Source organism: Zea mays, chromosome 1, assembly GCF_902167145.1.
Source record: "Zea mays cultivar B73 chromosome 1, Zm-B73-REFERENCE-NAM-5.0, whole genome shotgun sequence".
Lineage (NCBI taxonomy): Eukaryota > Viridiplantae > Streptophyta > Magnoliopsida > Poales > Poaceae > Zea > Zea mays.
This window is the reverse complement of record NC_050096.1, coordinates 61,399,509-61,470,262: the sequence shown is the minus strand read 5'-3', so window position 1 is coordinate 61,470,262 and position 70,754 is coordinate 61,399,509. Positions and strand designations below refer to the sequence as shown.

The 70,754-nt window shown below is 52.7% G+C and overlaps 1 protein-coding gene across 2 annotated transcripts; it reads left to right on the top strand.

The window, feature by feature from the left end:
• The first annotated feature begins 40,550 nt into the window (after positions 1-40,550).
• LOC100285964 (50S ribosomal protein L6, chloroplastic-like) lies at positions 40,551-44,054 on the top strand. 2 transcript variants are annotated; one of them, XM_008682583.3, is made up of 4 exons: positions 40,551-40,686; positions 41,545-41,853; positions 42,619-42,675; positions 43,550-44,054. In XM_008682583.3, exons 1-4 carry the CDS (start codon positions 40,652-40,654, stop codon positions 43,884-43,886), a joined length of 738 nt encoding a protein of 245 aa, XP_008680805.1. In that variant the 5' UTR covers positions 40,551-40,651; the 3' UTR covers positions 43,887-44,054. The 2 variants fall into 2 exon arrangements, with proteins under 2 accessions (XP_008680805.1, NP_001152325.1); NM_001158853.2 differs by lacking the exon at positions 42,619-42,675 and having other exon boundaries at positions 40,560-40,686; positions 43,550-44,048.
• The last annotated feature ends 26,700 nt before the right edge of the window (positions 44,055-70,754 follow it).

Genomic DNA, 70,754 nt, shown 5'->3' with positions numbered 1-70,754 from the left:
AGTCAAAAAGCACGAAAGACATTCTGGCAGAAGGGATCTTTTTTTCGAGGAAAAAATTCGACGCAGAGGGGGTTCCCCCCCTTTTAGCCCCCGAGGGAGGGTCGGGTTTTGCCGAGGCGAGGCCGACCCTTCCTTGATGACTAAACTTTGCGTGGGTGCGAGGTATATGAACAACTTGAAAACATCTTAAGGGTAGAAGCGACGTAGCTGTTGGATGTTCCAAGCGTTGCCGTAGACTTTGCCTTGACTGTTGGCCAGCTTGTACGTTCCGGGCTTCAGAACTTTGGCGATGACGAAAGGCCCCTCCCAGGGGGGCGTGAGCTTGTGCCTCCCTCGGGCGTCTTGTCGCAGCCGAAGCACCAGGTCGCCCATCTGGAGGTCTCGGGATCGGACCCCTCGGGCGTGGTAGCGTCGCAGGGACTGCTGGTACCGTGCCGAGTGTAGTAAGGCCTTGTCCCGAGCCTCTTCCAGCTGGTCTAGCGAGTCTTCTCGGCTAGCTTGGTTGCTTTGGTCGGTGTAGGCCCTCATCCTCGGGGAGCCGTATTCTAGGTCTGTGGGTAAGACAGCCTCGGCCCCGTAGACTAGGAAGAACGGCGTGAAACCCGTGGCTCGGCTCGGCGTCGTCCTCAGGCTCCAGACCACCAAGGGGAGTTCCTTCATCCATCGCTTGCCGAACTTGTTGAGGTCGTTGTAGATCCGAGGCTTGAGCCCTTGTAGAATCATGTCGTTGGCACGCTCCACCTGCCCATTCGTCATGGGATGAGCCACGGCGGCCCAGTCCACCCGGATGTGGTGATCCTCGCAGAAGTCCAGGAACTTTCTACCGGTGAACTGGGTGCCGTTGTCGGTGATGATGGAGTTCGGGACCCCGAAGCGATGGATGATGTTGGTGAAGAACGCCACCGCCTGCTCGGACCTGATGCTGTTCAGGGGTCGGACCTCGATCCACTTGGAGAATTTGTCGATGGCGACCAGCAGGTGCGTGTAGCCCTCGGGTGCCTTCTGCAAGGGGCCGACGAGGTCCAGACCCCACACCGCAAAAGGCCAGGTGATGGGTATCGTCTGTAGAGCCTGAGCGGGGCAGGTGGGTCTGCCTAGCGTAGAATTGACACCCTTCGCAGGTGCGGACAATTCTTGTGGCGTCGGCCACCGCCGTCGGCCAGTAGAAGCCCTGTCGGAAGGCATTCCCGACAAGGGCTCGAGACGCTGCGTGATGGCCGCAAGCCCCCGAGTGTATCTCTCGCAGGAGTTCCTGGCCTTCGGCGATGGAGATGCATCGCTGGAGGATGCCTGAGGGGTTGCGGTGGTAGAGCTCCTTCTCATCTCCTAGCAAGACGAACGACTTGGCGCGCCGCGCCACCCGCCGAGCCTCGGCTCGGTCGAGGGGTAGCTCTCCTCGGTGGAGATATTGCAGGTACGGGGTCTGCCAGTTTCGATCAGGCGCGACCCCGCTTTGCTCCTCCTCGACGCGCAGTGCCTCACCCTCAGGGGCCGAGGGTACCTCGGACTGAACCGAGGGCGCCTCGGGCCGAGATGAGGGTGCCTCGGGATGAGCCGAGGGCGCCTCGGGTTGAGCTGTGGGTGCCTCGGACTGGGCCGAGGGTACCTCGGGCTCGGACGTGTCGTCGATCTTGACGGAGGGTTGATGTAGATCCCGGGAGAAGACGTCCAGGGGAACCGTTGTTCGCCCCGAGGCTATTTTAGCCAGCTCGTCCGCAGTCTCGTTGTAGCGCCGAGCGACGTGGTTAAGCTCGAGCCAGTAGAACTTGTCTTCCAGGCGCCGAACCTCATCGCAGTAGGCCTCCATCTTTGGGTCGCGGCAGTGGGAGTTCTTCATGACTTGGTCGATGACGAGCTGCGAGTCATCGCGGGCGTCCAGGCGCCGGACCCCTAGCTCGATGGCGATCCGCAACCCGTTGACCAGAGCCTCGTACTCAGCCACATTGTTGGACGCCGGGAAGTGGAGGCGTAGCACATAGCGTAGGTGTTTCCCGAGGGGCGAGATGAAGAGTAGGCCTGCGTCGGCTCCTGTCTTCATCAACGACCTGTCGAAAAACATGGTCCAGAGCTCCGGTTGGATCGGAGCCGTCGGCACCCATTCGGCCACGAAGTCCGCCAAGACCTGGGACTTAATGGCTTTCCGGGGAGCGAACGAGATCGTCTCGCCCATGATCTCCACTGCCCACTTTGCAATCCTACCCGAGGCCTCTCGGCACTGGATGATCTCTCCCAGGGGGAAGGATGACACCACAGTTACCGGATGAGACTCGAAGTAGTGTCGCAACTTCCGCCGGGTCAGGATCACTGCATATAGCAGCTTCTGAACTTGTGGGTAGCGGATCTTGGTTTCGGACAGTACCTCGCTGATGAAGTAAACCGGCCTCTGAACGGGCAATGCATGCCCCTCTTCTTGCCTCTCGACCACAATCGCGGCGCTAACCACCTGAGTGGTCGCGGCGACGTAGACCAGGAGGGCTTCTCCGGCAGCTGGGGGCACCAAGATAGGTGCCTTTGTGAGGAGCGCCTTCAGGTTCCCGAGGGCTTCCTCGGCCTCAGGGGTCCAAGTGAAGCACTCGGCCTTCCTTAAGAGGCGGTACAGAGGTAGACCTCTTTCGCCGAGGCGTGAGATGAAACGGCTCAGAGCCGCGAAGCATCCCATGACCCTCTGTACGCCTTTCAAGTCCTTGATGGGCCCCATGCTGGTGATGGCTGCGATCTTCTCCGGGTTGGCTTCGATGCCCCGCTCGGAGACGATGAACCCCAAGAGCATGCCTCGGGGCACCCCGAAGACACACTTTTCCGGATTGAGCTTGACGCCTTTCGCCTTGAGACATTGGAATGTCGTTTTTGTTAGAAATATGCCCTAGAGATAATCATAGAGATGAGCATATTTCTTTGTATCCATGATATATATATTGCTTAATTGAATATCCATGGAAGGCACCTTGTATTGATTAGCAATTATGTGAATTGTTTGTGAGATTCTTTACTTATATGGTTATTCTAAATGATGTCCCTAGTCAGAGTCGATGACTAGCACATGTATTAGTTGATGACTACATTTCACAAGTCATGAACATGGAGATGTTAAACTAATAATGTGGGCGCATGTATGACATGAGGCTGGACCGACCCAACGTGAGATATTGTAATATAGTTCTCTTCTTGCAACATGAATACTGTATCCTTAGACCTGAGATTGTCGCATGTTCTCAAGATGTGAATTGACTTACTTAGGGACTATCAAACGCTATCCCGTAACTGGGTAGTTATAAAGGTAGTTTTGGGTTTGTCAGGAAGCATGCTATGAGGCATGGTCAGTCAAGATGGAATTTGTCCCTCTCTTTGTGAGAGAGATATCTCTGGGCCCCTCGAGTGATTGGATCAAGAAATGCATGGCCGTGCTAGGGTTAAGAGTTAACCATTGAAAGGATTCCAATTCACAGTATCGAGAAAGAGAGGTCAGCTTAGAGCCAGACCAAATATCGTGAGACAAAGGGAACAACATGTACTTAATGTCGCAATGGTTCGTCTGATATGATCTTTACGTACACATAGGAGTTGACATGTCTTGCTAGAGGCCGCTGTCAATTATTGGGCCAAGTAAGAGTACTCGGGCTATGTCTATTTGTACGTGAACCTATAGGGTCACACACTTAAGGGGAAGGAAGCCTAATTCGGATTAGATCCGAAATTAGACTGGGCTTTAGGGTTTATGATGGGCCTCGGCGTCAGAAGCCCACCATAACGCCTATATAATGAGGGGCGGGGGCGCGGTTAAGGATAACCTAATTCGCCACCAGCGAACTAACAGCCGCCGCCCACCTCTCGCCCTCGCCAAGCCGCCGTCGCGAACCTAGCAGTTCGGTACGCGGCGCTTCCTCCCTGTACGTGTGGATACCTCGGAGGTGCTACATCTGGAGCACTTGGGCGAACCGTGCGAGGACGTGAAGGACGCCGGCGACTGCACGGCACTGCTCGACGCGTTCGTCTACATCGAGACGTCTTCCGCTGCTCTGCGCGTCTAGTGGTAATTCCATGACCTATAACCGCAGTAGTTCTTGGTATTATGGGGATGAAAATTTTTGTTTTGCGCTAGCGTAGCCTCCCCGTAATCCTACAGTGGTATCGGAGCCAGGTTCTGCGTAAGTTTTAGGTCTGGATCTAGGTTCATGTGATGGATCTACTTGATGCACGGTTTGATTAGATCAATTGGTAATAAAGGGTTGAAGTAGATTACATCGGATATGACTGGAGAGATCAGTTCGTCCTTCTCTGTTGTATGCGCGACTTGCCCCTACCGGCTGGAATCACCATCGGGGCTAACTGCGTACACAACCAGCAGATTGACGCAACAGATCGACGTCATGAGTGTAATCTTCTTCGGGTCGAAAGTCTCGGATTTGGGTTGATTTGATCAACCGCATGAGATTTCCAGTGGAATTTCCATACATACGATGCATGGAACCGCCGTGGCTATCTGCTGTAGTGGCGAACGTATAGAAACGTGTTTGTCTAACCTGTTTTTGCAGGACATGTGATCGGTATGGCTATTATGTGTATGTGATGCATGTTAACAAATTATTCATGACCTGCGTGTCGTGACCAGGGCAATACGGCTGGAGCCACATGTATTGTCCAAATTTAATGTAATGACCTGCGTGTCAACATGTGATGATCCAAAGCGTATATGTAATTTGTTTACCAGCATACGTTAGATAGGTCTTGAAGGACTCATCACCTGGAGGATGGCATACCTATATCATGGAGATGGAGATCATCGTGATGGACAGATTATTGGAGATGGAGATCACCATGTGAAAACAAGCCATACCGAATCACAATTGTTGTGTGAATGCCATTCTTATTGTTCTACTTGTTTATATTGCATATATGTCCTTGCGTGCGATAAGTAGGACGATCCCTCATAAATGTTTAAGCTTTAATGCCTCTCCAAACCTTGCACTATCATAAGTCTTGTACAATTGGTGGTGGGTCTATGAAATTAGGGTGCCACCAGTTTTCCTTGACTAGATAGGTTTGTATCGGATACGAACTGCAGAAAGGGTTGGTTAACTTAAACAAAGTCAGCTTAATGGTTAAGGACTTTGAGGCATAAGGTTGGGAGCCGAGACATAGAGATGTCACCCAACAACAGGAGTCATATATATGATATGATTAGCAAGGAGTTGCTTACCGATCTACCTTGTCTTCTAGCGGTGATGCTAAAGCTCACTAGTAGACTTGTTAGTTGTGGATTCTGAATCACTAAGTATCAATAGAGGGATATTGATTTTAGTGGGAGTAGACTATTAAATGTTTAATATGATTTACTCTGTCATGGATATTTTTGTCTTAGTATTTTGCATTATTTTGTTGTAGATAAATGGCACCTAGCACACCAACATTTACTTTGCGATCGATTCTTGAAAAGGATAAGTTAAATGGAACAAACTATACGGATTGGATCCGTAACCTGAGAATTGTTCTCAGGGCTGAAAAAAAGGAAGACGTTCTAGACTCCCCACTGCCAGAGGATCCTGGTGAAAATGCAACTGCCGCAGCTAAAACCGCTTACAAGAAAGCAATGGATGCTAATCTTGAAGTAAGTTGCCTAATGCTTGCTTGCATGGAACCTGAGCTCCAGATGCAGTTTGAGACAAACCATGAGGTGTACGATATGATCGTGGCGCTCAAGGATATGTTCCAGACTCAGGCTAGGACTGAAAGGTTCAATGTGTCCAAAGCCTTTCTGGAATGCAAGCTAGCAGAAGGCGCAGCAGTTGGGCCACACGTAATCAAAATGGTTGGTTACAGTCAGAGGTTGGAGAAGCTAGGCTTCCCAATAAGCCAAGAGTTGGCCACTGACTTCATTTTGGCATCTCTTCCGCCCAGCTATGGAAACTTCATCACGAACTACCATATGCATGGGGCGGAGAGGGGCCTCAATGAACTATGTGGCATGCTGAAAACTGCAGAGGGGGACATAAAGAAAAGTGCTGGCAGCAGCGGCCATGTGATGGCGGTCCAAAACAAACCCAACTTTAAGAAGAAGGGTAAGTCTCAAAAGAAGAAGGGCAAGGGAAAGGATACAGTATCGATCCAAGCCCAATCAAAAGCCCAAGGCTGGACCAGCTGCAGATGCAGAGTGCTTTTATTGCAAAGAACTTGGTCACTGGAAAAGGAATTGCAAGCAGTACTTGGCCTCTATTAAGGATCGCGGCGGTAAGGGTACAGCCGCAGCAGGTACACTTGCTATTCACATTACAGAAATTTTTCTTGCTGATTCTTATATTAATTCTTGGGTATTTGATACCGGATCGGTTGCCCATATTTGCAATTCGATGCAGGGAATGATAAGAAGTAGAAGCGTGAAAAGAGGAGAAGTTGATTTCCGGGTAGGCAATAATGCAAGAGTTGCTGCGTTGACCGTCGGGACGATGCAACTCCACCTCCCATCAGGATTTATTTTGGAGTTAAATAATTGTTATCTAGTTCCTAGTATGAGTCGAAACATTATGTCTCCTTCATGTTTGATGAAGGATGGTTATTCATTTGCGAGTGAAAACAATGGTTGTGTGATCTCTAAGAATGGCATGTTTGTGGCTTTTGCATCCATTATGAATGGGTTATTCATTTTAAATCTTGATGATGCACCTATCTGTAATATTAGTGCTAAAAGGCCTCGGCCTAATGATTTAAGTCCTACCTACATGTGGCACTGTCGTTTGGGTCATATAAGTGAGAATCGCATGAAGAAGCTTCATTCTGATGGGCTTTTAACTTCGTTTGATTTTGAATCATACGAGACATGTGAAGCTTGCTTACTTGGTAAGATGACCAAGGCGCCCTTCACGGGTTTACCGGAGAGGACGTTAGATTTATTGGAACTCATACATACTGATGTGTGCGGACCAATGAGTACGACAGCTAGGGGAGGATTCCAATACTTCATAACCTTCACTGATGATTTTAGTAGATATGGGTATGTCTACTTAATGAAACACAAGTCTGAATCCTTAGAAAAGTTCAAAGAGTTTCAGAATGAAGTAGAAAATCAGCGTGGCAAGAAAATTAAAGCACTGCGATCAGATCGTGGTGGTGAATATTTGAGTCATGAGTTTAGCAATCATCTAAAGAGTTGTGGAATTGTTCCACAGCTTACGCCACCTGGAACGCCTCAGAGGAATGGCGTGTCTGAGCGACGTAATCGGATTTTATTGGATATGGTTCGATCAATGATGAGCCAGTCGGACCTACCTTTGTCGTTTTGGGGATACGCTCTAGAAACAGCAGCTTTCACACTAAATAGGGTACCGTCTAAGTCCGTAGTTAAGACACCATATGAGATGTGGACTGGGAAGACTCCCAGCTTGTCTTTTCTGAAGATTTGGGGTTGTGAGGTTTACGTCAAGCGACTACAGTCGGATAAACTCACTCCAAAATCGGACAAGTGCATGTTCGTGGGATATCCAAAGAAAACTTTAGGATATTACTTTTACCACCGGTCAGAGGGCAAAGTGTTTGTCGCCCGGAACGGTGTGTTCTTAGAGAAAGAGTTTCTCAAAAGAGAGAAAAGTAAACAAAAGGTGTATCTTGAAGAAGTTCAGGATGAGCCAGTGGGACAAGATTCAACAAGTGATGCTAATGTAGCAGAACAAGTTGAGACGTCTATGGCAAGAGAATCACCACCACAACCACGAAGGTCAGCAAGGCTTCGCGAGGCACGAGGAGAAGTGCTATTGTTGGGCAATGGGGAAGTGTTGTTGTTAGACAACGACGAACCTGCAACATATTCAGAAGCGATGATGGACCCAGATTCCGAGAAATGGCATGTCGCCATGAGATCCGAGATAGATTCCATGGGAGAAAATCAAGTTTGGAACTTGGTTGACCCGCCTGATGGTGTTAGACCTATAGAATGCAAATGGATCTATAAGAAGAAGAAAGACATGGATGGAAATGTTCACATCTATAAGGCTCGACTTGTTGCAAAGGGTTTTCGACAAGTTCAAGGAGTTGACTATGACGAGACATTCTCGCCAGTAGCGATGCTTAAATCTATTCGGATCATTCTAGCTATTGTCGCATATTTCGATTATGAGATTTGGCAGATGGATGTCAAAACAGCTTTCCTTAATGGAAACCTAGATGAGGACGTGTATATGATACAGCCCGAGGGTTTTGTCGATCCGATCAATGCTGGAAAGATATGCAAACTTCAGAAATCCATTTATGGGTTGAAGCAAGCATCTCGGAGTTGGAACATTCGTTTTAATGAAGTGATCAAAGGGCTTGGTTTTCATCAGAATGAAGAAGAAGCTTGTGTTTACAAGAAGGAAAGTGGGAGCGCTGTTGTATTTCTGATCTTGTATGTGGATGACATATTATTGATTGGGAATGACATTCCTATGCTGGAGTCCGTCAAGGCTTCACTGAAAAAGAGTTTTTCTATGAAGGACTTAGGGGAAGCAGCATATATTTTGGGCATAAGGATCTATAGAGATAGGTCGAAGAGGCTTATAGGATTAAGTCAAGATACGTACATTGACAAGGTTTTGAAACGGTTCAACATGGAACAGTCCAAGAAAGGGTTCATACCTATGTCACATGGTAAACACCTTAGCCAGATGCAATGTCCTGCAACGGCTAATGAGCGGGAGCGCATGAGTAAGGTACCATACGCCTCAGCAATTGGTTCAATCATGTATGCCATGATAAGTACACGCCCAGATGTTTCATACGCTATAAGTGCTACGAGTAGATACCAGGCTGATCCAGGTGAGGATCACTGGACAGCGGTAAAAGGCATTCTTAAGTACTTAAGAAGGACTAAAGATATGTTCCTGGTATATGGGGGTAAGGAGGAGCTCGTTGTAACTGGTTACACCGATGCTAGCTTCCAAACTGACCCAGACGAGTTAAAATCGCAATCAGGTTTTGTGTTCACAATAAATGGTGGTGCTGTTAGTTGGAAGAGTTCCAAACAGGAGACTGTGACTGATTCTACAACAGAAGCCGAGTACATTGCAGCTTCTGAATCTGCGAAGGAAGGTGTTTGGATAAGGAAGTTCCTCATCGAGCTTGGTGTGTTTCCTAATGCATCTAGCCCATTGAACCTCTACTGTGACAACAATGGGGCTATTGCGCAAGCTAAGGAGCCAAGGAACCACCAGAAAAACAAACACGTACTGCGGAAGTTTCACCTCATACGGGAATTCATTAGGCGGGGTGAGATAAAGATATGCAAAATACATACGGATTTGAATGTTGCTGATCCTTTGACAAAACCTCTTCCACAACCTAAGCATGAGGCACACGTGAGATCTATGGGTATTAGATATCTTCTAGATTAACTCTAGTGCAAGTGGGAGACTGTTAGAAATATGCCCTAGAGATAATCATAGAGATGAGCATATTTCTTTGTATCCATGATATATATATTGCTTAATTGAATATCCATGGAAGGCACCTTGTATTGATTAGCAATTATGTGAATTGTTTGTGAGATTCTTTACTTATATGGTTATTCTAAATGATGTCCCTAGTCAGAGTCGATGACTAGCACATGTATTAGTTGATGACTACATTTCACAAGTCATGAACATGGAGATGTTAAACTAATAATGTGGGCGCATGTATGACATGAGGCTGGACCGACCCAACGTGAGATATTGTAATATAGTTCTCTTCTTGCAACATGAATACTGTATCCTTAGACCTGAGATTGTCGCATGTTCTCAAGATGTGAATTGACTTACTTAGGGACTATCAAACGCTATCCCGTAACTGGGTAGTTATAAAGGTAGTTTTGGGTTTGTCAGGAAGCATGCTATGAGGCATGGTCAGTCAAGATGGAATTTGTCCCTCTCTTTGTGAGAGAGATATCTCTGGGCCCCTCGAGTGATTGGATCAAGAAATGCATGGCCGTGCTAGGGTTAAGAGTTAACCATTGAAAGGATTCCAATTCACAGTATCGAGAAAGAGAGGTCAGCTTAGAGCCAGACCAAATATCGTGAGACAAAGGGAACAGCATGTACTTAATGTCGCAATGGTTCGTCTGATATGATCTTTACGTACACATAGGAGTTGACATGTCTTGCTAGAGGCCGCTGTCAATTATTGGGCCAAGTAAGAGTACTCGGGCTATGTCTATTTGTACGTGAACCTATAGGGTCACACACTTAAGGGGAAGGAAGCCTAATTCGGATTAGATCCGAAATTAGACTGGGCTTTAGGGTTTATGATGGGCCTCGGCGTCAGAAGCCCACCATAACGCCTATATAATGAGGGGCGGGGGCGCGGTTAAGGATAACCTAATTCGCCACCAGCGAACTAACAGCCGCCGCCCACCTCTCGCCCTCGCCAAGCCGCCGTCGCGAACCTAGCAGTTCGGTACGCGGCGCTTCCTCCCTGTACGTGTGGATACCTCGGAGGTGCTACATCTGGAGCACTTGGGCGAACCGTGCGAGGACGTGAAGGACGCCGGCGACTGCACGGCACTGCTCGACGCGTTCGTCTACATCGAGACGTCTTCCGCTGCTCTGCGCGTCTAGTGGTAATTCCATGACCTATAACCGCAGTAGTTCTTGGTATTATGGGGATGAAAATTTTTGTTTTGCGCTAGCGTAGCCTCCCCGTAATCCTACAGTTTTAAGGTCAGAAAGGAGGTCGGATGCCTTCCTCGTCTTGACTACGATGTCATCGACGTAGGCCTCGACCGTGCGGCCAATGTGTTCGCCGAACACATGGTTCATGCACCGCTGGTACGTCGCGCCCGCATTCCTCAAACCGAATGGCATGGTGACATAGCAGTACATGCCGAAGGGTGTGATGAAAGAAGTCGCGAGCTGGTCGGACTCTTTCATCTTGATTTGATGATACCCTGAGTAGGCATCGAGGAAAGACAGGGTTTCGCACCCAGCAGTGGAATCCACAATTTGGTCGATGCGAGGCAGAGGGTAGGGAACCTTCGGACATGATTTGTTGAGACCAGTGTAGTCTACACACATCCGCCATTTCCCCCTTTCTTTCTCACAAGCACAGGGTTGGCAAGCCATTCGGGATGGAATACCTCTTTGATGAACCCTGCCGCCATTAGCTTGTGGATCTCCTCGCCTATCGCTCTGCGCTTCTCCTCGTCGAATCGGCGCAGAGGCTGCTTGACGGGTCGGGCTCCGGCCCGAATATCCAGCGAGTGCTCGGCGACATCCCTCGGTATGTCGGGCATGTCCGAGGGACTCCACGCGAAGACGTCGGCGTTCGCGCGGAGGAAGTCGACGAGCACTGCTTCCTATTTGGGATCGAGCCCGGAGCCGATCCGGATCTGCTTGGAGGCGTCGCCGCTGGGGTCGAGGGGGACGGCCTTAACCGTCTCCACTGGCTCGAAGTTGCCGGCATGACGTTTCACGTCTGGCACCTCCTTGGAGAGGCTCTCCAGGTCGGCGATGAGGGCCTTGGACTCGGCGAGGGCCTCGGTGTACTCCACGCACTCCACGTCGCATTCTAACGCGTGCTTGTACGTAGGGCCGACGGTGATGACCCCGTTGGGGCCCGGCATCTTGAGCTTCAGGTAGGTGTTGTTGGGGACGGCCATGAACTTCGCGTAGCATGGCCTCCCCAGTACCGCGTGGTAGGTTCCTCGGAACCCGACCACCTCGAACGTCAGGGTCTCTCTTCGGAAGTTGGAGGGTGTTCCGAAGCAGACGGGAAGGTCGAGCTGTCCGAGGGGTTGGACGCGCTTCCCGGGGATGATCCCATGGAAGGGCGCAGCGCCTGCCTGGACAGAGGACAGATCAACACGCAGGAGCCCGAGGGTCTCGGCATAGATGATGTTGAGGCTGCTGCCTCCGTCCATGAGGACCTTGGTGAGCCTAACGTCGCCGATGACGGGGTCGACAATGAGCGGGTATTTCCCCGGGCTCGGCACGTGGTCGGGGTGGTCAGCTTGGTCGAAAGTGATGGGTTTGTCGGACCAGTCTAGGTAGACTGGCGCCGCCACCTTCACCGAGCAGACCTCCCGGCGCTCTTGCTTGCGGTGCCGAGCCGAGGCACTCGCCGCTTGTCCATCGTAGATCATAAAGCAGTCGCGGACCTCGGGGAACTCTCCTGCTTGGTGATCTTCCTTCTTGTCATCGTCGCGGGCCCTGCTACCCTCCGCGGGTGGCCCGGCCCTGTGGAAGTGGCGCCGAAGCATGACGCACTCCTCAAGGGTGTGCTTGACGGGCCCCTGGTGATAGGGGCATGGCTCCTTGAGCATCTTGTCGAAGAGGTTGGCACCTCCGGGGGGTTTCCGAGGGTTCTTGTACTCGGCGGCGGCGACAAGGTCCGCGTCGGCGGCGTCGCGTTTCGCTTGCGACTTCTTCTTGCCTTTCTTCTTGGCGCCGCGCTGAGTTGACGCCTCGGGAGCATCTTCTGACGGGCGGCCCTAGGGCTGCTTGTCCTTTCGGAAGATGGCCTCGACCGCCTCCTGGCCGGAGGCGAACCTGGTGGCGATGTCCATCAGCTCGCTCGCCCTGGTGGGGGTCTTGCGACCCAACTTGCTCACCAGGTCGCGGCAGGTGGTGCCGGCAAGGAACGCGCCAATGACATCCGAGTCGGTGATGTTGGGCAGCTCGGTGCGCTGCTTCGAGAATCGCCGGATGTAGTCCCGGAGGGACTCTCCCTGCAGCTGCCGGCAGCTTCGGAGATCCCAGGAATTCCCGGGGCGCACGTACGTGCCCTCGAAATTGCCGGCGAAAGCATGGACTAGGTCGTCCCAGTTGGAGATCTGCCCCGGGGGCAGGTGCTCCAACCAGGCGCGAGCGGAGTCGGAGAGGAACAGGGGGAGGTTGCGGATGATGAGGTTGTCATCGTCCGTTCCACCCAGTTGGCAGGCCAGACGGTAGTCCGCGAGCCACAGTTCTGGTCTCGTCTCCCCCGAGTACTTTGTGATAGTAGTCGGGGGTCAGAACCGGGTCGGGAACGGCGCCCGTCGGATGGCCCGGCTGAAGGCCTGCGGACCGGGCGGTTCGGGCGAGGGACTCCGATCCTCCCCGCTGTCGTAGCGTCCCCCACGCCTGGGGTGGTAGCCTCGGCGCATCCTCTCGTCGAGGTGGTCCCGACGGTCGCGGTGATGGTGCTCGTTGCCGAGGCGGCCCGGGGCCGCAGGCGCGGTGTTGCGCGTGCGTCCGGTGTAGACCGAGGCTTCCCACATGAATCGGGAAGTCGCGGCATGAGGTTCCGAGGGGTATCCCTGCCTTCGGGAGGCAGAGCTCTCGGCCCATCGGACCGCGGCGCCTTCCAGGAGATTCTTGAGCTCCCCCTGGATTCGCCAGCCCTCGGTGGTTGATGGCTCCGGCATCGCGCAGAGAAGCATCGCTGCGGCAGCCAGGTTCTGGCCGACGCCACTAGATGCGGGTGGCGGCCTGACCCTGGCGTCGTCGGCGACGCGGTGCTGGAAACCCTGGGGCAGATGACGTATTTCTCCGGCCGAGGGTTGGCCCGCCCATGCCTGCCCGACGTCCCGGCGGATCGGCTCAAGCGCCCCTGCTTCCTCGTCGAACCTGGCCTGCGCCCCACGGATTTGCTCGAGCTGTGGGTCATGGCCCCCCGCCTGAACGGGGACCACAGCTAGCTCCCGTGGGATGTCGACGCGGGGCACTGGCCTAGGGAGATCACCGTCCTCCGGCATGCCGAGATGATTGCCTTCGGAGGGACCCCCTAGATTGACGTGGAAACATTCGCGGCTTGGGCCACAGTCCTCGGCGCCGAGGCTGCGGCTACCGTCGGAACAGTCGGAAAGGCAGTAGTCACATGCGGTCATGAAGTCCCGCATGGCACTAGGGTTGCCAAGTCCAGAGAAATCCCAACAGATGCTGGGCCCGTCGTCTTCCTCGGACCCAGAGGGCCCGTAGGTCGAGACGTCCGTCAGCCGGTCCCAAGGCAACCGCATGCGAAACCCCAGAGGGTTTGGACTCGCCTTTACAAGAGCGTCCGCCAAAGCGAGGTCGCTAGGCGGGTTGAGGCTGAATCCAAATGACGTAGTATGGGAATCGGTCGGTACCTTTTGGTCGACGAGCGACGATGAAGTCACGTCGGGGACTGACTGCACCGTCGTCTCAGGTGCGAGGGTGACGTCCAGCAAGCTCTCCGCGAGCGCGCTGGCGTCGTCCGCTTGCTCGGGATTGGCGTGTCGCGGGGAGACGGCGCTCGCCTTCGTCTCAAACGCGAGGTCGACGCCTGGTGCGCCCCCCGTTGGGGTGCCGGGCCCGTCGGCTCGCTCGACAGCCGACGAGGCGCTGTCTCCTGCTTGGCCTTGGTTGCCCCGCCTCCTCCTCCGTCGGCGGGGGAGGGGACGGGGTGAGCTCGAAGGTTGCTCTCCCACCATGCGGGGAAGACGTCGCCGATTCCGCCGCCGGCGGGCGGGCTGCCAGCCGCCATTGTCGTCGTCGCGCGGCGGTGGAAGGAGTATCATGTCGTAGCTGCCGTCGAGGGACATGAACTCAAGACTCCCGAAACGGAGCACCGTCCCGGGTTGGAGAGGTTGCTGGAGACTGCCCATCTGGAGCTTGACGGGAAGCTATTCGTCAACACGCAGCAGGCCCCTACCTGGCGCGCCAACTGTCGGCGTTTCGAGACCGGGGGGTCCCTGGGCCGACGAGTGAATGTCGCCGCGTGCCCCAGCCCAGATGGGTCGAGCGCGAGGGCGAGCGCGAAGGGGGGAAGAGCGAGGCGGCCGGAGACCGGCGTGAGAGAGGTGGGAATCCCGCGGCCTTCGTGTTCGTCCCGCGCCCAGGTCGGGTGCGCTTGCAGTAGGGGGTTACAAGCGTCCACGCGGGAGAGGGAGCGAGCGGCCCCAAGCGAGCGCCTGTTCTCGTCCTCGTCCCCGCGCGGCCAACCCTCTCTAAGAGGGCCCTGGTCCTTCCTTTTATAGGCGTAAGGAGAGGATCCAGGTGTACAATGGGGGGTGTAGCAGAGTGCTACGTGTCTAGCGGGGGAGAGCTAGCGCCCTAAGTACATGCCGTCGTGGCAGCCGGAGAGATTTTGGCACCCAGCTGGTGTGATGTCGTGGCCGTCGGAGGAGCGATGGAGCCTGGCGGAGGGACAGCTGTCGGAGCGGTTGGGTCCTTGCTGACGTCTTCTTGCTTCCGTAAGGGGGCTGAGAGCCACCGTTGTCACAGAGCATGCGGGGCGCCATCATTGCCTATCTGGCGGAGCTAGCCAGATGGGACGCCGGTCTGGTTCCCTGTGGCCCGAGTCAGCTCGGGGTAGGGTGATGATGGCGCCTCCTGTTGACGTGGCTGTCCTGCGCCCTAGGTTGGGCGATGCGGAGGCTCCTCCGAAGCCGAGGTCGAGTCTGTCTTCCGTGGCCGAGGTCGAGTCCGAGCCCCTGGGTCGGGCGAGGCGGAGGTCGTCGGCTGAGGCCAGGGCGGAGTCCGAGCCCTGGGGTCGGGCGAAGCGGAGTTCGTCGTCATCTGGGACTTAGCCCGAGTCCGAGCCTGGGGTCGGGCGGAGCGGAGTTCGCCGTCTTCCTGGACTTAGCCCGAGTCCGAGCCCTGGGTCGGGCGGAGCGGAGTTCGCCGTCTTCCGGGACTTAGCCCGAGTCCGAGCCCTGGGTCGGGCGGAGCGGAGTTCGCCGTCTTCCGGGACTTAGCCCGAGTCCGAGCCCTGGGTCGGGCGGAGCGGAGTCCGCCGTCTTCCGGGACTTAGCCCGAGTCCGAGCCCTGGGTCGGGCGGAGCGGAGTTCGCCGTCTTCCGGGACTTAGCCCGAGTCCGAGCCCTGGGTCGGGCGGAGCGGAGTTCGCTGTCTTCCGGGACTTAGCCCGAGTCCGAGCCCTGGGTCGGGCGGAGCGGAGTTCGCCGTCTTCCGGGGCTGAGCCCGAGTCCGAGCCCTGGGTCGGGCGAAGCGGAGCTTCCTATGGTGCCTCCGGCGGGGCCTGACTGCCTGTCAGCCTCACTCTGTCAAATGGCACCGCAGTCGGAGTGGCGCAGGCGGCGCTGTCCTTCTGTCAGGCTGGTCAGTGGAGCGGCGAGGTGACGGCGGTCACTTCGGCTCTGCCGGGGGGCGCGCGTCAGGATAAAGGTGTCAGGCCACCTTTGCATTAAATGCTCCTGCGACTTGGTCGATCGGTGTGGCGATTTAGTCAGGGTTGCTTCTTAGCGAAGGCAGAGCCTCGGGCGAGCCGGAAATATGTTCGCCGTTGGAGGGGGGCCTTGGGCGAGACGGAAATCCTCCGGGGTCAGCCGCCCTTGTCCGAGGCTAGGCTCGGGCGAGGCGTGATCAAGTCGCTCGAATGGACTGATCCCTGACTTAGTCGCACCCGTCAGGCCTTTGCAGCTTTATGCTGATGGGGGTTACCAGCTGAGAATTAGGAGTCTTGAGGGTACCCCTAATTATGGTCCCCGACAGATCTCCATATTGAAAAGCCGGTGACTTACATCAGGTTTAGTTCATACGCTTTTGGTTCGTCAACCTTCACCAAAAGACAGGGGGCATATGTTGAACACCAAAAAGAGCCTCGCGGACGGTCCGACCCTAAGACCGGACGTCTGCGGCCCGGACAGTCCGCGGTGGTGGCGCAGACGGTCCACGCGTGCGCAGAGTCAGTTAGGGTTCCTAGTTTCTCGCGGGATTTGTTACCTAAAACTGCGGGATTAACTCGGGAAACAGTTTGAAGCGGATCCAGACCTCCCCTTTATATAGATGAAGGGCTACAGCCGATTGAATTCCCAACAATCGATCAAATCAAGTTTATTTCTTGTTTTACTTATGCATTAGGAGTAGTTCTAGTTTAGCTCTAGATTAGCCTTTCCCTACCCCAAATTCTTCGCTTCTCTTCGGCTCTACGTCGATTAGTGGTGTCTAGGGTGGCCTGTCGAGCTTAGACAATACCTAGGATCTCTCCTCCCCGACGGGTCCCTCCCGGGAGTGAGATCCAGGCGCCGCTGGCGACCTTCGCCGCCACTGCGTACGCGCGGACCGTCTGGCTCGTCAGGCAAGGAACTCGAGCCCTGCGTCAGGTCGCGGACCGTCCGGCCGCTGGCCGCGGACTGTCTGCGCCTGTGCAAAGGACACCGCCGCCGGTTCTCGTTATAGTGATTGGCGCCCGAAAATGTGTTAACAATAGGTACCGGATAGTCTGGAGATAGTCGACGGCACGGCCTGACGTCACCTCTCCTGCTCATGTGGATGAGAAAGTTGGATTTATGTCATTATAAAACTTAGGATTCGCTCAAATGTCATCGTGGGAACACGCTTCGTTAAGAAATCATTATCAAACGTTGTCTTACAGACAAAATGTCATTTAGAGAGTTATTTGAAACTTAACCTTATTTCATTATATTGGTAGGTAGTGATCGAACACTTTTGCCTCTTGAACCAAAAGCGTTGGCATCTCAAACCCGACGGCGCTCTCTTGTCTATCCTCTGAGTCCCTCCACCAAAACCGACGGTTACATATGACTACGGTTAGACTGTGCTGCTGCTAGAGCAGAACTGACTGCTGCAGCTGAAACAGATGATAACGAAGAAGCTGAGAATTGAAGACTGTAATTCTTTTGTTTGTGCCAATTTTGATTGAATTGCAGTGACATGCCGTCATCATCAACCAGTACGTAATCAGATTTTTGTTTTGAGAAAAAAAAGACGTAATCAGAAGAAAATGTCCAGGAATGAAGCTTTTCATGCATTTGCCTCACTCTGTTGGTGACAGCTGCCATTGGAATAAACTGACCAGTAACAGCAACAGAGTAACTTGAACTGTGCCATTAGAAAACTGAACGTCTCTCATGTTTGCAGCTTCAGAGGAGAAAACTGAACGTCGAGTTTGAGATGCCAGCGTTTTTGGTTTGAGGGGCAAAAGTGTCCGGTCACTACCTGTCAACATAATCAAATAAGATTAAGTTTCAAATAATCCCATAAATAGTATTTTGTCTGTAAGACAACGTTTGATAATAGTCTCTTAGCAAAGCGTGTTCCTATAATAATACTAGCTGAGTGCTCGTGCGTTGCAACGGAAATATATAATACCAATTGTCGGCGTTTCGAGACCGATGGGTCCCTAGGCCGACGAGTGAATGTCGCCGCGTGCCCCAGCCCAGATGGGTCGAGCGCGAGGCCGAGCGCAAAGGGGGGAAGCGAGGTGGCCGGAGACCGGCGTGAGAGAGGTGGGAATCCCGCGGCCTTCGTGTTCGTCCCGCGCCCAGGTCGGGTGCGCTTGCAGTAGGGGGTTACACGCGTCCACGCGGGAGAGGGAGCGAGCGGCTTCAAGCGAGCGCGTGTCTCGTCCTCGTCCCCGCGCGGCCAACCTTCTCTAAGAGGGCCCTGGTCCTTCCTTTTATAGGCGTAAGGAGAGGATCCAGGTGTACAATGGGGGGTGTAGCAGAGTGCTACGTGTCTAGCGGGGGAGAGCTAGCGCCCTAAGTACATGCCGTTGTGGCAGCCGGAGAGATTTTGGCACACAGCTGGTGTGATGTCGTGGCCGTCGGAGAAGCGATGGAGCCTGGCGGAGGGACAGCTGTCGGAGCTGTTGAGTCCTTGCTGACGTCCTCTTGCTTCCGTAAGGGGGCTGAGTTCCGCCGTCGTCACAGAGTATGTGGGGCGCCATCATCGCCTATCTGGCGGAGCGAGCCAGATGGGACACCGGTCTTGTTCCCCGTGGCCCGAGTCAGCTCGGGGTAGGGTGATGATGGTGCCTCCTGTTGACGTGGCTGGTCTGCGCCCTAGGTTGGGCGACGTGGAAGCTCCTCCGAAGCCGAGGTCGAGTCTGTCTTCCGTGGCCGAGGTCGAGTCCGAGCCCCCGGGTCGGGCGAGGCGGAGACCGTCGGCTGAGGTCAGGGCGTAGTCCGAGCCCTGGGGTCGGGCGGAGCGGAGTTCGTCGTCTTTTGGGGTTGAGCCCAAGTCCGAGCTCTGGGTCGGGCGGAGCGGAGTTCGTCGTCTTCTGGGGCTGAGCCCAAGTCCGAGCCCTGGGTCGGGCGGAGCGGAGTTCGTCGTCTTCTGGGGCTGAGCCCAAGTCCGAGCCCTGGGTCGGGCGGAGCGGAGTTCGCCGTCTTCCGGGGCTTAGCCCAAGTCCGAGCCCTGGGTCGGGCGGAGCGGAGTCCGCCGTCTTCCGGGGCCTAGCCCGAGTCCGAGCCCTGGGTCGGGCGGAGCGGAGTTCGCCGTCTTCCGGGGCTTAGCCCGAGTCCGAGCCCTGGGTCGGGCGGAGCGGAGTTCGCCGTCTTCCGGGGCTTAGCCCGAGTCCGAGCCCTGGGTCGGGCGGAGCGGAGTTTCCTATGGTGCCTGCGGCCGGGCCTGACTGCCTGTCAGCCTCACTCTGTCAAGTGGCACCGCAGTCGGAGCGGCGCAGGCGGCGCTGTCTCTCTGTCGGGCCGGTCAGTGGAGCGGCGAAGTGACGGCGGTCACTTCGGCTCTGTTGGCTGGGGGGCGCGCGTCAGGATAAAGGTGTCAGGCCACCTTTGCATTAAACGCTCCTGCGACTTGGTCGGTCGGTGCGGTGATTTGGTCAGGGTTGCTTCTTGGCGAAGACAGGGCCTCGGGCGAGCCGGGAACACGTTCGCCGCTGGAGGGGGGCCTCGGGCGAGACGGAGATCCTCCGGGGTCGGCTGCCCTTGTCCGAGGCTAGGCTCGGGCGAGGCGTGATCGAGTCCCTCGTATGGACCGATCCCTGACTTAATCGCACCCATCAGGCCTTTGCAGCTTTATGCTGATGGGGGTTACCAGCTGAGAATTAGGAGCCTTGAGGGTACCCCTAATTATGGTCCCCGATAGTAGCCCCCGAGCCTCAAAGGGAGTGTTAGCACTCGCTTGGAGGCTTTCGTCGCACTTTTTTGCAAGGGGACCAGCTGTTGGGGACTTGTTCTCAAATGCTATGAGTTAAGAACAAGGCAACATAGAAAATGTTAATCGGTAAAGTCCTTCGTCATTCGAAGCATTATTTCCCTTAGGATATAATGATTTTCGGACGAAGGTTATGAGGGGCAAACCTTCATAAATACACTATACATTGACGAAGGATGAATCATAAGGAATATGAAGGATAACATAGACAATTGTATATTATTATTGACTTATTTTTGCATTATCATTATGTAGAAACAGAAATAACATCGAATTATAAATGTACCTTCAGCTTGAAGGAGATGAAAGTACAAGCGTGACGCAAAAGCGAATGTTAAAATCAGCGTGAACAGTACGGGGGTACTGTTCACCTATTTATAGGCGTGGGACGCAGCCCATACAAAATTACATTCATGCCCTTTACATTTGATAATAATTCTATAGTAATCTATCGAGGTCTGAATAGCCTTTTCATCTTTAAGTTGGTTTCATTTTCTGCTACCATGCCGAAGCTTTCCTGTTCACATCTTCGGCGCTGTATGAACCTTCGTATTATTCTGGTCTTCTCCTGCTGTGATACCGACTTGAGTCCGAAGATACCTGCTCACGCATTATACTCCAGAAATATTGTTAAATCCTGTTTTTGAGGACCTTCGTAAGCCGAAGGCCCCCAACAGTAGCCCCTCGCAATATTAATTTGTTTTTAAAATAATAAATTTAGATTGCGACATGGACGAAGGCCTTACGCCGAAGGTCCGAAAAAACACCTTCCCTTTGCTAGAATAGCAACATTCACTGACAAGCGGGGTCTTTCAATTTTCAACGCACTGGGCGTATAAATAAGATCATACCGCAAATTCATTTGGCACGCTTTCTTGCCATCTGCTCCCGCTCACTCAATTTTTAGCTCTTGCGCACCAAGATTTGCTGAGCTTTTAAGTTTTGAAGCTTCGGCATTGAAAACAGTTTTTTAGTATTCCCGAAGATGTCTGAAGATAAGAAGGCTGCTACCGGGATGAAGCTGAGTCTCGATGAAGAGAAGAATCTGGGGTTTCTTATAGCAATGTCGAAGACCAATACAGAAAAAATCACCAAGGAGATTCTGGAAGGTTTGTCTGAAGATACTGGTGACAGCGACAGTTATGATGTGGACAGTGGTGGTGAAGACTCCGAAGATCGCCCTTGGCGACCAAGCCATGCGGTTTTCGGCAAATCAACTATCAAAGAAAATCATTTTGCCAACATGAGAGGAAGGTATTTCTGGGATTTGTCCGTTGTGAGGGCCGACGAAGGGGAAAAGACTTGTCCACACCCTGAAGAGAATGAAGTCGTAGTGTACCGAAGCTTTTTGAAAGCTGGACTACGATTTCCCCTGAGCAGCTTCGTCGTAGAGGTGCTGAAAATGTTTGAAGTCTATCTTCATCAACTTACCCCCGAAGCAATTATAAGGCTGAATATCTTCGTATGGGCCGTGAGAAGCCAAGGTCTGGAGCCTGATGCGAAAAGTTTCTGCAATATACACGAATTATCATACGAAACAAAACCTTGGGGTAAAGAACAGTATCACAATAATTTTGGCTGCTACAGTTTCGTTTCTCGGTCTGGGTCAAGTTGTCCCGTGCCAACCTTTCGGAAGAGATGGCCCGGCGACTGGATGACAGAATGGTTTTATGTGAAGAATGACCTGGCAGTACGGGAAGATATTAAAGGTATAATTATGCGCCCTATTTGGCAAAGCTTCGGCCTGCGGAGGCCGAAGGTTGAAATGAGTGAAGCTGCCGAAGAATGCCAGAGAGCCTTCGGTGTTATTTGTTCTTTTATTGGAACGAGAGATTTGGTACAAGAACATATTGCCTTCAGAGTATGGCCGCTCGCGGAGAAATGGGAAATGCTGCAAGAAACCATAAAGGAGGCCGACGAAGGTGGACTTATCAGGCTGAAGTACACTTTCAAGTTCGGAGATAAATTCATTGAGCCAGATGATGACTGGTTAAAGAGTATTGAAAATTTAAGTGATGAACTGCTTGGGGCTTATTCGAAGGCCGAAGATACTGCACTGTCAGCAGCCTTCGGAGGCCGAAAAAAGAAAAGGCTGAACCGGGTGTTTGATGCAATCGGGTTTGTCTACCCTGACTATCGTTATCCCATTCGAGGGCAGAAAAGAAAAAACACAACCTCTGCGAAAGAAGAAGCTGCAACTGCTCCTAGCGAGCCAGAACCGAAAAGAAAGAGGATAAAGGTCCTCACACATCGGCCACGCTATATTGAACCAGCTTCGGTGCCTGAGTTCACCGGAGAAACTTCTTCGGCCACCGAAGCTGAAAAGCCAATCAAGCCAACCTTGCTGCCAGAAGTCGCAGAAATGGCCGAAGCGCCAACAAGGATAGGATTGGAAGAACCGAAGATTTTGATACCAGAAACCAAAGAGATGGCCGAAGCGCCATCCACAGAAAAAATGGAAGAAGTGAAAAAACCAACTGAGGAAAAAACATCAGAAGTTTTGAGTCCTGCAGCAAATGTTGAGACAGTAAAAAATCAAAAGGTGCCAGCAGCGACTCCGAAAAAAAAGAGAATGGTCAATGTGCTAGATGTTCTGGAAACAATTAAATCTTCAAGCACACCTCCGAAGAAGATTGTTGCCATTCCTGAAGCGAAAACTAAAATTTCTGATACTAAAGCTCCAGAGCAAGAAACTGAAGCCGAAGCTAGGTCCTCAGAGCCCTCGAAGATAAAATCCTTGGAAACCGAGGAAGAAAAAATAACAGAGCCAACTTTTGTTGAAGAAATCAGTGTCATTGCCCCCGAAGCATCCCCCAAAGTCCTTGATTATATTGTTCGTCATGCTTCGGGGAAACAATTATCAGAAAAAGAAAAACAAGAGGCCCAGCTTTACGCCCAAAAACTGAAGTATCCAAAGGGGGCGTTAATATTCAATGGCAGTGGAGAAGAAGACTTTTTGTATTGTCTCCCTGATAGCAAGGAGATTTCTGTCTGTCGGGAGATGAGCAAGAGCTTCGGATTCCCAACACTAGAAGACGGGCTCTCGGTGCTGTCGAAAAACGATCTGGCCGACAGCCTGGCATACAATAGCTTAAATGTACAAAAAAATGAGATCTTTGTACTTTTTCTTTGAAACCAAAATGTTTCATTTACTTAAATCTATTGACGCACACATATCCTTCCCCGCAGGGCCTTATACTTAGCAATGCCCTCAGGGCCCAAAAAGATACCGAAGACGAAGGGTGCGCTATTGCCCTGAGCAACCTTCGTTCCGAAGTAATTGAACTAAGGAACGAAGGTCTCGAAAAAGATAAAATATTACATTCATTGATAAATAGAATAAAATAAGACGAGGCTACTTTTAAGGGTCAAGCTGAGGCTCAGAAACTTGAAATTGAAGATCTTCGAAAACAACTGGCCAGAGCCAAAGAAGAACGCATACTTGAAGAAACGAAGCAAGAACTTAGCGACCAATGGGCAAATCATTTAGAGGGAACTGTTGAAGAGCTTCGTTCGTCCAAGAAAAGATGCTACAACAAATCTATGGAGTGTGTCAAGAAGTTAAAAGCTAGCTTCGCCAGCGTCGGCGCATTCTCAAGCGAAGAAAACTTTACAAGAGGCAACCCCGAAGGTCCCATCGAATGGATCGATCACGAAGCTGAGGCCTTCGAGGAAATTTTAAATAGCCGCGGAGACATATGTGCTTTCTCGGGTGCCAGGGGAATTGCCACCATTTTAGAGAAAAAGGGCTGCGAGCATGTAAAGATTTTAGCGCAATCTGAAGCTGCCTTGTCCTTCGAAGATGCAAGAGATCCTTCGGCCGAAGCTAGCATGGTCGGTGGAAAATTTTTCACCGACGTCTGGGATAATGGTGGCCGAGAAATGGCTCGAGAAATTATTCGAAAAAGCGAAAAGGGCATTCACGATGCTAGAGAAGTAGCTGAGGCTGCTGAGAAGAGCGCAGAGCCCGAAGGGCAACTAGGTATTAACTAATGGTTTTTATTGTGTTGTAATTTTTGGTTTTAAACTTCGTTTGCAATTTGTAATAGCAATGTAGCCGTATCCTGTCCTCCTTCAGATCCTGCTAAAGCGTCTCCGGGCTCTCAGCCGAAAGGAGACGACGAAATTAAAAAGATGGCTGAAGCTATTATGGACGAAGTTGTCAATCGGCTCCTGAATGAGGCTGCATAAGTTGTTCTAAGAGAAGATTAAATACTATTGTAAAAAAAACTTCTGAAATGTAATATATGTGACATCTTGTAGCCCTGAATGTAATATACCTGCTTTTATTGTTTAATTCTTTACGATGCATGAAACTTTACATACGTACCGTTTTTGAGTCTTTGACGAAAAAACACCTTCCCTTCTTTTCATGCTTCGTGAAGAATAATTTTCATTTGTCACAACAATATTCGTAGTGTTCTGATGAATAATATCCAAGCTTCGTGAAGATGTTCTCCGAAGCTACACTTCCGAAGATCAATAGTGTATCTGCTTGCAACTTAGCATGATTTTCCCCTTTCAAAACATTCTTCCGAAGATCGATGTCATGTCCCTTTCTTGTGCCATATGCAGCATGATGTATGATGCTTATGCTATGCGAAATGATGCTATGATGTTATGTTGTGTAAGATGGTGTTTATTCCGAAGATACACACACATTCCTGCGATAAAACACATAGTCTTTTTGAATCAGCGTTGTCTTTTTACTATAAGCCTCTCTTAGGAGCTTCTTCGCCTTTTACTTCAGTGGAATCAGCGTTTATTTTTCGCTGTAAGCCTCCCTTAGGAGCTTCTTCGCCTTTTACTTTCAGCGGTATTCGGGTTGACTTTTCGCGCTTCGCCTTTTACTTAGGCGGTATCAGCGTTGACTTTTCGTTGTATGCTCTGCATTCCCTTTGGAACGACTTTGGAGCAGAAAACGTACACTGCGCTCCCTTTGGAACGGCTTTTTGTGACTTCGGCAAACTTACTCTGCGTTCCTTAGAACGACTTTTTGTTGCTTCGAAGAATTTTCGATAATTCGAAGGTCCTCTTTGTTATCACAAATCTTTAAACTTCAACAACTTAAGCCTGTGAAGAAAATATATTTTCCTTGTGGGAATCAACGAAACTATTTACATGAAACCTAAACAATGTCCTTTATTACACAGAAAATAAAACTGAATGAAAAAGATTGCTATTAAGGTAGGATATTTGTCAATAGATGTGCTTTGACTCTGGCACAGTGCTGTTGACTGTGCGAGCTTCGGACTGTTCTCTGAAGTCCCTTTGGTGTGGAGCATATTGGCTCCGTTCTGGTTGCTGGCCTTGTTGCAGCGGTGGTGGAGGCGGAGGCTGTTGCCAGGAAGCTTGAGGTTGACTCGCCGAAGCAACAGAAACTGCAGGGTGATTGCCTACATACTCTGGGATGTAAGGCAAATGATACGAAGCAGTGTGCATGACCTGCTTCGGCTGAGCCTGTTGTGCTGCAGCTTCGGCTATTTCCTTTTGCTTCTGGATGGTAACATGGCACATCCTGGTGGTATGGCCTTTGTTCTCACCACAGAACAAGCAAAAAATTCTTCTTGGCTGATCGCCAAATCTTCCGCCGAAGCCCCTGGCACCTCTGCCTCTCGGAGCTGGTGGTCGGAAGGAGCCTTGCTGTTGCCCCGAAGCCTGTGAGGAACACTGTGGCCTTTGCTGTTGGCTCCCTCTATCATCATTTTGGGTAGAGTTATGAATTGATCTAACGTGCCTCGGATAGAACCTCCCTCCGAAGCCCCTGGTCATTTCAGAAAACCTGAAAGCCTCCTCCCTTCTTTGGCGAAAATCATTATCGGCCCGAATGTACTCGTCCATCTTCTGGAGCAGCTTCTCCAAAGTTTGAGGAGGCTTCCTAGCGAAGTACTGAGCTGACGGTCCTGGTCGAAGCCCCTTGATCATGGCCTCAATGACAATTTCGTTGGGCACTGTTGGTGCCTGTGCCCTCAAACGCAAGAACCTCCGGACGTACGCCTGAAGGTACTCTTCGTGATCCTGGGTGCACTGGAATAGAGCTTGAGCCGTGACCGGCTTCGTCTAGAACCCTTGGAAGCTGGTTAACAACAAGTCCTTCAGCTTTTGCCATGAAGTGATCGTTCCTGGTCGAAGGGAGGAGTACCAGGTTTGAGCAACACTCCTGACAGCCATAACAAAAGATTTTGCCATGACCGCAGCATTGCCACCATACGAAGATATTGTTGCTTCGTAGCTCATCAAAAACTGCTTCGGGTCTGAGTGGCCATCAAATATGGGAAGCTGAGGCGGCTTGTAGGACGGAGGCCAAGGTGTAGCCTGCAGCTCAGCGGACAGAGGAGAAGCATCATCAAAAACAAAATTCCCATGATGGAAATTGTCATACCAGTCATCTTCATTGAGGAAACCCTCCTGATGAAGGTCTTGGTGCTGAGGCCTTCGGTGTTGCTCATCCTGAGTAAGATGACGAACTTCCTCAGAGGCTTCGTCTATCTGCCTTTGCAGTTCAGCTAGCCTGGCCATCTTTTCCTTCTTCCTTTGCACCTGTTGATGAAGCATCTCCATGTCTATGATTTCTTGATCTATCTCATCCTCTGGCGGTGTCGGGCTAACAGCCTTCCTTTTCTGGCTTCGGGCCTCCTGAAGAGAGACAGTCTCCTGATTGTGGTCCAGCGGTTGGAGAGCTGCAGTGCCAGTTGCTGAAGCTTTCTTCGGCGCCATAGCGAAGGTTTATGATCGCCGAAGGTGTTCAAAAACTCAAAGAGTGGAAGTGAGTTCACCGGAGGTGGGCGCCAATGTTGGGGACTTGTTCTCAAATGCTATGAGTTAAGAACAAGGCAACATAGAAAATGTTAATCGGTAAAGTCCTTCGTCCTTCGAAGCATTATTTCCCTTAGGATATAATGATTTTCGGACGAAGGTTATGAGGGGCAAACCTTCATAAATACACTATACATTGACGAAGGATGAATCATAAGGAATATGAAGGATAACATAGACAATTGTATATTATTATTGACTTATTTTTGCATTATCATTATGTAGAAACAGAAATAACATCGAATTATAAATGTACCTTCAGCTTGAAGGAGATGAAAGTACAAGCGTGACGCAAAAGCGAATGTTAAAATCAGCGTGAACAGTACGGGGGTACTGTTCACCTATTTATAGGCGTGGGACGCAGCCCATACAAAATTACATTCATGCCCTTTACATTTGATAATAATTCTATAGTAATCTATCGAGGTCTGAATAGCCTTTTCATCTTTAAGTCGGTTTCATTTTCTGCTACCATGCCGAAGCTTTCCTGTTCACATCTTCGGCGCTGTATGAACCTTCGTATTATTCTGGTCTTCTCCTGCTGTGATACCGACTTGAGTCCGAAGATACCTGCTCACGCATTATACTCCAGAAATATTGTTAAATCCTGTTTTTGAGGACCTTCGTAAGCCGAAGGCCCCCAACACCAGCCTTTCTCGGTTGCGTTTTGTTCCGGTGGGTGCGCGCGAGCGCACCCGCCGGGTGTAGCCCTCGAGGCCTCGGAGGAGTGGTTTCACTCCTCCGAGGTCTTAATGCCTCGCGTAATGCTTCGGCTGGTCTGGTCGTCCCTCATGCGAGCTGGCCGTAGCCCGGGTGTACGGTCGGGTCCCAAGTTCTCGGGCTGATATGTTGACGCTGTCAACGGTTCGGCCGGAGCCGGGTTTGCGAGAGCAGCCCCCGAGCCTCTGCACAGGGCGAGAGGACGATCAGGGACAGACTCGACTTTTTTACATACGCCCCTGCGTCGCCTTTCCGCAAGGAGGAGGGGGGGAAAGCGCCATGTTGCCCTCGATGGGCGACGAACATGGTGTCTCCGGTGAGCTGCAAGCGGGTAATCTGAGTGGACGTCCGTGCCTCGTTCGTTGGGGGTCGGCTAGGGGCCCAGAGGCACGCCCAAAAGTACCTGCGGGTGATCTGCCGGACCCGGTCCCCTGGCGACGGGGTCAGAGGGCTCGATGCCTCCCTCCGATGGGATTCCGTTACAAGATCGTTCCCGCTGGTCTCGGAAATGTCCTAGGGTACATCGGGAGCACAGCCCGAGCCTCTGTTATGTATCGAACGTACCCATGGTCATCCCTCGCTCGGCGTCTGAGGCGGTTGTGAACCCTTCGGGGGCCAGCCTTCGAACCCCTGATCAGTAATGGGCGCGGAGCCCGAGTAGCCTGAGGCGGCCGTGGAACCCTTCCGAGGGGCCGGCCTTCGAACCTCTGACCAGTAGTGGGTGTAGAGCCCACGCGATCTGAGGCGGCTGTCGAACCCTTCCGAGGGGCCAGCCTTCGAACCTCTGATCAGTAGGGAGGCTCGGAGCCTGGTTCCTTCACGGGGAAGGATCCTTTTCAGGGTATCCCCCTTTTCCGGTCCCTGTTGCAAGAGACAGAAAGAGGAAAAAAGGAAAAGGATACGAAATCGAACAACGCGGCGTACCTTTTCTGACGCGGTCATTATGGCGAAGGCGAAGCGTCGCCCGCTTCTCCTGCCAGAGGTGCCGCCTGTCCCGCAGCGGAGTTAATGTGATGGGGCGAGTGGTTGGCGGGGCGGTCGTTGCGCGTGTGCGAGCCGTTCGAGGAACGGATCACGGGTGCGTTGTCTTCACGCCGTGAGAGAGGGTTCTCTCGCTGCCCCCGGACGGGACGTGAGCTCGGCTGACGACGTGGCCGCTGCTCCTGCCCGCCTACCACCGCCATTATTGTCGGCCCATTTTTGGCCGCATTGACCGCCGCGCCAGGCTGGCGCTGCTGGGTCGCCTCGAGTCGCGGTATTGGTTCCGCAGTCGAGGAGGCGCGGTAGTGGCACAAGTGGCGGTGTTGTTGCATGCACGAAGCATTCGGCGTGCCGGTTGCATGACGCGTGGGCTTGGGCCTCCATGCTGGGCATGTTGGGAGTCGGAGAAGTGCGCCCACTTGGCGCGGTTGCATGCCGCCTGCATGGTTGCCCGCCCCTTTCGCCCGTTGGTCTGGGCAAAAGTGGAGAGTCGCTTGTAACCGCTGGGCGGTTGTACGCACCGCGCACGGCGGTTTGGCTTCTTCTGCTCTGAGCCGGCTTGCATGACGTGTGGGACCCAGCCCCCGCGCCGTAGGGGAGGACCTTGGAGTGTGTTGGAGAAGACTCAGCCCACGACGGCTGGGGACGCAAGTAGGGAGAGCCGCCTTTAAAAGGGGGGTGACCCCCTTGGAAGGCGACCATGTCTTCGCGCTCCCTTATGCATCGTGTCTTTCCACCTTCCAAGCCCCCGGATGGGGGTTATCCGCCGTCTTTCCGCCTCGTCGTTGGAGGAACGCGACTCCGTGGGAGTTGGTACCTTTCAGCCATCGTTTGGCTTCAAGGATTTTCATCAGCCAGCCCGGCTGCTCCCCCTTGTCGGGGGTCACCCAAGACGGTGACCACCAGCCCCTGGATGGGGAGGAGCAAGCTGGGCTATGATCTTGGCCCCGCCCCCAGCTGGTCTTCATCATCCTCGCTGGGGCGGGGGCCGGGCTGAGCCGGTGCTCTGCCCCCCGCGCGGGTCGGCCGACCACCTCCTCTTCCAGCTTCTAGTGGTGGAGACCATCCTCTAGTTCTGCGGAGGAGACGTCCTCCAGCCATGCTGGGGGAGGCGGGTTGTTGTTGTCCAACTAGGATGCAACATTCCGTCCTCTTCCTCGCTTGCGTGGCGAGGACAGGAGTGAGGACCTACCGGTGCGCTTTGGGGCGACCCGCGTTTGCTGGTGATTCGCCCAGAGCTTGTCGCTCCACGGGCTTCCCCGACATGGAGGTTGTCCATACCCGCGGGAACGGAACCGGAGTTCCGTTTGTAATGGCACTTTGAATGCCAGTGTTTTTGTTCATTGTGGTTGTCGGGGCCTGGACATGTATGTACTTTTTGCACGGAGCTGTGTTTTTTCCTCATTTTCGAGCGCTAAGACTCGCCTGTTGGTTGTCTGAACCGCTTCACCAAGCGTGAGTCGCCCCGTGTAAAGGTGACGAGTGAGGTATCCGTATCCCGGAGGCGTAGGAGTCCCTCGGCTCAGTAAGCCTTGTTGCCCGAGGCTTGTCTTGCTCAGTTAAAGGGACCCCTCGGCCGCTCTTCGATGAGCCGAGGCCAGGGGTAGCGGTGTCAGCATGAACAGTGGCAGAGTTGGCTCGAAAAGAAAACCTGGTTGGCCGGAGCCTAGCCGGGTCGTCCATTAGCGGGACCGACGCCGGAATTGACCAGCCGAGGCCTCGGGTCGGGCTGACGTCCTCAGGGGACAGCTGGCCGAGGCCTCTGGGGTGGCCAGCCGAGCCGCCTGCCTGAGCCGGATTCTTGGAGAAGACCCTGGCGGCGACGGGCCGGGCTTGGTGATGACGCCGTCCTTCAGAGTGGGGATCTTCGGACCGCGTCGCCGTCCGAGGCTAGGTCGGACCTCGCCGAAGACGTTGTCGATGCCGAGGGTGCTGCTGCTCCCTTCAGCCGTCAAGATCCGAGCCTGCAGGATCGGATTATCTTGTAGCGTGTGTTTTCTGCGGCCGCCGAGGCCTAAACACACCCTCGCCGTGTTGTAAAGCTGCGTCTCTTTTCCTCTTGTTTCGAGTATCTAGACTTTTTTGTCGGTAACAGAATTGTTTTGTGCGAGCGAGAGTTGCTTCTCACGGAAGGTGATGAGTGAGGTATCCGTATCCCGGAGGCGTAGGAGTCCCTCGGCTCGGTCAGCCTTGGCTGCTTACGTGTACTCTGTCGTTTTCAGGATCCGCTTTCGAAGTAGTCAAAAAGCACGAAAGACATTCTGGCAGAAAGGACCTTTTTTCGAGGAAAAAATTCGACGCAGAGGGGGTTCCCCCCTTTTTAGCCCCCGAGGGAGGGTCGAGCTTTGCCGAGGCAAGGCTGACCCTTCCTTGATGACTAAACTTTGCGTGGGAGCGAGGTATATGAACAACTTGAAAACATCTTAAGGGTAGAAGCGACGTAGCTATTGGATGTTCCAAGCGTTGCTGTAGACCTCGCCTTGACTGTTGGCCAGCTTGTACGTTCCGGGCTTCAGAACTTTGGCGATGACGAACGGCCCCTCCTAGGGGGGCGTGAGCTTGTGCCGTCCTCGGGCGTCTTGTCGCAGCCGAAGCACCAGGTCGCCCACCTGGAGGTCTCGGGACCGGACCCCTCGGGCGTGGTAGCGTCGCATGGACTGCTGGTACCGCGCCGAGTGCAGTAAGGCCCTGTCCCGAGCCTCTTCCAGCTGGTCCAGCGAGTCTTCTCGACTAGCTTGGTTGCTCTGGTCGGCATAGGCCCTTGTCCTCGGGGAGCCGTATTCCAGGTCTGTGGGCAAGATGGCCTCGGCCCCATAGACTAGAAAGAACGGCGTGAAGCTCGTGGCTCGGCTCGGCGTTGTCCTCAGGCTCCAGACCACCGAGGGGAGTTCCTTCATCCATCGCTTGCCGAACTTGTTGAGGTCATTGTAGATCCGAGGCTTGAGTCCTTGTAGAATCATGCCGTTAGCACGCTCTACTTGCCCATTCGTCATGGGGTGAGCCATGGCGGCCCAGTCCACCCGGATGTGGTGATCCTCGCAGAAGTCCAGGAACTTTCTGCCGGTGAACTGGATGCCGTTGTCGGTGATGATGGAGTTCGGGACCCCGAAACGATGGATGATGTTGGTGAAGAACGCCACCGCCTACTTGGACCTGATGCTGTTTAGGGGTCGGACCTCGATCCACTTGGAGAATTTGTCGATGGCGACCAACAAGTGCGTGTAGCCCCCAGGTGCCTTCTGCAAGGGGCCGACGAGGTCCAGACCCCACACGACAAAAGGCCAGGTGATGGGTATCGTCTGCAGAGCCTGGGCAGGCAGGTGGGTTTGCCTTGCGTAGAATTGACACCCTTCGCAGGTGCGGACAATTCTAGTGGTGTCGGCCACCACCGTCGGCCAATAGAAGCCTTGTCGGAAAGCATTCCCGACCAGGGCTCGAGGCGCCGCGTGATGGCCGCAAGCCCCCGAGTGTATTTCTTGCAGGAGTTCCTGACCTTCGGCGATGAAGATGCATCGCTGGAGGATGCCTGAGGGGCTGCGGTGGTAGAGCTCCTTCTCATCTCCCAGCAAGACGAACGACTTGGCGCGTCGCGCCAGCCGCCGAGCTTCGGCTCGGTCGGAGGGTAGCTCTCCTCGGTGGAGATATTGCAGGTACGGGGTCTGCCAGCTTTGACCAGGCGTGACCCCACTTCGCTCCCCCCCAACGTGCAGCGTCTCGCCCTCGGGGGCCGAGGGTACCTCGGACCGAACCGAGGGTGCCTCGAGCCGAGCCGAGGGTGCCTCGGACTGTGCCGAGGGTACCTCGGGCTGGGCCGAGGGTGCCTCGGGCAGAGCCGAGGGCGCCTCGAACTGTGCCAAGGGTACCTCGGGCTGGGCCGAGGGTGCCTCAGGCTCGGGCATGACGTCGACCTTGACGGAGGGCTGATGCAGATCTCGGGAGAAGACGTCCGGAGGAACCGTTGTTCGCCCCGAGGCTATTTTAGCCAGCTCGTCCGCAGTCTCGTTGTAGCGCCGAGCGATGTGGTTGAGCTCGAGCCCGTAGAACTTGTCTTCCAGGCACCGAACCTCATCGCAGTAGGCCTCCATCTTCGGGTCGCGCATTGGGAGTTCTTCATGACTTGGTCGATGACGAGCTGCGAGTCGCCGCGAGCGTCGAGGCGTCGGACCCCTAGCTCGATGGCGATCCGCAACCCGTTGACCAGAGCCTCATACTCGGCCACATTGTTGGACGCCGGGAAATGGAGGCGCAGCACGTAGCGTAGGTGCTTCCCGAGGGGCGAGATGAAGAGTAGGCCTGCGCCGGCTCCTGTCTTCATCAGCGACCCGTCGAAGAACATGGTCCAGAGCTCCGACTGGATCGGAGCTGTTGGGAGCTGAGTGTCGACCCATTCAGCTACGAAGTCCGCCAAGACCTGGGACTTGATGGCCTTCCGAGGAGAGAACGAGATTGTCTCGCCCATGATTTCCACTGCCCACTTTGCAATCCTACCCGAGGCCTCTCGGCACTGGATGATCTCCCCCAGGGGGAAGGATGACACCACAGTTACCGGATGAGACTCGAAGTAGTGTCGCAGCTTCCGCCGCGTTAGGATCACCGTGTACAGCAACTTCTGAACTTGTGGGTAGCGGATCTTGGTTTCGGACAGTACCTCGCTGACGAAGTAGACTGGCCTTTGAACGGGCAATGCATGCCCCTCTTCTTGCCTCTCGACCACAATCGCGGCGCTAACCACCTGAGTGGTCGCGGCGACATAGACCAAGAGGGCTTCTCCGGCAGCTGGGGGTACCAAGATGGGCGCCTTCGTGAAGAGCGCCTTCAGGTTCCCGAGGGCTTCCTCAGCCTCAGGGGTCCAAGTGAAGCACTCGGCCTTCCTTAAGAGGCGGTACAGAGGTAGACCTCTTTCGCCGAGGCGTGAGATGAAGCGGCTCAGAGCCGCGAGGCATCCCATGACCCTCTGTACGCCTTTCAAGTCCTTGATGGGCCCCATGCTGGTGATGGCTGCGATTTTCTCCGGGTTGGCTTCGATGCCCCGCTCGAAGACGATGAACCCCAAGAGCATGCCTCGGGCACCCCGAAAACACACTTTTCGGGATTGAGCTTGACGCCCTTCGCCTTGAGACATCGGAATGTCACTTCAAGGTCGGAAAGGAGGTCGGAGGCTTTCCTCGTCTTGACTACGATGTCATCGATGTAGGCCTCGACCGTGCGGCCAATGTGTTCGCCGAACACATGGTTCATGCACCGCTGGTACGTCGCGCCCGCATTCCTCAAGCCGAACGGCATGGTGACATAGCAGTACATGCCGAAGGGTGTGATGAAAGAAGTCGTGAGCTGGTCGGACTCTTTCATCCTGATTTGGTGATACCCCGAGTAGGCATCGAGGAAAGACAGGGTTTCGCACCCAGCAGTGGAATCCACGATTTGGTCGATGCGAGGCAGAGGGTAGGGAACCTTCGGACATGCTTTGTTGAGACCAGTGTAGTCTACACACATCCGCCATTTCCCCCCTTTCTTTCTCACAAGCACAGGGTTGGCAAGCCATTCGGGATGGAATACCTCCTTGATGAACCCTGCCGCCATTAGCTTGTGGATCTCCTCGCCTATGGCTCTGCGCTTCTCCTCGTCGAATCGGCGCAGAGGCTGCTTGACGGGTCGGGCTCCAGCTCGGATGTCCAGCGAGTGCTCGGCGACATCCCTCGGTATGCCGGGCATGTCCGAGGGACTCCACGCGAAGATGTCGGCGTTCGCGTGGAGAAAGTCGACGAGCACTGCTTCCTATTTGGGACCGAGCTCGGAGCCGATCCGGACTCGCTTGGAGGCGTCACTGCTAGGGTCGAGGGGGACGGACTTAACCGTCTCCGCTGGCTCGAAGTTGCCGGCATGACGCTTCACGTCTGGCACCTCCTTAGAGAGGCTCTCCAGGTCGGCAATGAGGGCCTCGGACTCGGCGAGGGCCGCAGCGTACTCCACGCACTCCACGTCGCATTCGAACGCAAGTTTGTACGTGGGGCCGACGGTGATGACCCCGTTGGGGCCCGGCATCTTGAGCTTCAGGTAGGTGTAGTTGGGGACGGCCATGAACTTCGCGTAGCATGGCCTCCCCAGTACCGCGTGGTAGGTTCCTCGGAACCCAACCACCTCGAACGTCAGGGTCTCCCTTCGAAAATTGGAGGGTGTTCCGAAGTAGACGGGAAGGTCGAGCTGTCCGAGGGGCTGGACGCGCTTCCCGGGAATGATCCCATGGAAGGGCGCAGCGCCTGCCCAGATGGAGGACAGATCGACACGCAGGAGCCCGAGGGTCTCGGCGTAGATGATGTTGAGGCTGCTACCTCCGTCCATGAGGACCTTGGTGAGCCTAACGTCGCCGATGATGGGGTCGACGACGAGCGGGTATTTCCCCGGGCTCGGCACATGGTCAGGGTGGTCGGCTTGGTCGAAGGTGATGGGCTTGTCGGACCAGTCTAGGTAGACTGGCGCCGCCACCTTCACCGAACAGACCTCCCGGCGCTCTTGCTTGCGGTGCCGAGCCGAGGCGTTCGCCGCCTGCCCACCATAGATCATGAAGCAGCCGCCTGCCCACCGAAGCATGATGCACTCCTCAAGGGTGTGCTTGACGGGCCCCTGGTGATAGGGGCACGGCTCCTTGAGCATCCTGTCGAAGAGGTTGGCACCTCCGGGGGGCTTCCGAGGGTTCTTGTACTCGGCGGCGGCGACAAGGTCCGCGTCGGCGGCGTCGCGTTTCGCTTGCGACTTCTTCTTGCCCTTCTTCTTGGCGCCGCGCTGAGTTGACGCCTCGGGGGCATCTTCCGAAGGGCGGCCCTGGGGCTGCTTGTCCTTTCGGAAGATAGCCTCCACCGCCTCTTGGCCGGAGGCGAACTTGGTGGCGATGTCCATCAGCTCGCTCGCCTGGTGGGGGTTTTGCGACCCAGCTTGCTCACCAGGTCGTGGCAGGTGGTGCCAGCGAGGAACGCGCCGATGACATCCGAGTCGGTGATGTTGGGTAGCTCGGTGCGCTGCTTCGAGAATCGTCGGATGTAGTCCCGGAGAGACTCTCCCGGCTACTGTCGACAGCTTCGAAGGTCCCAGGAATTTCCAGGGCGCACGTATGTACCCTGGAAATTCCCGGCGAAAGCTTGGACCAGGTCGTCCCAGTTGGAGATCTGCCCCGGAGGCAGGTGCTCTAACCAGGCGCGAGCGGTGTCGGAGAGGAACAGGGGGAGGTTGCGGATGATGAGGTTGTCATCGTCCGTTCCACCCAGTTGACAGGCCAGACGGTAGTCCGCGAGCCACAGTTCCGGTCTCATCTCCCCCGAGTACTTCGTGATAGTAGTCGGGGGTCGGAACCGGGTCGGGAACGGCGCCCGTCGTATGGCTCGACTGAAGGCCTGCGGACCGGGTGGCTCGGGCGAGGGACTCCGATCCTCCCCACTGTCGTAGCGTCCCCCACGCCTGGGGTGGTAGCCTCGGCGCACCCTCTCGTCGAGGTGGGCCCGACGGTCGCGGTGATGGTGCTCGTTGTCGAGGCGACCCGGGGCCGCAGGCGCTGTGTTGCGCGTGCGCCCGGGGTAGACCGAGGCTTCCCGCATGAATCGGGAAGTCGCGGCATGGGGTTCCGAGGGGTACCCCTGCCTTCGGGAGGCGGAGCTCTCGGCCCGTCGGACCGCGGCGCCTTCCAGGAGATTCTTGAGCTCTCCCTGGATTCGCCGCCCCTCGGTGGTTGATGGCTCCGACATCGCGCGGAGAAGCATTGCCGCTGCCGCCAGGTTCTGGCCGACCCCACTAGATGCGGGTGGCGGCCTGACCCTGATGTCGTCGGCGATGCGGTGCTGGAAGCCCTGGGGCAGATGACGTATTTCTCCGGCCGGAGGTTGGCCCGCCCATGCCTGCTCGACGTCCCGGCGGATCGGCTCAAGCGCTCCTGCTCCCTCGTCGAGCCTGGCCTGTACCCCGCGGATTTGCTCGAGCTGTGGGTCATGGCCCCCCGCCTGAACGGGGACCACAGCTAGCTCCCGTGGGATGTCAACGCGGGGCACCGGCCTAGGGAGATCACCATCCTCCGGCATGCCGAGATGGTTGCCTTCGGAGGGACCCCCTAGATCGACGTGGAAGCATTCGCGACTTGGGCCGCAGTCCTCGTCGCCGAGGTTACGGCTACCGTCGGAACAGTCGGAAAGGCAGTAGTCGCATGCGGTCATGAAGTCCCGCATGGCACTGGGGTTGCCAAGTCCAGAGAAATCCCAACAGATGCTGGGCTCGTCGTCTTCCTCGGACCCAGAGGGCCCGTAGGTCGAGACGTCCGTCAGCCGGTCCCAAGGTGACCGCATACGAAACCCCAGAGGGTTTGGACTCGCCTCTACGAGAGCACCCACCAAAGCGAAGCCGCTAGGCGGGTCGAGGCTGAATCCGAAAGACGTGGGATGGGAATCGGTCGGTACCTTTTGGTCGACGGGCGGCGATGAGGTCACGTCGGGGACTGACTGCACCGTCGTCTCAGGTACAAGGGTGACGTCCAACAAGCCTTTCGCGAGCGCGCTGGCGTCGTCCGCTTGCCCGGAATCGGCACGTTGCGGGGAGACGGCGCTCGTCTCCGTCTCAAGCGCGGGGTCGATGCCCGGTGCGCCCCCCATTGGGGTGCTGGTGCCGTCGACTCGCTCGACAGCCAACGAGGCGCTGCCTCCTACTTGGCCTTGGTTGCCCTGCCTCCTCCGTCGGCGGGGGAGAGGACAGGGTGAGCTCGAATGTTGTTCTTCCACCACGCGGGGAAGACGTCGTCGATCCCGCCGCCGGTGGGCGGGCTGTCGGCCGCCATTGTCGTTGTCGCACGGCGGCGGAAGGAGTATCATGTCGTAGCTGTCGTCGAGGGACATGAACTCAAGACTCCTGAAACGGAGCACTGTCCCGGGTTGGAGAGGTTGCTGGAGACTGCCCATCTGGAGCTTGACGGGAAGCTGTTCGTCAACACGCAGCAGGCCCCTACCTGGCGCGCCAACTGTCGGCGTTTCGAGACCGGGGGGTCCCTAGGCCGATGAGTGAATGTCTCCGCGTGCCCCAGCCCAGATGGGTCGAGCGCGAGGCCGAGCGCGAAGGGGGGAAGCGAGGTGGCCGGAGACCGGCGTGAGAGAGGTGAGAATCCCGCGGCCTTCGTGTTCGTCCCGTGCCCAGGTCGGGTGCGCTTGCAGTAGGGGGTTACAAGCGTCCACGCGGGAGAGGGAGCGAGCGGCTTCAAGCGAGCGCGTGTCTCGTCCTCGTCCCCGCGCGGCCAACCTTCTCTAAGAGGGCCCTGGTCCTTCCTTTTATAGGCATAAGGAGAGGATCCAGGTGTACAATGGGGGTGTAGCAGAGTGCTACGTGTCTAGCGGGGGAGAGCTAGCGCCCTAAGTACATGCCGTTGTGGCAGCCAGAGAGATTTTGACACCCAGCTGGTGTGATGTCGTGGCCGCCGGAGGAGCGATGGAGCCTGGCGGAGGGACAGCTGTCGGAGCTGTTGAGTCCTTGCTGACGTCCTCTTGCTTCCGTAAGGGGGCTGAGAGCCGCCGTCGTCACAGAGTATGCGGGGCGCCATCATCGCCTATCTGGCGGAGCGAGCCAGATGGGACACCGGTCTTGTTCCCCGTGGCCCGAGTCAGCTCGGGGTAGGGTGATGATGGTGCCTCCTGTTGACGTGGCTGGTCTGCGCCCTAGGTTGGGCGACGTGGAAGCTCCTCCGAAGCCGAGGTCGAGTCTGTCTTCCGTGGCCGAGGTCGAGTCCGAGCCCCCGGGTCGGGCGAGGCGGAGACCGCCGGCTGAGGTCAGGGCGTAGTCCGAGCCCTGGGGTCGGGCGGAGCGGAGTTCGTCGTCTTCTGGGGTTGAGCCCAAGTTCGAGCCCTGGGTCGGGCGGAGCGGAGTTCGTCGTCTTCTAGGGCTGAGCCCAAGTCCGAGCCCTGGGTCGGGCGGAGCGGAGTTCGTCGTCTTATGGGGCTGAGCCCAAGTCCGAGCCCTGGGTCGGGCGAAGCAGAGTTCGCCGTCTTCCGGGGCTTAGCCCAAGTCCGAACCCTGGGTCGGGCGGAGCGGAGTTCGCCGTCTTCCGGGGCCTAGCCCGAGTCCGAGCCCTGGGTCAGGCGGAGCGGAGTTCGCCGTCTTCCGGGGCTTAGCCCGAGTCCGAGCCCTGGGTCGGGCAGAGCGAAGTTTCCTATGGTGCCTGTGGCCGGGCCTGACTGCCTGTCAGCCTCACTCTGTCAAGTGGCACTGCAGTCGGAGCGGCGCAGGCGGCGCTGTCTCTCTGTCGGGCCGGTCAGTGGAGCGGCGAAGTGACGGCGGTCACTTCGGCTCTGTTGGCTGGGGGCGCGCGTCAGGATAAAGGTGTCAGGCCACCTTTGCATTAAACGCTCCTGCGGCTTGGTCGGTCGGTGCGGCGATTTGGTCAGGGTTGCTTCTTAGCGAAGACAGGGCCTCGGGTGAGCCGGGAACACGTTCGCCGCTGGAGGGGGGCCTCGGGCGAGACGGAGATCCTCCGGGGTCGGCTGCCCTTGTCCGAGGCTAGGCTCGGGCGAGGCGTGATCGAGTCCCTCGTATGGACCGATCCCTGACTTAATCGCACCCATCAGGCCTTTGTAGCTTTATGCTGATGGGGGTTACCAGCTGAGAATTAGGAGCCTTGAGGGTACCCCTAATTATGGTCCCCGACACCAATATACTACGATAACTTATATACAAAATGTGTGTTATATTGTTATGAGAAAATGTTTCATAATCAATTTATGATCCTAGCCATACATAAATTTTTTATTTTAATATAGTTGTTTCACCACTACATTCCAACCATCAGTATCATGCAAACTTCGATATATGCCACGATTTGTATGGTCTCATCATTGGAGAGCACGTTCCACACATGCCGGAAGAATTTTCCTCGTACATCGTTAGTCATCAGACACGCATCACCATACGCTCTTGCTTAAACAAAAAGAGAGAATTAAAGGCAGACCGGCACAAAAGCTACCCTGACGGTGGCGAGGATGACAAACTGGTCACTGTTGTCGATCCTCCTCTACATCACCTCCGGTGCCAAGATGACACCACAATCCTCGATATAGTAGTCGTTGAACGCGCGCGACATGACGAGTACCAATGACTCTTGGTTGGACTGCCAAACGAAGTGCACCCAGGCTCATCAGCGAGGTAGTACCCCTGGTCGTTGCACCACCGGATGCACTACTCCACTACATACATCATGTTCAAGGACACTCACACAACGTCAGCAACGTACATCGTCCCAGTGCACAAGAATTCATGTCCGGTCAGTAACGACTTACGTGGCAGGTTGGGCTTCAGGTGGACGATGAGCTGGATGGCGTGACGGCGTCGTCGTCGGATGCGGTGTTCAGAACAACCCGAGAGTCGTCGACGTTGGCGACAAACATGAGCCCCCCTGCTTAACGATGGACAGCGCGGTGCAGCTGCTCTGGACTGCGTCCAAGCGACGGCTTCGCGGGAGCTTGTCGTACACAGCGACGCATGCGACCACGTAGGACTGCTTCTAGTGGTCGAACTGATAGTCGCCAAGCTTCTTCTCGTCATCGATGAGCGACGCCAACGCGAGTGCCTCCTGCTAATGGTGTTTGTTCGGGGTTTCAAGTAAGAAACATGGATTCATGTTTGGCGTTGGTTTATGAAAATGACTCACAAGTTTGATCCATAGAAAAAATATTACGAAGAAAAAATGTCACGCATGCAAAAAAGGGAATTTAAGTAGAATACATTATTCAAACAAAAGAAATTGCATGCAAAGCTCTTTTTTAAATAATATTATCTCCATCCAAAAATATAATTCAAAAATCTCGATGATACTTATCTACTACTATGCATTGTGCAAGGGTAGCAAGTGAGCTTGGTGAGAGATGTAGTAGATGTGTTTTCTGTCATAGATGTAGACATAAACACACATGTGGTGTAGCGGTGGCTACTCTTGGCCTTTGCTTGAGAGGTCACGGATTTAAATCCCCTTGAGGACATGTGTGTGTTTTAAATTTTAGTTAGACGTGGGCTGTACGGGTGAATGAGAATGAGAAAGACAGAACAAAGAATGAGAATGACAGACATGGGAATGAGAATGGTGGCAGAACACGGGAATGACAGACTATTCTTGCAGCCTTAATAAATAGTAGAGATTTGTTGTTTCTATAATGACATTTGAGCGAATTCTAAGGTTTGGAAAGATATAAATCCAATTTTCTCCATGTGGATAATAGAATAGAACCGCTGTGTGCAAGCTCCGGACCGTCAGGATAAGAAAACAGCGCGGCGGCAGGCAGCTCCTCCTGCGACTGCGAGCGCCCGTCCATGGCGTCCATCTCCCCTTCCCTCCATCACCCTTGGTACGCTATGCGCCTATGCTCCCTCTTCCTGCACATCGCCTCTGCTTCTTCTCAATAGTCAATAGCCTTCCCTCGCGCGGCCTCGGGCACGGGATCTCTTGGACACATAAATCGCTGAAATTTTCTTCTCTGCCGACCTTTGCTGAGGGCTGAGGCGCACCAAGTGCGGACTGCGTCGTGTTTTTTTTCTTTCAAAAAGCCGGCGAAAAAAGGGAATCCGTCAAATGCAGCCATCAATCTTATCGCATTTACTATTAACCGCAGGAAGTCGCAGGCACATTTGTTCACACCAAATCTAGCTTGGGATGGCATTGGCAATACTATATATCTCAAGTAGTCAATTGGGGTACCGATTTGGATGCGTTTAGTTCTCAGTCTTAGCTATCTTCAACAGTTTAACCATACTCATCCCTATATTTAGACTTCATTCTACAAAACAGTGTGAAACGTGTTTTGAATGACCATATGAGTAAAGTACTGGACACGATCTTAACTTTTAGCCCTGTAACCTCACAAAACACGATATGATATTAATGACAAATGCCAGTAAGTTGTTCCTCTTAGCACTGTTTACTGTATAACCTCATGATCATGATACCTTGGGTTTGTAGTTACAAGGTTCAAAATGTGAAGTTTAGACTTTTGCTATTTGCTATTTTGTCTTTGGAAGTTTAGAGTTTAGACCCCATCGGCCCATCTTTCCAGTTGGCAGCAAATCTTGTGCTAAGCATTCATGTTTTAATTCCATTTTGATGTAATGAAGTCTTCGCAGCAAACTTATGCATTATTGTTTATTAGCAAGCCTTGTTTCCTCTTCTAAATTTCAACATGCAAATTTTCTTTCTCTAAATAAACCAGCAATTCTAGAACTGGCTTCCTTGGAAAGACACACGGGACTCGTCCTCGTCTTTTCTCTGCTGGAAGAGTTGGATTTGTCAGAACACTAGTGGAGTGCAAGGAATCTAGAATTGGAAAGCAGCCCATTGAAGTCCCACCGAATGTTACTCTCACATTAGAAGAGCAGTTTGTCAAAGCTAAGGGCCCACTAGGGGAATTATCTCTCAGCTTCCCAGGTGATGTGAAGATTGTGAAAGAAGAATCCGGTAACCTGAGAGTTTATAAGACTGCAGAGACCAAGCGGGCGAACCAGATGCACGGTCTTTTCAGGTAGACAATTGGAAACTGTAATATGATTTTGCCCATATTAGTTTTTACTGATTTACTTCTCATAATGTGATTCACTGTTTCACTGCCTTTATTCCTTGTTGTGTATGCCTTCTCCTGATATTCCTAAAAGCAACTCGCTAACTTCTGAACTGTCTGCTTCTTGCCAAAACTCTTATATTTGTGTCACTTTGTACAATCAAGAGCAGTATTGATTCCCATGGGTATTTCACTGCGATAGTACCAGTGCCTTGAATAAGCCGTATCACACATGTTATTTTCATATGTGAGTAGATAAACTGTCCTGTGATCCTGCTACCTCTTACAACGACTAGGATTGAGATTTTAGATAGCATTGCTCTGCTTCATGTGTCTATTTTTTCCTCTGGCCTCTTGTCTCACCAATGACCAGTAAATATGATGGACTTATTTTTGTTTGAGACCTGCGAAACAACACTTTCTGCCATTTTGTGTTCAATCCACCAATCAATCTGCATTGATATAAAATAACCACAGTTCTAGTAGGGCTGACAAAGATTTGCAAAATGAATGCCAATCTTATTGCATTTTCCATCCTTTGTCCAGTATTGGTACCAAGGAAATAGGCTATGCTATATCTTGTTTCTGGAGTCCAGGAACAGGAACTGTAAAATCTGTGTTATCTATAACAAACATAATCAAGTGTCTTGATCACTTCCTCACTTCCTCTGTTATTTATTGTGGAACTATTGGGAATAATACTGTTGAGGGACTTCTTCTCCGCCGAAGGTCCTCTAAGCAAAAACACCTTCGGCAAGGCCATATGCAAGCAGGCACAACACGAAGGTATATGTCGAAGCTGTAATCAAGGGAGCTTCAGCATGATGACACGACTGAGACGAAGGGCAACACTGATTTAAAGAGGAAAAGACCGCTTGGTCCCTGATAATTTGTGTCATGATTATAATTAGTTATCAAGAATATAAATGTAATTTTGACTGGGTTGCGTCCCGTGCCTATAAATAGGTGAACAGTGCCCCGTACTGTTCACGCTGACTGGTATTCACTCGCACGTCACTCTTGAATTCTTACCTTCTGTCAAGCCGAAGGTATGAATGTAATTTATTATCATTAATGTCTGTTCATGATCATATAATGAAAATATAGATAATCTAATGATTTAATATGATTATTCATATTCTTTATGTGTAACACATGTTCATGTTTTCTATTACATATTGAGATGATGAAGGCATGTCCTTCATAACCTTCGTCTGAAAATCATTATATCCAAAGGGAGATAATGCTTTGAAGGACGAAGGTCTTTAACCATTAACATTTGTGTTGTCTTGTTCTTAACTCGTAGCATTTGAGAACAAGTGATCAACAAGTACCCACCTCTGTTAAGAGACACACATGCTAGTATTTTATGCACAACCAAGGATTGACCATGACCGTAGAGATGTGAACATTTACCATATTCTCTATCTGTCACTACATATGTTTTTTGCCGTGCTTCAATTAATACTTTGTTATTTCACTCACGGTATGCACATTTTTGTTTGCTTAAGGATCAATGATCACTCGATTCTTTAGTGAATAATATTAATGTGTTCTGATTATATATTGGTTAGAGAAATCATTCTATGGTTTTTTTAATCCAGTCTCACCTCATGTCGTCCATGTCTTCTAAATACCCTGGCACAAATATTCAATGCAGAACATTGACAGACAACATCATCGTTGGTGTGTCGAAAGGATTCGATAAGAAGCTTCAGCTAGTGGGCGTCGGGTATCGTGCGGCGGTGGAGGGCAACGATCTCGTGATGAACCTGGGATTCTCCCACCCTGTTCGGATGGCCATTCCTGAAGGCCTGGCGGTCAAGGTGGAGGAGAACACAAGGATCACCGTGAGCGGCTATGACAAGAGCGCGATCGGTCAGTTTGCTGCTACCATAAAGAAGTGGAGGCCACCTGAGCCATACAAGGGAAAGGGTATCAGATATATGGATGAAGTTGTCCGAAGGAAGGAAGGAAAAGCCGGAAAGAAGAAATAGAAAGTGTTTTTTTGCCCTCTCCTTACTTCATTTCATTTTTCCCACTGTAATGATCTTCGTTTGCTAAGGCTGAACCTAAGAAATATATTGTTCTGTGCTGATCATGGCATATAGATGTATACTTTGAGCACCCCATTGTTTCATAATTTCATTGTTTTTCAAGGTATTTATTCTGCTCCATTGAAAAAGCGAAATGAATATCAGAAGCACTGGCACCCTGATGAATGTGCAAGTGACAAGTGCAGGCAAAGCAGGATATGGTCTTATTGTAGCACGATACTTGTAAAATGTCATGGGCATCTTGCTACAGCCCTGATCACAGGTGGTAATGAAATTTGGTGCTGGAGTTCGGCTGGCGCCAAGGGTCTAGGCCTGTTGACAGCTCAAATTGAACTCCTTAATGGTTTAGTTGTTTAGCCCAGGTGGTTTTGTTGTTTGGTTGTGTTTCAATCTTTTGTAACAGGCACGAACCCTTGTTGCCTGAGCATGGGTGTGTGTGTTTTTGTACCACCTTTTTCTTCTCCTTTTAACAAAATGATATGTAACTCTCCTGCGTGTTCGAGAAAATGATTTGACCAGCGGCTGTTCCGCAAGTTCTGGCATAGGGCCGACAGTTGAAGTGAAAGAGAGCCACATGATCACTGGAATGTATTGTCTTAGAAATAATACAATTCTATCATTTGTTATATTTTAGTATCAATTATAGATAAAAAGTGGCAGTATTTATGATATTAAATTAACTATAAAATGCAACAAAAATAATTTAGATCATAGATATGAATAATGTTTGCTAGGCCATGTTTGGGATGACTTCACTTCAAGAATTTTAAATCTATTTCAGCTTCTTCTATTCGAACAGGTTCAATTCCACGAGCTCTAGCTTAAAAAATGAAACTAGAGACCATTTTCATGAAATTTTCGAAGCTCCTCAAAGGGTGCTTCAAAAACACTGTTTTCATACCTTATAAAGTTGCATAAAAATTATCCACCAATGTTATTGGTTATATGACCTATCGATTGATGTCTCTTTCTCCACTCGCTGATCATCAAAGGTAATTAAGGAATCTCACACAAATTAATTGTATTATATAAATTAGCGAGTAACAAATATTCAAGAACGAAAGTATAATGTTGTATTCAAGAACGGAGGTAGTAATCTATTAAAACGAAACCAGTGCACTTTCGTCGTCGGGGAAAGCACCCACGCCACCATGATGTCCAGGTACCGTTGACTTCTGTTTCAATGTCATCTGTCAGATCTCCCATATAGCAAGGCCTCTCTAGAGAACATATGAAATCTCCGGAAACTGAAAATGTGGCGCATGCTAAAAGGGTCTAAAGTTGTATAAAAAATGAAGGTGCATGCGCACGTCAATTATACATATATCAAAGACCAAAGTGGAACCCACATAAAGAACATAAAGTGAGAAAGGAAAAAACAAAAAAAAAAGAAAAAAGAAGAGGAAGAGTCACAACCAGCTCTGCGCTGTATAAAAAAGGAAAGTGTCTGCTCAGACCTAAAGCCAATCGAGACTGACCTTGAGGAAGCAAAAGTAAAAAGGAAGAAGAATAGTCACAGCCAGCTCTGCGCACCTATAGCCTGGATCATCAGAGAAAAAAAAGTACGAATGGAAGATTTAACAAAACTGTTGCATGTAGATTTTGCATTACCTTCTGTTTTTTATTATAAACAAAATTAAGTACAATAATAGAGTTGGTTTCCATTTGAAATAGCTAATTATATTCATGTCACATTCATCACCCACTCATTTCTAATTTTTTATCAATGAAAGACAAAACACCTCTATATCTGTCGGCGTTTCGGACCGGGGGGTCTCTGGACCGACGAGTAAATTTGTCGCTGCGTGCCCCTGTCCAGATGGGTTGGCGCGAGATGGAACACAAGGGGAAAACGTGGCTCGTATTATCTCGCACCAGGGGATGCTCGTAGTAGGGGTTACAAGCGTTCGCGCGAGAGAGAGAGAGAGTGAGCCTGTTCGTTTTTGCTCGTCCCTCCGCGCGACCCTCCCGCATGAAGGCCCTGGACCTCCCTTTTATAGATGCAAGGAGAGGATCCAGATGTACAATAGGGGGTGTAGCTAGGCGCTAACGTGTCTGGCAGGGAAGTGCCTGAGCCCTGTGTACATGCCAACGTGGTTGTCGGAGAAGTGCTTGGGCCCTGCGTAGGCGATAACGTGACCGTCAGAGAAGTGCCTGAGCCCTGTAGAAGCACCGTTGGCGGTGCTGCTGGGATCCTGCTGATGTCTCCTTGCTTCCGTAGGGGGCTGAGAACCACCGTCGTCACGGACGCACGCGGGGAGCCATCATTACCTGTTACCGGGGACGAGCCAGATGGTACGTCGGTCTTGTTCCCTCGTAGCCTGAGCTAGCTAGGGGAGGGTAATGATGTATCCCCTGTGGCGCGGTCGGTCCGAGCCCAAGGTCGGGCGAGGCGGAGACTTCTCTGAGGCCGAGGCCAGGGTCGGGCGAGGACGCGATTCCTCCCGAGACCGAGGCTGAGGCCGAGTCTTAGGGTCGGGCGAGGCGGAGACCTCCTCCTGAGGCTGAGGCCTAAGGTCGGGCGAGGCGGAGCTTCCTGTTGCGCCTGAGGCTAAACTTGCCGTTGTCAGCCTTGCCCGGGTGGCTGGCACAGCAGTAGGAGCGGGGTGAGCGGCGTTGTTTTCCTGTCAGATCGGTCAGTGAAAGGGCGAAGTGACTGCGGTCACTTTGACCTTGCCGACTGAGGCGCACGTGTCAGGATAAGGTGACAGGCGATCCTCGCATTGAATGCGCATGCGATACGGTCGGTTGGAGAGGCGATTTGGCCAAGGTTGCTTCTCGACGAAGCCTGCCCGAGCTGGGCCTCGGGCGAGCTGAGGGTGCGCCCACTGCCTGAGGAGGCCCTCGGGCGAGACGTAACTTCGTCCTGGACTACAGTTCCCGCCCGAGGCTGGGCTCGGGCGAGGCGAGATCTCGTCCCTTGGGTAGACGAAGCCTTGACCTGAACCGTGCCCATCAGTCTTTGCGGTTTGTGCTGAGGGTGGTTACCAGCCGCGTTTAGGAGTGTTGGGGGTACCCCTAATTACGGTACCCGATAGTAGCCCCCGAGCCTCGAAGGGAGTGTTGGTACTCGCTTGGAGGCTTTGCCGCACTTTTTTGCGAGGGGACCGGCCTTTCTCAGTTATACTTTGTTCCGGTGGGTGCGCGCGAGCGCACCCACCGGGTGTAGCCCCCGAGGCCTTGGAGGAGTGGTTTGACTCCTCTGAGGTCTTAATGCCTTTCGTGATGCCTCGGCCGGCCTGGTTGTTCCCTCATGCGACCTGATTGTAGCCCGGGTGCATGGTCAGGTTCCGAGTTTTTAGGCTGGTTTGTTGACGCTGTCAACGGTTTGGCCGTAGCCGGGTTGCGAGAGCAGCCCCCGAGCCTCTGCACGAAGCGAGAGGACGATCAAGAACTGTCTCGACTTTTATTATACGCCCCTTCGTCACCTTTCCGCAAGGAGGAAGGGGGGCGAAAGCGCCATGTTGCCCTCGGAGGGCGCCGAACATGGTGTCTCCAGTGAGTTGCTAACGGGTGATCCGAGTGGACGCCCGTGCCCCATTCGATAAGGGTCGGCTAGTGGCCCAGAGGCACGCTCCAAAAGTACCTGCAGGTGATTTGCCGGACCCGGACCCGTTCGATAGGGTTCGAGGGCTCGATGCCTCCCTCTGGTGGGATTCTGTTACAAAATCGCTCCTGCTGGTCTCGGAAATATCCTAGGGTACCTCGGGAGCGTAGCCCGAGCCTCGGCCATGTAATGGACATACCCAGAGTCATCCCTCACTCTGCGTGCTCTGGGGCGGCTGTCGAACCCTTTCGAGGGGCCAGCCTTCGAACCCCTGATCAGTAGTGGGCGCGGAGCCCGAGTGCTCTGGGCGGCTGTCGAACCCTTCCGAGGGGCCAGCCTTCGAACCCCTGATCAGTAATGGGCTTGGAGCCCGAGTGCTCTGGGGCGGCTATCGAACCCTTCCGAGGGGCCAGCCTTCGAACCCCTGATCAGTAGGAGGGCTCGGGGCCCGCTTCCTTCGCGGAGAAGGATCCTTTATGAAATATCCCCTTTCCCGGTCCCTGTTAGCAAGAGAGATAAAGGGGAAGAGGAAAAGGATATGAATTTAAATAGTATGGCACACCTTTTTTGACACGGTCATCATGGCGGAGGTGAAACGACGTCCGCTTTGCCTGTCAAAGGTGTCGCTTGCCCTGCCGAGGAGTTAATGCGACGGGACGGGCGATTCGCGGGGCGGCCATTGCACGTGCGCGAGCCGTTCGAGGAACGGAACACGGGCACACCGTCTTCATGCCGCGGGAGAGGGCTCTCCTGCCGCTTCAGGAGGGGACGCGAGCCTGCAGGCGATTTGACCGCTGCTTCCGCCCGTCTGCTGCTGCAATTATTGCTGGCCCACTTTTGGCCATATCAACCGCCGCGCCACCTCCCGCGGCTGACTGACCCGTGATCGTTGCCCTCAATTGGCACTGTTGGGTCATGCGCAGAACTGCCTCGAGTCGCGGCACTGGTTCCGCAGTCGAGAAGACGCGGCATTGGCGCAAGTGGCGGTGCGGTTTCTTTGCACGCAGTAACCGTCGCGCCGGTTGCATGACATGCGGGCCCAGGCCTTCACGCTGGCCCACCGGATGCGATGAAGCCGAAAGGGTGCACAACCGTGGTGCGGTTGCACGCCTCCTGCATGGCGGTCCGCCCTTTCGCCCGCTGGTATCGGCGAGGATGGGGGAACACTTATAATCGCGGGGCGGTTACCTGCTTCGTGTGCAGCGGTTTGGCTTCTTCTGTTTCCGGCCCGCTCCCATGACATGTGGGACCCAGCCCCCGCGGCAGAGGGTGGGAACCCTGGAGCTCGTCGGTGGAGACTTTGCCCGTGACGCTTGGAATGCGAGTGGGGAGAGCCGCCTTTAAAAAGGGATCGATCCCCCGGGCGGTAGCCATGCCTTCGCACTCCCCTCATGCATCGCACCCTTCCACCTTCCGAGCCCTCGGATGGGGAGCACCCGCGTTGGCTTCGTCTTGCTGCTGTTGGAGGAGCGCGACCTTGTGGTGGTTGGCGCCCTTCAGCCATCGCTCGGCTTCAAGGATTTTCATCATCCGGGCTGGGGAGGAGGGCGGGGCGAGTTGGGCCCTACCTCCGCGTGGGCCGGCGACCCGCTTCTTCCTCCGGCATTCAGGGGAAGGGCATCCTCCAGCTCTGCGGAGGAGGCGTTCTCCAGCCATGCGGGGGAAGGCAAACTGCTGCTGCCTGGCCAGGGTGCAGCTATCCGTCCTCCACCCGGGCGATGGTCGTCCCGCGCGCGGGCCGGCCACGTCCAGGTTTCCCTGCACCGGGGGGTCGCACAACACGCTGTACGCCGCGAGGGCGGTACTCGTGTTCTGGGACGGTCCCGTTCTCGTTCTTGTGGCAAGAACGGGAGTGCCTGCCGGTGCACTTTGGGGCGGCCGCCGCTCACTGGTGCAGTGTTGGTGGGCAGGTGGTTGCTGTCGTCGGTGCTGAGGCGGTGGTCGCCATAGGTGAGGCTGTCTCTGCTGAAGAGGTTGCCTCCGCCGACGAGACCGTCAGCGCCACCTGCGCTCCGGGCCTCCGGCTCTTTGGCTTTAATGGCTGGTTCTCGTCCCCCATGAGGGGACGTGAACGAGGGTCTTTTAGCAGCAGCGTTTGCCCTGAGGCCATCACTGCAGCTGTCTTGCCGCCCGAGACGAAGGTCGTTGTCGCTGCTGATGAAGCGGTTGCCGGCGAGCCACCTGGAGTTTGTTATCCCGCAGGCCCTCTGGTGTGGAGGTTGTTCATACCCGCGGGAGTGGAACCGGAGTCCCGTTTGTAATGGTACCCTGAGTATGGGTGTTTGTTCATTGTGGCCGCTGAGGCCTGAACATTTGGGCATTTGAGCGCAATGTCGTGTTTCTTCCTCATTTCGAGCACTAGGACTCGCCTGTCGGCTAGCTGAGCCACTTAACCGAGCGTGAGTTGCTTTTGCGCGGAAGGTGACGAGTGAGGTATCTGTATCCTAGAGGCGTAGGAGTCCCTTGGCTCGGTCGGCCTTGCCGCTCAAGGCTTCTCTTGCTCAGTTTTAGAACCCTCGGCCGCTCTGCGATGAGCTAAAGCCGGAGGCAGCGGCGTCGGCGTGGACAGAGGCGGAGTCGGCTCGAAAAGAGGCTTTGTTGGCCCGGGAGCATGTGGCTTCCTAGGCCGAGGAGGTGCAGCAGCGGCGGCTGGAGCTTGGCCAGGTCGTCCGCGAGCGGGACCAATCCCAGAGTCACACCGCCGAGGCCGAGAGCCGGGCTGAGGTCCTCGGGGGACAACCGGCTGAGGCTATGGAGCGGCTAGCCGGGGTGTCTGCTCGGGCCGGAACCCTTGTGGAGAACCTGGTCGTGAGGGCCCAAGCACGGTGCTGGCGTCCTCCTTCGAGGTGGAGATCCTTCCGTCCGAGTCGCCGTCCGAGGCTGGGCCAGGATCTGCCGAGGGTGGAAACATCGCCGAGGGTGCTGCTGCTCCCCCTGCCGATGTCCGAACCTGCAGGAACAGTTTGTCTGAAGTATGCATATGTTTTTCGTGGCCGCTAGGGCCTAAACATTTTAACGCCGGATTATAAAGCTGCGTTTTCTTTCCTCTTGTTTCGTGTGTTAGTTCTTGTTTGGAGAGTCCCTCGTCCGAGCGTGAGTTACTTTTCGCAGAAGGTGATGAGTGAGGTATCCGTATCTCAGAGGCGTAGGAGTCCCTCGGCTCGGTCAGCCTTGCCGCTTACGTGTACTCTCGTCGTTTTTAGGGTTCTGCTATCGAAGCAGTCGAAACGGCACGAAAGTCGTTCTGGCAGAAAAGACTTTTCCGAGGAAAATTTTGATGCAGAGGGGGTTCCCCCCCTTCTAGCCCCCGAGGGAGGGTCGGGCTTTGCCGAGGCAAGGCTGATCCTTCATTGACGGTTAGACTTTATTTATGTATGTAAAGAAAACGAGGTATATGAACGACTTGAAACATCTTAAGGGTAGAAGCGACGTAGCTGTTGGATGTTCCAAGCGTTGTTGTAGACCTCGCCTTGATCGTTGGCCAGCTTGTATGTTCTGAGCTTCAAAATCTTGGCGATGATGAACGGCCCTTCCCAGGGAGGAGTAAGCTTGTGGCGCCCTCGGGCGTCTTGTCGCAGCCGAAGTACCAAGTCTCCCACCTGGAAGTCTCGGGACCGAACCCTTCGGGCGTGGTAGCGTCGCAGAGACTGCTGATACCGTGCCGAGTGTAGTAAGGCCACGTCCCGAGCCTCTTCCAGCTTGTCCAATGAATCTTCTCGGCTGGTCTGGTTGCCTCGGTCGTCGTACGCCTTTGTCCTCGGGGAACCGTATTCTAAGTCTGTGGGTAAGATAGCCTCGACCCCATAGACTAGAAAGAACGACGAGAAACCCGTGGCTCGGCTTGGCGTCGTCCTCAGACTCCAGACCACCGAGGGTAGCTCTTTCATCCATCGCTTGCCAAACTTGTTGAGGTTGTTGTAGATCCTCAGTTTAAGTCCTTGTAGAATCATACCGTTGGCACGCTCCATCTGCCCATTTGTCATGGGGTGAGCTACGACGGCCCAGTCCACACGGATGTGGTGGTCCTCGCAGAAGTCCAGGAACTTCTTCCCAGTGAACTGTGTGCCATTGTCGGTGATGATGGAGTTCAGGACCCCAAAGGGATGGATGATGTTGGTGAAGAACGCCACTGCCTGCTCGGACCTGATGCTGGTTAAGGGTCGGACCTCGATCCACCTGGAGAATTTGTCGATGGCGACCAGCAGGTGCGAGAAGCCCCCGGCTGCCTTCTGCAAGGGACCGACGAGGTCCAGACCCCACACTGCAAATGACCAGGTGATGGGTATTGTCTGTAGGGCCTGAGCGGGCAGGTGCGTCTGTCTCGCGTAGAATTGACACCCTTGGCAAGAGCGTACAATCCTAGTGGCGTCGGCCACCGCAGTCGGCCAGTAGAAACCTTGTCGGAAGGCGTTTCCCGCGAGGGCTCGAGGTGCTGCGTGGTGACCGCAAGCCCCCGAGTGTATCTCCTGCAACAGCTCTTGTCCTTCGGCGACGGATATGCATCGTTGGAGAATGCCTGAGGGGCTGCGGTGGTAGAGCTCTTTTTCATCACCCAGTAAAACGAACGACTTGGCGCGCCGAGCCAGTCTCCTAGCTTTGGCCTTGTCGAGGGGTAGCTCTCCTCGAAGGAGATATTGCAGGTACGGGGTCTGCTAGTTCGTGTTTGGCATGACCCCATTCCGCTCCCCCTCGATGCGCAAGGCCTCACCCTCGGCGGCCGAGGGTACCTCGGGCTGGGCCATGGTCTCGTCGGGCTCGGGCGCGTCATCGAGTTTGACAGATGGTTGATATATGTGAAAATCGCCTAGAGGGGGGATGAATAGGGCGAATCTGAAATTTATAAACTTAAGCACAACTACAAGCCGGATTAGCGTTAGAAATATAAACGAGTCCGAGAGAGAGGGCGCAAAACAAATTGTGAGCAAATAAAGAGCGAGACACGATGATTTGTTTTACCGAGGTTCGGTTCTTGCAAACCTACTCCCTGTTGAGGTGGTCACAAAGACTGGGTCTCTTTCAACCCTTTCCCTCTCTCAAACGATCACTTAGACCGAGTGAGCTTCTCTTCTCAATCAAACGAAACACGAAGTTCCCGCAAGGACCACCACACAATTGGTGTCTCTTGCCTTGGTTACAATTGAGTTTGATCACAAGAAGAATGAGAAAGAAAAGAAGCGATCCAAGCGCAAGAGCTCAAATGAACACAAATGTCACTCTCTCTAGTCACTATTTGATTTGGAGTGATTCCGGACTTGGGAGAGGATTTGATCTCTTTGGAGTGTCTATAATTGAATGCTATAGTTCTTGTAATGTGTTGAAGGTGGAAAACTTGGATGCTATTGAATGTGGGGTGGTTGGGGTATTTATAGCCCCAACCACCAAAATATGGTTGTTGGAAGGCTACTGTCGCATGGCGCACCGGACAGTCTGGTGCGCCACCGGACACTGTCCGGTGCGCCAGCCACGTCAACAGGCCGTTGGGGTTCGACCGTTGGAGCTCTGACAGGTGGGGCCTCTGGGCTGTCCGGTGGTGCACCGGACAGGTCCTGTAGACTGTCCGGTGCGCCAACTGCGCGTGCTCTGACTCTGGCGCGCACTGTAGCGCATTGAATGCGGTTGCAGTCGACCGTTGCGCGCGAAGTAGCCGTTGCTCCGCTGGCACACCGGACAGTCCGGTGTGACACCGGACAATCCGGTGAATTATAGTGGAGCAGCCTCCCATTTTCCCGAAGGTGGCGAGTTCAGCGTTGAGTGCCCTGGCGCACCGGACACTGTCCGGTGCGCCAGACGAGGTTGCCTTTTGGGATGTCTTTTGCTCTCTTTGTTGGAACCCTTTCTTGGTCTTTTTATTGGTTTATAGTGAACCTTTGGTACCTGTAGAACTTATAGACTAGAGCAAACTAGTTAGTCCAATTATTTGTGTTGGGCAATTCAACCACCAAAATCAATTAGGAAAAAGGTGTAAGCCTAATTCCCTTTCAATCTCCCCCTTTTTGGTGATTGATGCCAACACAAACCAAAGCAAGTATAGAAGTGCATAATTGAACTAGTTTGCATAATGTAAGTGCAAAGGTTACTTAGAATTGAACCAATAAATATTTTCATAAGATATGCATGGATTGTTTCTTTACTTTTAACATTTTGGACCACGCTTGCACCACATGTTTTATTTTTGCAAATCCTTTTGTAAATTCTTTTCAAAGTCCTTTTGCAAATAGTCAAAGGTAAATGAGTAAGATTTTGAGAAGCATTTTCAAGATTTGAAATTTTCTCCCCCTGTTTCAAATGTTTTTCCTTTGACTAAACAAAACTCTCCCTCAATAAAATCCTCCTCTTAGTGTTCAAGAGGGTTTTAGATATTAGTTTTTTTGAAGAGGGTGATCCATTTTGAACTTCTATCAAAAATAAGATACCAAATTGAAAAATTTCATCATTTGAACATAATTTTTTTTGAAATCGGTGGTGGTGCGGTCCTTTTGCTTTGGGCTAGTACTTTCTCCCCCTTTGGCATGAATCGCCAAAAACGGATACTAGAGTGAAATATAAGCCCTTGTTAACTAATTTCTCCTCCTTTGGTTAACAAAATATGAGTGAAGATTATACCAAAGTTGGAGAGTTGCTCGGAGCGACGGCGAAGGATGAGTAATTTGATGGAGTGGAGTGGAAGCCTTTGTCTTCGCCGAAGACTCCAAATCCCTTTCAATCTATGACTTGGTTTGAAATTCACTTGAAAACACATTAGTCATAGCAAATAAAAGAGACATGATCAAAGGTATATTTATGAGCTATGTGTGCAAGACTTCAAAAGAAATTCCTAGAATCAAGAATATTTAGCTCATGCCTAAGTTTGTTAAAGGTTTGTTCATCTAGTGGCTTGGTAAAGATATCAGCTAATTGTTCCTTAGTGTTAATATATGCAATCTCGATATCTCCCTTTTGTTGGTGATCCCTTAAGAAATGATACCGAATGGCTATGTGTTTAGTGCGGCTATGTTCAACGGGATTATCCGCCATGCGGATTGCACTCTCATTATCACATAGAAGAGGAACTTTGGTTAATTTGTAACCATAGTCCCTAAGGGTTTGCCTCATCCAAAGCAATTGCGCGCAACAATGGCCTGCGACAATGTACTCGGCTTCGGCAGTAGAAAGAGCTACGGAATTTTGCTTCTTTGAAGCCCAAGACACCAGTGATCTTCCCAAGAACTGGCAAGTCCCCGATGTGCTCTTTCTATTTATTTTACACCCGGCCCAATCGGCATCCGAATAACCAATTAAATCAAATGTGGATCCCCGAGGATACCAAAGCCCAAACTTAAAAGTATGAACTAAATATCTCAAGATTCGTTTTACGGCCGTAAGGTGAGCTTCCTTAGGGTCGGCTTGGAATCTTGCACACATGCATACGGAAAGCATTATATCCGGTCGTGAAGCACATAAATAGAGTAAGGAACCTATCATCGACCAGTATACCTTTTGATCAATGGATTTACCTCCCGTGTTGAGGTCGAGATGCCCATTGGTTCCCATGGGTGTCTTGATGGGCTTGGCATCCTTCATCCCAAACTTGTTTAGAATGTCTTGAATATACTTTGTTTGGCTAATGAAGGTGCCCTCTTGGAGTTGCTTCACTTGAAATCCCAAGAAGTACTTCAACTCCCCCATCATCGACATCTCGAATTTCTGTGTCATGATCCTACTAAATTCCTCACATGTAGATTCGTTAGTAGACCCAAATATAATATCATCAACATAAATTTGGCATACAAACAAATCATTGTCAAGAGTTTTAGTAAATAAAGTAGGATCGGCCTTGTCGACTTTGAAGCCATTAGTGATAAGAAAATCTCTTAGACATTCATACCATGCTCTTGGGGCTTGCTTGAGCCCATAAAGCGCCTTAGAGAGTTTGTAAACATAGTTAGGGTACTCACTATCTTCAAAGCCGGGAGGTTGCTCAACGTATACCTCCTCCTTGATTGGTCCATTGAGGAAGGCGCTTTTCATGTCCATTTGATAAAGCTTGAAGCCATGGTAAGTAGCATAGGCAAGTAAATGCGAATTGATTCTAGCCTAGCTACGGGTGCATAGGTTTCACTGAAATCCAAACCTTCGACTTGTGAATATCTGTTGGCCACAAGTCGGGCTTTGTTCCTTGTCACCACACCATGCTCATCTTGCTTGTTGCGGAAGACCCACTTGGTTCCTACAACATTTTGGTTAGGACGTGGAACTAAATGACATACCTCATTCCTAGTGAAATTGTTGAGCTCCTCTTGCATTGCCACCATCCAATCCGAATCTTGAAGTGCTTCCTCTACCTTGTGTGGCTCAATAGAGGAAACAAAAGAGTAGTGTTCACAAAAATGAGCAACACGAGACCGAGTAGTTACCCCCTTTTGAATATCGCCGAGGTGATCATTTGAGGAAACAAAAGAGTAGTGTTCACGGGGTGATCTCGTTGGATTGCTTGGTGGATTCTTGGGTGTGGCGGCCTTGGAACTTGTTCATCTTCCTCATCTTGATCATGGCATCTCCCCCTTGATCATTGCTCTCCTCTTGAGGTGGCTCAACTTCTTGATCTTCTCCTTCATTATCTTGAGCCTTATCCTCATCTTGAGTTGGTGGAGATGCTTGTGTGGAGGAAGATGGTTGATCTTGTGCATGTGGTGGCTCTTCGGATTCCTTAGGAGACACATCCCCAATGGACATGTTCCTTAGCACGATGCACGGAGCCTCTTCATCACCTATCTCATCAAGATCAACTTGCTATACTTGAGAGCCGTTAGTCTCATCAAACACGATGTCACAAGAAACTTCAACTTGTCCAGAAGACTTGTTAAAGACTCTATATGCCCTTGTGTTTGAATCATATCCTAGTAAAAAGCCTTCTACAGCCTTAGGAGCAAATTTGGACTTTCTACCTCTTTTAACAAGAATAAAACATTTGCTACCAAAGACTCTAAAATATGAAACATTGGGCTTTTTACTGGTTAGGAGTTCGTATGATGTCTTCTTGAGGATTCAGTGTAGATACAACCGGTTGATGGCGTAGCAGGCGATGTTGACCGCCTCGGCCCAAAACCGATCCGAAGTCTTGTACTCATCAAGCATGGTTCTTGCCATGTCCAATAGAGTTCGATTCTTCCTCTTCACTACACCATTTTGTTGTGGCGTGTAGGGAGAAGAGAACTCATGCTTGATGCCCTCCTCCTCAAGGAAGCCTTGAATTTGAGAGTTCTTGAACTCCGTCCCGTTGTCGCTTCTAATCTTCTTGATCCTTAAGCCGAACTCATTTTGAGCCCGTCTCAAGAATCCCTTTAAGGTCTCTTGGGTATGAGTTTTTTCCTGCAAAAAGAACACCCAAGTGAAGCGAGAATAATCATCCACAATAACTAGACAGTACTTACTCCCGCCGATGCTTATGTAAGCTATCGGGCCGAATAGGTCCATGTGTAGGAGCTCGAGTGGCCTGTCAGTCGTCATGATGTTCTTGTGTGGATGATGAACACCAACTTGCTTCCCTGCCTGACATGCGCTATAAATCCTGTCTTTCTCAAAATGAACATTTGTTAGTCCCAAAATGTGTTCTCCCTTTAGAAGCTTGTGGAGATTCTTCATTCCAACATGTGCTAGTCGGCGATGCCAGAGCCAGCCCATGTTAGTCTTAGCAACTAAGCAAGTGTTGAGTTCAGCTCTATCAAAATATACTAAGTATAGCTGACCCTCTAACACTCCCTTAAATGCTATTGAATCATCACTTCTTCTAAAGACAGTAACACCTGTATCTGTAAAAAGATAGTTGTAACCCATTTTACATAATTGCGAAACTGAAAGCAAGTTATAATCTAAAGAGTCTACAAGAAAAACATTTGAAATGGAATGGTCACGAGATATAGCAATTTTACCCAATCCTTTGACCAAACCTTGATTTCCATCCCCGAATGTGATAGCTCGTTGGGGATCTTGGTTTTTCTCATAGGAGGAGAACATCTTCTTCTCCCCTGTCATGTGGTTTGTGCACCCGCTATCGTTGATCCAACTTGAGCCCCCGGATGCATAAACCTACAAAACAAGTTTAGTTCTTGATTTTAGGTACCCAAACGGTTTTGGGTCCTTTGGCATTAGATACAAGAACTTTGGGTACCCAAACACAAGTCTTGGTGCCCTTGTGTTTGTCCCCAACATACTTGGCAACTACCTTGCCTGATTTGTTGGTTAGCACATAAGATGCATCAAAAGTTTTAAATGAAATGTTATGATCATTTAATGCAGTAGGAGTTTTCTTCTTAGGCAATTTAGCATGGGTGGATTGCCTAGAGCTAGATGTCTCACCCTTATACATAAAAAGCATGATTAGGGCCAGAGTGAGACTTCCTAGAATGAATTCTCCTATTTTTGCTCTCGGGATAACCAGCAGGGTACAAAATGTAACCCTCGTTATCCTGAGGCATGGGAGCCTTGCCCTTAACAAAGTTAGACAATCTTTTAGGAGGGGCATTAAGTTTGACATTGTCCCCCTTTTGGAAGTCAATGCCATCCTTGATGTCAGGACGTCTCCCACTATAGAGCATGCTTCTAGCAAATTTAAATTTTTCATTTTCTAAGTCATGCTCGGCAATTTTAGCATCTAATTTTGCTATATGATCATTTTGTTGTTTAATTAAAGCCATATGATCATGAATAACATCAATGTTAATATCTCTACATCTAGTACAAATAGTAACATGCTCAACGGTAGATGTAGAGGGTTTGCAAGAATTAATTTCAACAATCTTAGCACGTAAAATATCATTGTTATCTCTAAGATCGGAAATGGAAGCATTGCAAACATCTAATTCTTTAGCCTTAGCAATTAATTTTTCATTTCAATCCTAAGGCTAGCAAGAGAGACATTCAATTCTTCAATCTTAGCAAGTAAGTTAACATTATCATCTCTAAGATTGGGAATTGAAACATCACAAACATTTGAATCAACCTTAGCGATTAAACTAGCATTCTCATTTCTAAGGTTGGTAATAACATCATGGCAAGTGCTTAGCTCACTAGATAGTTTTTCACATTTTTCTACTTCTAGAGCGTAAGCATTCTTAACCTTAACATGCTTCGTATTCTCCTTAATTAGGAAGTCCTCTTGGGTGTCCAAGAGTTCATCCTTCTCATGAATAGCACTAATTAATTCATTTAATTTTTCTTTTTGTTGCATGTTTAGGTTGGCAAAAAGGATGCGCAAGTTATCCTCCTCATTTTCACTAGAGTTATCTTCATCACTAGAGGAAGCATATTTAGTGGAGGATCTTGATTTTACCTTCTTCCTTTTGCCGTCCTTTGCCATGAGGCACTTGTGGCTGATGTTGGGGAAGAGGAGTCCCTTGGTGACAGCGATGTTGGCAGCGTCCTCGTCTGAGGAGGAGTCGGTGGAGCTCTCGTCGGAGTCCCACTCCCAACACACATGGGCATCGTCGCCCTTCTTCTTGTAGTATCTCTTCTTTTCTCTCCTCTTTCCCTTCTTGTCTTCGCCCCTGTCACTATCACTAGATAATGGACATTTAGCAATGAAATGACCGGGCTTACCACATTTGTAGCATACTTTCTTGGAGCGGGGCTTGTAATCTTCCCTCGCCTTTGCTTGAGGATTTGGCGGAAACTTTTGATGATGAGCGCCATCTCCTCATTGTCGAGCTTAGAGGCGTCGATGGGTTGTCTAGTTGATGTAGACTCCTCCTTTTTCTCCTCCGTTGCCTTGAATGCGATCGGTTGTGCTTCGGACGTGGAGGGGCCATCTAGCTCGATGATTTTCTTTGAGCCTTTGATCATCAACTCAAAGCTCACAAAGTTTCCTATTACTTTCTCGGGAGATATTAGTGTATATCTAGGATTACCTCGAATTAATTGAACTTGCGTAGGATTAAGAAAAACGAGGGATCTTAGAATAACCTTGACCATCTCATGGTCATCCCATTTGGTGCTCCCAAGGTTGCACACTTGATTCACCAAGGTCTTCAAGCGGTTGTACATGTCTTGTGGCTCCTCCCCTTGGCGAAGCTGGAAGCGACCGAGCTCCCCCTCGATCGTCTCCCACTTGGTGATTTTGGTCACCTCATCTCCTTCGTGCGCGGTCTTGAGCACGTCCCAAATCTCCTTGGCGCTTTTTAACCCTTGCACCTTGTATACTCCTCTCAACTTAGAGAGGCAAGGAGTATAGTGGTGGCTTGAGAGTTGAAGTGTCGGATTTGGGCGACCTCGTCCGAATCATAGTCTTCATCCCCCGGTGATGGTACCTGTACTCCAATTTCAACAACATCCCAAATGCTAGTGTGGAGTGAGGTTAGATGATGCCTCATTTTATCACTCCACATATTATAATCTTCACCATCAAACATAGGTGGTTTGCCTAATGGGACAGAAAGCAATGGAGTACGTTTGGAAATGCGAGGGTAGCGTAGGAGAATCTTACTAAACTTCTTGCGCTCATGGCGCTTAGAAGTTACGGACGGCGTGTCGGAGCCGGAGGTGGATGGCGACGAAGAGTCTGTCTCGTAGTAGACCACCTTCCTCATCTTCCTCTTCTTGTCACCGCTCCGACGCGACTTGTTGTGTGAAGGGGATCCCTTCACCTTATTGGCGGACTCCCCGGATGGAGCCTTCCCATGGCTTGTGGCGGGCTTCTCGCCGGTCCCGAACTCCCTCTTGGCGGATGCTCCCGACATCACTTCGAGCGGTTAAGCTCTAATGAAGCACCTGGCTTTGATACCAATTGAAAGTCGCCTAGAGGGGGATGAATAGGGCGAATCTGAAATTTATAAACTTAAGCACAACTACAAGTCGGGTTAGCGTTAGAAATATAAACGAGTCCGAGAGAGAGGGCGCAAAACAAATCGTGAGCAAATAAAGAGCGAGACACGATGATTTGTTTTACCGAGGTTCGGTTCTTGCAAACCTACTCCCCGTTGAGGTGGTCACAAAGACCGGGTCTCTTTCAACCCTTTCCCTCTCTCAAACGGTCACTTAGACCGAGTGAGCTTCTCTTCTCAATCAAACGGAACACGAAGTTCCCGCAAGGACCACCACACAATTGGTGTCTCTTGCCTTGGTTACAATTGAGTTTGATCACAAGATAAATGAGAAAGAAAAGAAGTGATCCAAGCGCAAGAGCTCAAATGAACACAAATGTCACTCTCTCTAGTCACTATTTGATTTGGAGTGATTCCGGACTTGGGAGAGGATTTGATCTCTTTGGAGTGTCTAGAATTGAATGCTATAGCTCTTGTAATGTGTTGAAGGTGGAAAACTTGGATGCCATTGAATGTGGGGTAGTTGGGGTATTTATAGCCCCAACCACCAAAATATGGTCGTTGGAAGGCTGATGTCGCATGGCGCACCGGACAGTCCGGTGCGCCAGCCACGTCAGCAGGCCGTTGGGGTTCGACCGTTGGAGCTCTGACAGGTGGGGCCTCTGGGTTGTCCGGTGGTGCACCGGACAGGTCCTGTAGACTGTCCGGTGCGACAACTACGCGTGCTCTGACTCTGGCGCGCACTGTAGCGCATTGAATGCGGTTGCAATCGGCCGTTGCGCGCGAAGTAGCCGTTGCTTCGCTGGCACACCGGACAGTCCGGTGCTTCACCGGACAGTCCGGTGAATTATAGCGGAGCGACCTCCCATTTTCCGGAAGGTGGCGAGTTCAGCGTCGAGTGCCCTGGCGCACCGTACACTGTCCGGTGGTGCACCAGACACTGTCCGGTGGCACACCGGATAGTCCGGTGCGCCAGACCAGGTTGCCTTTTGGGATGTCTTTTGCTCTCTTTGTTGGACCCTTTCTTGGTCTTTTTATTGGTTTATAGTGAACCTTTGGTACCTGTAGAACTTATAGACTAGAGCAAACTAGTTAGTCCAATTATTTGTGTTGGGCAATTCAACCACCAAAATCAATTAGGAAAAAGGTGTAAGCCTAATTCCCTTTCAATATGTCCCTAGAGAAGACGTTCGGGGGAACCGTCGTCCGCCCCGAGGCTATTTTAGCCAGCTCATCCGCAGTCTCGTTGTACCATCGAGCAACATGGTTGAGTTCCAGCCCGTGGAACTTATCCTCCAAGCGCCGAACTTCGTCGCAATAGGCCTCCATTTTTCGATCGTGGCAGTGGGAGTTCTTCATGACTTGGTCGATGACAAGCTGCGAGTCGCCACGAGCGTCGAGGCGCCGAACCCCTAGCTCGACGGCGATGCGCAACCCGTTAACCAAAGCCTCGTACTCGGCCACGTTGTTTGATGCCGGAAAATGGAGGCGCAACACATAGCGCACATGTTTCCCGAGGAGTGAGATGAAGAGCAGGCCCGCACCTGCTCCTGTTTTCATCAGCGACCCATCGAAGTACATGGTCCAAAGTTCGGGTTGGATCGGAGCTGTTGGCAATTGGGTGTCGACCCATTCAGCCAGGAAGTCCGCCAAGGCTTGAGATTTTATGGCCTTCCGAGGAGAGAATGAAATTGTCTCGCCCATGAGTTCCACCACCCACTTTGCTATCCTACCCGAGGCCTCTCAGCACTGGATGATCTCCCCAGGGAGAAGGATGACACCACAGTCACCGGATGAGACTCGAAGTAGTGTCACAATTTTCGCCGCATCAGAATTACTGCGTACAGTAGCTTCTGGATTTGTGGGTAGCGGATCTTGGTCTCGGATAGCACCTCATTGATGAAGTAAACCGACCTCTGGACGAGCAGTGCACGCCCTTCTTCTCGTCTCTCGACTACGATCGCGGTGCTGACCACCTGAGTGGTTGCGGCTATGTAGATCAAGAGGGCTTCTCCCGCAGTGGGGGGCACCAAGATGGGCGCGTTTGTAAGGAGCGCCTTTAAGTTTCTGAGGGCTTCCTCAGCCTCGGGGGTCCAAGTGAAGCACTCGGCCTTCCTTAAGAGGCGGTACAAGGGTATTCCTTTTTCGCCGAGGCACGAGATGAAGCGGCTCAAAGCCGCAAGGCATCCCATGACCCTTTGTACTCCTTTCAAATCTTTGATAGGCCCCATGTTGGTGATGGCCGCGATTTTCTCCGGGTTGGCCTCGATGCCTCGCTTGGAGACGATGAACCCCAGGAGCATGCCTCGGGGGACTCCGAAGACACACTTCTCAGGATTGAGCTTCACGCCCTTCGCTCTCAGACACTTGAACGTCGTTTCAAGGTCAGATAGGAGGTCGGAGGCTTTCCTCGTCTTGACAACGATGTCATCGACGTAAGCCTCGATCGTTCGGCCGATGTGCTCCCCGAATACGTGGTTCATGCACCTTTGGTATGTTGCACCTGCATTCCTCAAGCCAAATGGCATAGTAGTATAACAGTACATGCCAAAAGGTGTGATGAAAGAAGTCGCGAGTTGGTCGGACTCTTTCATCTTGATTTGGTGATAACCTGAATAGGCGTCGAGGAATGACAGGGTTTCGCACCCAGCAGTGGAGTCCACAATTTGATCGATGCAAGGCAGAGGGTAGGGAACCTTCGGACATGCTTTGTTTAGACCAGTGTAGTCTACGCACATCCTCCACTTCCCACCTTTCTTTTTCACAAGCATAGGGTTAGCTAACCATTCGGGATGGAATACCTCTTTGATGAACCCTGCAGCCATCAGCTTGTGGATCTCCTCGCCTATGGCCCTGCGCTTTTCTTCATCGAAACGGCGCAGATGCTGCTTCACAGGTCGGGCACCGGCTCGGATATCCAGTGAGTGCTCGGCGACATCCCTCGGTATGTCGGGCATATCTGAGGGACCCCACGCAAAAACTTCGACATTCGCACGGAGAAAGTCGACGAGCACTGCTTCCTATTTGGGGTCAAGCTCGGAGCCGATCCCGATTTGCTTGTCGGCGTCACTGCTGGGGTCGAGGGCGACGGACTTAACCGCCTCAGCCGGTTCGAAGTTGCCGGCGTGGTGCTTCGCATTAGGCACCTCCTTGGAGAGGCACTCTAGGTCGGCGATGAGGGCCTCAGACTCGGCGAGGGCCTCAGCGTACTCCATGCACTCCACGTCGCATTTGTACGCGTGTCGGTACGTGGATCCGATGGTGATGACCCCGTTGGGGCCTGGCATCTTGAGCTTGAGGTACGTGTAGCTGGGGATGGCCATGAACTTGGCGTAGCAAGGTCTCCCCAGCACCGCGTGGTAGGTCCCTCGGAACCCGACCACCTCGAACGTGAGGGTTTCCCTACGGAAGTTGGAGGGAGTCCCGAAACAGACGGGCAAATCGAGTTGCCCAAGGGGCTGGACGCGCTTTCCGGGGATGATCCCGTGAAAGGGTGCCGCACCGGCCCGGATCGTGGACAGATCGATCTCCAAGAGTCCGAGGGTCTCGACGTAGATGATGTTGAGGATACTGCCTCCGTCCATGAGGACCTTGGTGAGCCTAGCGTTGCCAATGACAGGATCGACAACGAGCGGGTACCTTCCTGGGCTCGGCACGCAGTCGGGGTGGTCGCCTTGGTCGAAGGTGATGGGCTTGTCAGACCAGTCTAGGTAGACTGGCGTCGCCACCTTTACCGAGCAGACCTCCTGGCGCTCCTGCTTGCGGTGCCGAGCTGAGGCGTTCGCCACTTGCCCACCGTAGATCATGAAGCAGCCGTGAACCTCGGGGAACTCCTCTTCCTTGTTGCCCCCTTTCTTGTTGTCTTGGCCTTTGCCGCACTTTTCTTGGAAGTTTCCAGCGAAGGCCTTGACCAGGTCGTCCCAGTTGGAGATCTGCGCAGGAGGCAGATGCTCCAGCCAGGCCCGGGTGGTGTCGGAGAGGAACAGGGGGAGGTTGCGGATGATGAGGTTGTCATCGTCCGTTCCTCCCAGCTGGCAGGCCAACCGGTAGTCCGCAAGCCACAACTTCGGCCTTGTTTCCCCTGAATACTTGGTGACGGTAGTCAGGGCTCGGAACCGAGCCGGGAACGGCGCCCGTCGTATGGCCCGGCTGAAGGCTTGCAGACCTAGTGGTTCGGGCGAGGGACTCCGATCCTCTTCACTGTCGTAGCGTCCTCCACGCCTGGGGTGGTAGCCTCGGCGCACCCTCTCGTCGAGGCGGGCTCGACGGTCGCGATGGTGTTGCTCGTTGCCGAGGCGACCCGGGGCTGCAGGCGTCCCGTCCCGCGTGCGCCCGGTGTGGACCGAGGCCTCCCGCATGAGTCGGGAAGTTGTTGCGTGATGCTCCGAGGGGCACCCCTGCCTTCGGGAGGCAGAGCTTTCGGCCCATCGGACCACGGCATCCTCTAGGAGATTCTTGAGTTCTCCCTGGATATGCCGCCCCTCGATGGTGGATGGCTCCGGCATTGCTCGGAGTAGTATTGCCGCTGCAGCTAGATTCTGGCTGACCCCGCTGGAGGCCGGGGGCAGCCTTGCCCTGGCATCGTCAACGATACGACATTGGACGTCCCGAGCCCGATGACGTGCTTCTCTGGCGAGTGCTCGGCCTGCCCACTCCTGCTCGATGTTTTGCCGGAGCTGCACAAGTTGCCCTGCTTCCTCGTCGAGCTTGGCCTGCATCTCGCGGATTTGCTTGAGCTGTGTGTCCTGACCCCTCGTAGGGAGTGGGACCACAGCTAGCTCCCGCGGGATGTCAACGCGAGAAGCAGGCACAGGGGGATCGTCATCCTCCGGCATACCAAGGTGGTTGCCTACGTCGCGATCCCCCAGATCGATGTGGAAACATTCGCGACTTGGGCCACAACCCTCGTCGTCAAGGCTGTGGCCATCATCAGAGCAACCGGAGAGGCAATAGTCACATGCGGTCATGACGTCTTGCATGGCACTGGGATCACGGAGCCCGGAGAAATCCCAACCGGTGTCGGGGTCGTCTTCTTCCTCGGAGCCTGGGGGCCCGTAGGTTGAGACGGCCATCAGTCGGTCCCAGGATGACCACATATGGTACCCCGGAAGGTTAGGGTATGCCTTTACGAAAGCGCTCACCGAAGCGGGGTCGCTTGGTGGATCGAAGCTGAATCTAAAAGGCACAGGGTGGAAAACGGACGGTACCTCTTGGTCGATGGACGATGGGGAAGTCGCGTCGGGGACGGACTGCACCATTATCTCAGGTACAAGGCTAACGCCCAGCAAGTCCTTCACGAAAGTGCTGGCATCATCTGTTCGCTTGGGGTTGGCACGTTGCGGGGAAATGACATCCGTCGTTGTCTCGGGTGCGAGGACAACGCCCGACGTGTCCCCCGCTGGGGTGCCGGCGTCGTCGACTCGCTCGACAGCCGACGAGGTGCCGCCTCCTGCCTGGCCACGGTTGCCCCGTCTCCTCCTCCGGCGGTGAGGAGGGTGGCGGGGCAAACCCGGATGCTGCTCTTCGGCCACGGGGGGAAGACGTCGTCGAGTTCGCCGCCGCCGGGCGAGCTGACGGTCGTCGTTGTTGCTGTCGCGCTACGGGGGGAGGAGTACCATGTCGTAGCCACCGTCGAGGGACATGAACTCGAGACTCCCGAAGCGGAGCACCGTCCCAGGCTGAAGAGGTTACTGAAGACTCCCCATCTGGAACTCAACGGGAAGTTGTTCGTTAACACGCAGCAGGCCCCTACCTGGCGCGCCAACTGTCGGTGTTTCGGACCCGGGGGGTCCCTGGACCGACGAGTAAATTTGTCGCTGCGTGCCTCTGTCCAGATGGGTTGGCGCGAGATGGAACACAAGGGGAAAACGCGGCTCGTATTATCTCGCACCAGGGGATGCTCGTAGTAGGGGTTACAAGCGTTCGCGAGACAGAGAGAGTGAGCCTGTTCGTTTTTGCTCATCCCTCCGCGCGACCCTCCCGCATGAAGGCTGTGGACCTCCCTTTTATAGATGTAAGGAGAGGGTCCAGATGTACAATGGGGGGTGTAGCTAGGCGCTAACGTGTTTGGCAGGAAAGTGCCTGAGCCCTGTGTACATGCCAACGTGGCTGTCGGAGAAGTGCTTGGGCCCTGCATAGGCGATAACGTGGCCGTCGGAGAAGTGCCTGAGCCCTGTAGAATCACCGCTGGCGGTGCTACTGGGATCCCGCTGACGTCTCCTTGCTTCCGTAGGGGGCTGAGAACCACCGTCGTCACGGATGCACGCGGGGAGCCATCATTACCTGTTACTGGGACGAGCCAGATGGGACGTCGGTCTTGTTCCCTCGTAGCCTGAGCTAGCTAGGGGAGGGTAATGATGTATCCCCTGTGGCGCGGTCGGTCCGAGCCCAAGGTCGGGCGAGGCGGAGACTTCTCTAAGGCTGAGGCCGGGGTCGGGCGAGGACGCGATTCCTCCCGAGGCCGAGGCTGAGGCCGAGTCTTGGGGTCGGGCGAGGCGGAGACCTCCTCCCGAGGCTGAGGCCTAAGGTCGGGCGAGGCGGAGCTTCCTGTTGCGCCCGAGGTTGAACTTGCCGTTGTCAGCCTTGCCCGGGTGGCTGGCACAGCAGTCGGAGCGGGGTGAGCGGCGATGTTTTCCTGTCAGATCGGTCAGTGAAAGGGCGAAGTGACTGCGGTCACTTCGACCTTGCCGACTGAGGCGCGTGTGTCAGGATAAGGTGTCAGGCGATCCTCGCATTGAATGCGCCTGCGATACGGTCGGTTGGAGAGGCGATTTGGCCAAGGTTGCTTCTCGACGAAGCCTGCTCGAGCTGGGCCTCGGGCGAGCTGTGGGTGCGCCCACTGCCTGAGGAGGCCCTCAGGCGAGACGTAACTTCGTCTGGGACTACAGTTCCCGCCCGAGGCTGGGCTCGGGCGAGGCGAGATCTCGTCCCTTGGGTAGACGAAGCCTTGACCTGAACCGTGCCCATCAGTCTTTGCGGTTTGTGCTGAGGGTGGTTACCAGCCATGTTTAGAAGTGTTGGGGGTACCCCTAATTACGGTACCCGACAATATCCTTGCCTTTTTTCTTCTCAATATGCGTCTCTATATTCCCTTTGCAGTATAAAAAAAGACAACCAATGACTAGACCCAACCTTGTTCTATTTTTTTGGAGTGGCTTAACGTTAATCTTCTCCATTTCATGGGTGGATTTGGAGTTGATAAGAGACTATTCTTCTTATTCGATCAGCTTGACTAGATTCTTTTCCATCTAGCGCACCCTTCTTCCTACAATAGTATTTTCTTCACATTTTCTGTCTATTTCATACCTGCCATGTCAAAAACAGACTTAACAGTGCATCTACCTTGTCGCTAAACATGTTTGTGGCAAGAGAATGAAGTACCTTTTGTGGTCTATCATCATTAGACTTGTACAAAGTCTCCTTCAAGCTCAAGATTAAACTCAACAATCTCTTCATCAAGCTTATGTGGATCAAGAGTGAGATCCCTTATATATTGTAATCAATATCATCCATTGAAGATCTCTGCAACATGTAATTGTTTAATAGACAAAGACTGAAAGAAGGACCTTTAACTCCAAAAAAAGATAGATAATGAGAAAATCAATATGACAATAGCTCTTAAAAGTGACCTTTAATCAACAATGATAGACTTTGAGAAAGTGTAAAAATAAAGGTTGGAACTAAAGCATTAAATTTTAAACAAGTAGAATATTAATATTGAGTGCAATCCAACCAGTCGTATATTTGCATATAGCCTACATAATCTCAATGACGAGATAAGCCTTGATGTTGTAGAGCGGGGTACCTTATCTATGACGAGATAAGCCTTGATATTGTAGAGCGAGATACTGGGCTCTACATATACTCAAATATGTACTCTCTCTTCTATTTCAAAACACCTCTCTTTGGTTTCAGAACACCACACCAAGTATTATCAAGTGCATTTTTATCTTTTGTATTTGAGAACACTTCTCTTATGTTTCAGAACACCTTAAAAGTATGTGAATATCATTAGTATAAATAAAGACATAACACTAGCTAATAAAAGCACCTAGCACCAACATGATTAACTAGTATTTGTAACATTCAATTGCACTATGCATGTAACTATATCTTTAATTTAGTTGTGTGCATTTCAATGTATATTCATTGCATATAATATTTTTGTACAATTCATTGGCCCAAGCCCATCGTGCTTCGTGCCAAACGGGTTCGGGCCAGTAAAGCCCAACAAACTTTTGGCCCGTGCTGTGCCAGCCCGAAGTGTAAAAACAGTGGCCCAGTCCGGCCCTAAACCACGTCGTGCCTTCATTGGGCCGTGCCGGCCCAAGCCCGACCCGTATATTTGACCACATAAAATCAAAATATTACAACCATATAAAGTTTATAGCTTACTAAATTAAAGATATTAAACAATTTTAGCATCATTTGACCACATAAACTTCCAATATAACAACAATATAAAGTCGATATCTTACTAAATTAAAGAAATTAAATATATTGGGCTTAATTGGGCCGTGCCGGTTCAAACCCGGTCCATCTATGCGAACCGTGCTGGGGCCCGATGGGCCGGAAATTGAGGCCCGGCCCAAATCCGCCTTCGGACCGTGTTAGCTCGGCCCATATTATTTCGTGTCGGGCCGTGGTTTGGGCTCATATTTTCGGAGCATGCTCGTGCTGCCCGAAAAGCTCGGCCCATATTCCCACTTCCCAGCACTATTTCTAGTATATTACTAATGTTGTTGCCCTGAACTGAAGGGCAAAGGTACCAAAACAGTCCCAGCGCGAATGCGCGATGGTTCCGAGCCAAAGGCGGCTCCCTCGCGCCGTCGCGCGGTCTCGCGCCACTCACCCGCATTGGCCCCACCGGGCATCAGACACCTGGCCAGGCTGCGGCCAAGTGGCGCGTCCCACCAACTTTTTTGCAAATTGGCCCTTTTCGCGTTTTTTCCCACATTTATGCCCCTGGCAGTTTCATTTCAAAAAATGGACCCATAGCTCGGCGCCGTCATCATTGGCGCCGAGCATGTGTGTGCCGGCGCCAATACTATTGGCGCCTGTCTGCCTGACGGGGATGACTCGGTGGACGTGACGTGTCAGGGGGTCGGCGCCATAGATCTTGGCGCCGACCCCCCTGTTGGCGGAAGTCCACGTGTCAGGGGGTCGGCGCCATAGATCTTGGCGCCGACCCCCTATATTCAAAATAGTTCAAACCCTAATTTTGACCCGCGCCCAGGGTTTTTTCGCCAGCCAGCCGCCGCGCCGCCTTGTTCGCCCCCCGCCGCCATAGCCGACGCCGCCCGGCGCCCTACCACCGCGCCACTGCCGCCCGCGCCGCCCCGGCCGCGCCGCCCCGCCACCGGCCTGCCCGGCCGCGCCGCCCCACCACCGGCGCGCCCGCCCGCGCCGCCCCCGCCACCGGACGGCCACGGCAGCGCCGCCCCGCCCCCGGACCTCCACGCCCGCCCCGCCCCGCCACCGGCCGGCCACGCCCTCGCCCGCCCCGGCCCCGGACGGCCACGCCCGCGCCGCGCCGCCCCCGGACGGCCACGCCCGAGCCGCCCCTGCCCGCGCCGGCCCGCCCCGCAAGCTCCACCGCGCCGCCCAAGAAGCGCCGCCGCCAACGCCCGTCCCACGGCCGCGCCCCGTTCCGGCCAACCCCGCGAAGCCCAGTTCCCTCCCGGCGCCCCGACCCCGGCCGTCGACACACTGCCCCGCTCCTCGCCCGCGTCGTCGTCGTCCATCCCCGACCCCGACCCGGACCGTCAAGGTAAATTTTATATGGTTTTTGTTATTATGTAAGCATTTTGTATTAATTATGTTAGATTGTTGTGCTATAATTTGTTGTATTTTGAATGTGATGAATGTTAGTAATTGTGATAAATGCTAATTTGATTGAATATTATGAATGTGAGTCAAATGTGCATGTTTTTTATCCTCCCCATGCAGGGGAGGTGCTGTCAAAATTTGCAATTATTATATATGAGTATTTTATAAGGTGGTTAGTATATTAGTGGGTGGTGGTTATATTTATACTTATTTAGGTACTAATTAGTGGTTTGTGGTTAGGTAATAACAATCCACAGTTTATATTGAATTTTTAATTGGTGTTTCAAATAGATGGACAATTTTTTGAGCTTGTATCATGGAGGCAATGTGGAACAAGATCCGTATGGAAATGCCAAGTTCATTGACATGCGACACGTGCCGGTACTATTCAATGCTAGACCCTCCTTGAGAGATGTGTTTACAAAGGCTAAACAAAAGTTAGGTTACCATGAAGCTGATGACATTGCGGTTGACAGAGTGCTTAATATCGGTCATCCACCAAATGTCATAAGACGAGTCATCCCAATTGATTGTCAACTGGATTGGGATAATTATATTACTTCGGCTATGAAGACCCATTTGCAACTCATGGAGGTTGTGGTGCGTCCGGTTGTAGTAGACCGTCCCCCTGAAGACTTT

Coding starts and splice junctions, on each gene's coding strand:
- LOC100285964 (XM_008682583.3), top strand. CDS start 40,652: ATGGCGTCCATCTCCCCTTCCCTCCATCACCCTTG. Junction 40,687..41,544: donor CCTTCCCTCCATCACCCTTG/GTACGCTATGCG, acceptor TAAATAAACCAG/CAATTCTAGAACTGGCTTCC. Junction 42,676..43,549: donor CAAGCAGGCACAACACGAAG/GTATATGTCGAA, acceptor TATTCAATGCAG/AACATTGACAGACAACATCA.